The following is a 72,089-nucleotide window of genomic DNA, read 5'->3' on the forward strand; positions in this document are numbered from 1 at the left end:
ACACCCCTTTAACTCCCGCTCAAATTTCTAGTCCAAGCGAGAGAACTACACTCGATCTCTCAAGGCCCTCTTGGTGGCTACAATGCCACGATGCCCTTCATGAACGAGTTAAATGACTTGCTGTCTCAGACTTGCAGATATGAGAATCCAGGATCCTCTTAGCACAATGCCTTCTTTGGTGACATTTCCCAGTTTTGAGGTCTTACGGCTGGTGAGTATGTTTCCTTCTTGTACTTGGTTGTTGCTGCCTTCTAGCATTATATCTGGCTGTTGATGTATTTGATGTCGTACCCGTTATCACTGCCTTCTAGCGTTATCTCTGTTGCTGCCTTTTATGTTGTACCTGGATGTCACTGCCTTTAGCGGTTTCTTGTACGACTGACAGCTCGGTGTTGTGGCGCAGCATCTTATTTTTTCCTTGGCCTGGCCAGCAAGTCTCCGAAGGCTTTTCCAATGCTACTCTCTTGCCGGGCCTTCAACTTGTCCACGATGCCTCGCATGGGCTGGAGTGATACTTGCTCTCCACATCCACCAACAACAGTCTTTGTTTCTGATTGGGGGCACGCACGAACAGTTTGCTATTTCTTGCCTTGCAAACTCTCAGGGAGAGCACTTCTGCTTCTTCGGGGACGTATACCCTACTCGTCACCAGTTGTTGCGTCTTCCCCTGCCCAGAAGCATGCGCAAGAGCACACCACACTCCGAGCTCGTAGTTAACGTCTTCACTCATCAGCGTACCACATTCACCTGAACTCTCTATATCCCAATACCCATTGAAGACCACACCTTGAAACCTCACAGATTGATTACGTTATTTCCTTCATAAGTCTGCCCCTAGTAACAGGGTCCTAATACGTACAGCTCTAAGACACTACTGTCACGACTGCAGCACTTTTGTATCTCATTTGTCTAGAAAGGATGTCCTGGACTAAACAGAACTTACACTTTTAAGAGTTCAAGATGGCCACTACTATTGTAGTGTGGCTACTACAAATAAAAAGTTGTGGGGGTTAGGGAATAATAATTTAAAAGGGACTTTGCTGCTGCCGCTGCCGGCCGCCTCGGTGCTGCTCTGCTCTCGGCAGCCCATGGATCCCACAGCACAGGATCCCAGAGTCGCTACCCAATGCAGATGCTGCTCTCATGCTATTACCAAGCATGAGAGAAGCGTCGGGATTGGCCTGAGCGGGCTGGTTTGATACTCTCTCAGGGACAAGGAGCATGTGCCTTTTCTCCACACAGCTGTGCAACACAGCTGGGTTGAAGAAATATGTGTGCATGTCTGTTTGACAGCTGGACAAACTGACATGCGCACTTACAATCACCCACGACTGCTTCTCCCTGCAACTGTCCAAGCCCGGTCCAGCCCCACCCTAGACTCACGTCAGCTGTCAGTGAAAAATAAAATGATAATAAAATTGTTTTCTTATCATTTTTTTCATCTGCTGGCTTTGAGCAGGTGGGTGATACTCCTCCCCCATTATGTAACATGTCCTGTGGCTACATGGGACATGTGGTCTTTCCTGGCATAACACCAGTGGTTCGCATAGAGCTACAATCGGAAACACCAAATGATGCCCAGACTGTAAGCACACCACCATTCTGTTCTGCTTCTGAAGGCCTGGATATTCAGGAAGTTCAGTTTCCCACGCCTCCACGTAGCCCCTGGGTGAAGAGTTAAACGCTTGCCATGGAGCATGGCAACCAGCCCAGCCAAATTTCCCAGGTCTATGATTGATATGTTGCTCCAGTCCAAGGTTTTACTTTGAATTCTGGGACTTGTAGTCTTGTTTAATCCATTATAAAAGAAGACTACAAGTGCCAGAATTCAAAGGAAAAAAAGACTTGGACCGGAAAAGCACATCACGCATGAACTTGGGAAACTTGGCAGCAATGGGTAACCGTTTGTCACCTGAACGATATATCACCGGCCTGAGTGGTATTTTCATGGCAAGACATAAACAGAAAGAGGAAAACCAATTAAATTGGGTATTTTTTCCACTTTTAAATATAAAGTAGAATATATAAGAGGAAACGAGGTCAAAATAACTTTAAGGCTGCTTAGAATATTCCTAAATAATTTTCGAAGCACAAACAGGCAGAATTGTTTTATGAAACGACAGAGGCTTTTACACGAACTGATATTCGTGCACCTGGCCCTTCCAGCAGACCAGAGCACGCGCGAATATCAGATCTTTATTTTCTGAGGAAAGCGTCATCCCTGTTTGCTATTTCTCAGTGTCTGCATACTACATCAAAAAATCCAGACGATGCGCTCAATTCATGCAAAGAGAGGGACGCCTGAGAACAGAAACAATGCAGCTCTCTTATATTTGAATTTTGTAGGTACAATGAATGTCCCTACCAGTAAAATCATGCTGGTTTCAGGCAGCTCTAAGTAGCTTTGAATGTCCCTTTAACTCCTGGTTAATCACAGACAGCCCTGGTCCCTCCCACCTCCGTGCACTCGTGATGTGCAGTGCACCCGCCTTTCACAATCAGACCCTTGTGCAGGGAGGGGAGGGACGGACCCCGGGCAGCCAATCACAGGGAGCGGTCTGGCCGCCACCCTCCTTGCCCCCCTCCCCAGGGGGCAGGGAGGGGCGGGGCCCACAGCACAACCTGGGAAACTTTATAAGACTGCTGAGCTGGAAGTTCCGGTCTGTTTCGCCTGCAGGAGACAAGACAGCAAAATCGCACCCAGCCTGAGCCCAGGAATCTGCCCCAGCCCAACCGTGAGTTCTTGATTCATGCATTTATTTTGTATTTCACGCAGCGCTGTGCTACTGTGCATGCACTGTTTAGCCGTGCACGGTGTGCAACTTTTGTTATTGCATGTACACGTAGAGTAATTTCCAGTGGGTCGGGATGGAGTAACGGGGCTTTTTCTAGTCGGGAGCTGAGTTGGCTTATGCTACCTCTGCAGCTGGTAGTTAGTCAGCTGAGCTATCTCACGGCCACTGCACCCCGGACCTGCCTCGTGCTCGCAGATAACAGGAGCTGGAAACCTTCTGCCACCTCACTGGGTCTTGGTCCGGAGTGGCACACGTAGAGCCCACCAGCAGGCGCTGAACCCCCTGAGCTGTCGCACGAGGATCGGGGCCCATGCTTCCGGGGTCTCTGCAGCCTCCCCCAACCCCCCGTTTCCAGTGCTGTTAGTCCACCTTTTAATGAGGGGGTGGGGGGATGGGATGGGAGGAATGCCCAAATGCGCCTGGAAGTTGGCTCAGTTAGCTCTATGTGCTATGCAGAAATAAACTCTTTCTAAAGATTAATTATCTGCAGATTGTGACAACAAAAACAAGACTACATTTGTCGTATGCCTGGGAGGGGGTGAGGACTCCCACAGATAATTGGGTCCATTTTCCAAGGCCAGGTGGGCGATTATGGTCGCCACGTTTGGAACAGAGGGGGCTCTTCAGAGGCTAATTCGGGGGTCCAGTGCTCTGTTCCCTAAACATCACCTGGGCTAGTGTGTCTGACTGGGCGCAGGGCATGTGGGGTAACATGCTTGGGTACATGTGAAACATTTTGTTTACTTCTGGGGGGTACGTCCTGAATTATTGCGACCAGTTTAGGGGGGGCACATGATGAACACTGTTTCCAGAGTACGAGGCAACATCAGATATTTCATTTGGCCACGAATGAAGAGAACATCTGGCAGATGGTGTCCAGTTGGGAGGCCTCGTCGGGACCATTCGACCAGCTCCTGAGGGCCTGGTTGGTCAAATCAGGAGTTTGGTGTCACTTGTGAGGTCCCTCTGGGCTGTGTTGTACAGTTGAAGTATTGTGTCCAGTTCTGGTGACCCAAACTAGAGCAGCGTGTCCAGTTCTGCAGGCCGCATCTTACGTATTGTGTCCAGTTCTGCAGGCCGCATCTTACGTATTGTGTCCAGTTCTGCAGGCCGCATCTTACGTATTGTGTCCAGTTCTGCAGGCCGCATCTTACGTATTGTGTCTAGTTCTGGAGGTCTCTTGGGGTGCAGCGTGTCCAGCTGCGGGCAGCATCTTACGTATTGTGTCCAGTTCTGCGGGCTGTATCTTACATATTGTGTCTAGTTCTGGAGGTCTCTTGGGGTGCAGCGTATCCAGTTCTGCGGGCCGTAACTTACGTATTGTGTCCAGTTCTGGAGGTCTCTTGGGGTGCAGCGTATCCAGTTCTGCGAGCCGTATCTTACGTATTGTGTCCAGTTCTGCATGCCATATCTTACATATTGTGTCTAGTTCTGGAGGTCTCTTGGGGTGCAGCGTGTCCAGCTGCAGGCCGTATCTTACGTATTGTGTCCAGTTCTGCGGGTCGTATCTTACATATTGTGTCTAGTTCTGCGGGTCGTATCTTACATATTGTGTCTAGTTCTGCGGGTCGTATCTTACATATTGTGTCTAGTTCTGCAGGTCGTATCTTACATATTGTGTCCAGTTCTGCAGGCCGCATCTTACATATTGTGTCCAGTTCTCGGTCTCTTGGGGTGCAGTGTATCCAGTTCTGCGAGCCGTATCTTACGTATTGTGTCCAGTTCTGGAGGTCGCTTGGGGTGCAGCGTATCCAGTTCTGCGGGCTATATCTTACATATTGTGTCTAGTTCTGGGGGTCTCTTGGGGTGCAGTGTATCCAGTTGCAGGCCGTATCTTACGTATTGTGTCCAGTTCTGCAGGCCGTATCTTCCATATTGTGTCTGATTCTGGAGGCCTCTTGGGGTGCAGCGTATCCAGTTCTGCAGGCCATATCTTACATATGGTGTCCAGTTCTGGAGGTCTGTCTCTTCTATAGCAGCGTATCCAGTTTTGCAGGACTTATCTTATATATTGTGTCCAGTTCTGGTGACCTAAACTAGAGCAGCGTATCCAGCTGCAGGCCGCATCTTACGTATTGTGTCCAGTTCAGCAGGCTGTGTCTTACGTATTATGTCCAGTTCTGTGGGCCTCTTGGGGTGCAGCGTATCTAGTTCTGCAGGCCGCATCTTACGTATTGTGTCTAGTTCTGGAGGTCTCTTGGGGTGCAGCCTATCCAGTTCTGCGGGCTGTGTCTTCCATACTGTGTCCAGTTCTGGGGGTCTCTTCTGAACCAATGTACCCAGTTCTGCAGGCCTTAGCTTACATATTGTATCAATTCCTGGAGGCCTCTTCTGAAGAAGCATATCCAGTTCTGTAGGCTGTATCTTACGCATTGTGTCCAGTTCTGGAGGCCCCTTCTGGAGCTGCGTATCCAGTTCTGAAGACTGTATCTTCCTATTGTGTCTAGTCCTTGAGGCGTCTGTATCATACTATTGTGTCCAATTCTGGAGGCCTCTTGGGGAGCAGCGTATCCAGCTCTGTAACCCGTATCTTACGTATTGTGTCTAGTTCTGGAGGCCACTTCTTGAGCAGCGGACCCAGTTGCTCAGGCTGTAACATACATATTGTGTCCAATTCTGGAGGCATACTCCAAAGCAATGTATCCAGTTTTGCAGGTCGTATCAAAGGTATTGTGTCCAGTTTTGGGGCTTCATTTTGTGGCAATGTATTCAGTTCTGCAGGCCGTATATTACATATTGTGGCAATTTCTAGAGGTCCCTTTTGGAGCAATGTATCCAGTCCTGCAGGCCTTATCTTATGAATTGTGTCCAGTTGTGGTGACCTTGTGTATTGCTCTCACTTGAACTAAGAGGACACTATGCCAAAAGAATGCAGCACTCTTTGTCTAAATAATGAATTTATTAAGGCACTTCCCAAATATCAAATAAAAGTCACACCAATATATGAGAATAAGCATATAATTCAAATGCAGCAAAATATGTGTGTGTATACAAAAATAAACGAATATATCAAGTGGTCAAGATTTAAGAAGAAATATGCAATATATCAACAGAGCATGTATACATAAACTAAATAATCAAGATTTAAAATGCATCACCATGGGGGTTGACATCATCATTCTCGCCAGCCAGACTGAGGAACCCTCGATCAGCCAAGGGAGGAGACCCTCGATTGGGATTGAGAGATCCTGGGCAGTGCGTCCACTCCACAGACTAGTTCCTCTCTTAGTCCAAGTCTCCCCGTCTTTTATACCTTAAACCACTTCAAGGAGAAGGTTCTAGGACCCACCCCCTTTCTCTGTTATGAAATAAAAAAAAATGGCTGTATTTCGTCTGCGTTGAAAACACGCAAAAGAGCTGTCCAGGCTTCCATGCTTGTTTAGAGGCAGAGCTTTACATTCCTCTCATAAGACAGTCTCAACTTTGTGAGTCCACATCCCACATGATATGTTCTTACCCTATTCTCGTGGAGAGAAAAACAAGTTCTGTGTGGGAAAACGCTTGCGCTGTCCTGCAACGACAGCAGGGCACAAAATGGAATCACTTCCACAAAATGGAGTCAATGGTCCAGGGTGGAGTCAGTGGTTAAATCCATATAGAATTACACCTTCTCTGGAGCATTCTATCCAGTTCTGCAGGCCGTACCTCGCATATTGTGTTCCGTTTCGGAGGCCACATCTGAACTATTTGATCTGCTCTGCAGGGCCTTCTGGCCACATCTGGAATTTGGTGTAACGTTGGATTTTCCCTCTGGTGTGTTGTATAGTTGGAGTACACCGTCTGTTTCTGGAGGCTACATCTGGAGTAGCTTATCCAGTTCTGCAGGCCATATTTTAGGTATTGTGTCCAGTCCTGGAGGCCTCTTCTGGGCCATTTGACCTGCTCTGCAGGGCACGTCTGCCACATCTGGAGTTTGGTGTAACTTTTAGATGTCTCTTCTGGAGTGTGTTGTATAGTTGGAGTACACTGTCCAGTTCTGGAGGCCACATCAGGAGTAGTGTGCCTGGTCCTGGAGGTATTAAGATGGAGAGGGAATACATCATACGCGATGCTGGTTGGTTGTAAAACACACTTCTCAAACATTGTCAGTACCCCCTTTCCCCCCCCCCCCAGATATCTGAAGCGGCATCACCTGGCATTCCAGCAGGTTCAGGGGAAGCCTTCGTAGCGATGAGACACCATGAGAGCAGCATTAGGCTATATAATTGGCAATGTTGTACAGCGCCAACTCGGCCGGAAGGTATTGGAGCGCTTTACGTGAGCCCTGGTCACATTACATAGTATGTAAACAAGATGAAAGAGCCCCCTCACAGCAGCCACGTCAGGGTTACTGCAGAACAGCGTGCTCGGTTTTTTCAGACATCACCTGAAGAGGTTCGTCCTTCACGTAGGGCCGGAGTTCTTAACAGGCTTCCTAGAACAGGCCTGCTGTGACATGTTGGCGCATCTAAAGCGCCCAAAGCCTTCATTGGTCACTTCAAAGCGCTGTTGGGAAGAAGAGAGGGCCCTGGCTTGGGGTCCCTGCCTGCGGTTGTGCCCGTGGGCCACCGGGGGTGTATGTGGACACTGAGAAGGCATTTATTTACTGTTATTAATAGCTCCAGATCTAGAATATCTAAGGGGGGGGGGGAATCTGTTGAAGCTTCACATCCGTCAGTGCCCCCCCCCCCCCAGCATCTGCTGCGCAATGGAACGCCACATGCGCACTGATGGGCCTGTGTTTTTACTTTCACCCCTTGTCAAGAGTACAGCAAGGCCCCTGAAAATGGCAATTCACACGGCTTCCCCCACCCCCCCCCCCCCCGAATTTTCAGCGTACAGACTCCTAATTTTATGCGCCTACTTGCTCTGTTTTACTAAACACCTTTTAGGGTGGAGGTGGGGTGATTCTGTGGTACTGTGAAGGCTGGGCCTCTCTTAAGCCAATGTCCGGCTCTACTGGGAATGGTATGCACTGGTCTGCACTGGTCAGCTATTTGTACCTCGCCCTTGGTGTTCTACTGCTAACAGACAGAAATATCCAGAGCGCATAGAAGCCTCGCTGAGAAGCCAGCTCCGTACACGGGTCTCTTTTGGGCATTGGGGGGGGGGGGGGGTTCTAGTGAGCGGTAGCCTTGTGATGGGAGGGGCCGGTATTAAAGATCGGAGGCAAAGACAGGTGATTTGTTTACATAATGGAATCTTCCAATGTGTACCTCGCTGGCAGTTTGTTCTAAAAGCGTCCGATGCCAAACAGGGCAGCGGCGCCCACCTTCCAGATCTGAGGCAGACGCTCGTCCTGGCTCCCTCCTGCCTTTCTGTCTTGTATTGACTTGACGTTTAGCACCAGGTACAGTTTGTAAGAGCTCGATTGATGCCGGGGCCTATTTCATGCGTAGCCCCTTGAAGCGCCTCGAATTCGTTCGCCACAATCTCTAGTGCCACGACAGCAGCACCGTAGGTTACAGGCCTCGGACGCCTGGCTCGGTCATGTTGTAAAGAGGCCTGTTTTATGTAACTCTCGTGGGGGTGCTGGGTATTCGTGAGCTGCGAGCCTCTAGTGACGAACAGGACAGCAGCACCCCACTTTATGGAATAGGGGTGCACAAGTCCTTGATGGTGCGCAGAGAGGTGCCCATGAAGCCGGTTCGGAGGTGCAGGACCAGCAGCACCCTGGGTTATGGATCTATAAAGTATAGCCATGTGATGCTGTACTGAGATGCTCATGAAGCTGGTTGAGGGTTGCGCAGTTAGTTTAACCCAAACCTCTGGTGACCAGTGGGACAGCAGCATCCACCCCACCTATGAAGTATAACACTGTGATGCTGCACTGAGATGCTCATGGAAATGATATAAAGATGCTCGGAGTTAGTTTAGCCAAAGCCTCTGGTGACAAGCGGGACAGCAGAGCCCTAGCTGGGCCTGTGAAGCATAACTCTGATGGTGTGCTGAGAGATGATCATGAAACGGGCATGTGCTGGGAGTTAGTTTATCCAAAGCCTCTCGTGACAAGCGGGACAGCAGCGCCCTGGGTTATGGATCTATAAAGTATAGCCAGGTGATGCTGTACATGAGATGCTCATGAAGCTGGTTGAGGGTTGCGCAGAGTTAGTTTAACCCAAAGCCTCTGGTGACCAGTAGGAGAGCAGAGCCCTAGCTTGGACCCGTGAGAGATGATCATGAAACAGGCATGTGATGGGAGTTAGTTTATCCAAAGCCTCTGGTGACAAGTAGGAGAGCAGAGCCCTAGCTGGGACCTGTGAGAGATGCTCATGAAACAGACATGTGATGGGAGTTAGTTTATCCAAAGCCTCTGATGACCAGTAAGACAGCAGAGCCCCAGCTTGGCCTGTGAGAGATGCTCATGAAACAGGCCTGGGAGTTAGTTTATCCAAAGCCTCTGGTGACAGGTAGGGCAGCAGAGCCCTAGCTGGGACCTGAGAGATGCTCATGAAACAGGCATGTGATGGGTGTTAGTTTATCCAAAGCCTCTGGTGACCAGTAGGACAGCAGTGCCCTAGCTGGGACCTGTGAGAGATGCTCATGAAACAGGCCTGGGAGTTAGTTTATCCAAAGCCTCTGGTGACAAGCGGGACAGCAGAGCTCCAGCTAATGGACCTTGAAGTATCCCTGTAACGCTGTACTGAGAGATGCTCATGAAACAGGCATGTGATGGGAGTTAGTTTATCCAAAGCCTCTGGTGACGAGTAGGACAGCAGAGCCCTGGCTTGGACCCGTGAGAGATGCTCATGAAACAGACATGTGATGGGAGTTAGTTTATCCAAAGCCTCTGATGACAAGTAGGACAGCAGAGCCCCAGCTTATGGGCCTGTGAAGCATAACTCTGATGGTGTGCTGAGAGATGCTCATGAAACGGGCATGTGATGGGAGTTAGTTTATCCAAAGCCTCTGGTGGCCATTAGGACAGCAGTGCCATAGCTGGGACCCGTGAGAGATGCTCATGAAACAGGCATGTGATGGGAGTTAGTTTATCCAAAGCCTCTGGTGACCAGTAGGACAGCAGTGCCATAGCTGGGACCCGTGAGAGATGCTAATGAAACAGACATGGGAGTTAGTTTATCCAAAGCCTCTGGTGACCAGTAGGACAGCAGAGCCCTAGCTGGGACCTGTGAGAGATGCTCATGAAACATGCATGTGATGGGAGTTAGTTTATCCAAAGCCTTTGGTGACCAGTAGGACACCAGAGCCCCAGCTTGGACCCGTGAGAGATGCTCATGAAACGAGCATGTGATGGGAGTTAGTTTATCCAAAGCCTCTGGTGACCAGTAGGACAGCAGAGCCCCAGCTTGGACCTGTGAGAGATGATCATGAAACAAGCATGTGATGGGAGTTAGTTTATCCAAAGCCTCTGATGACCAGTAGGACAGCAGAGCCCTAGCTGGGACCTGTGAGAGATGCTCATGAAACATGCACGGGAGTGCAGGGAGTTAGTTTATCCAAAGCCTCTGGTGACCAGTAGGACAGCAGAGCCCTAGCTTGGACCCGTGAGAGATGCTCATGAAACATGCATGTGATGGGAGTTAGTTTATCCAAAGCCTCTGGTGACCAGTAGGAGAGCAGTGCCATAGCTGGGACCCGTGAGAGATGCTCATGAAACATGCATGTGATGGGAGTTAGTTTATCCAAAGCCTCTGATGACCAGTAGGACAGCAGAGCCCTAGCTGGGACCTGTGAGAGATGCTCATGAAACAGGCATGTGATGGGAGTTAGTTTATCCAAAGCCTCTGGTGACCAGTAGGACAGCAGAGCCCCAGCTTGGACCTGTGAGAGATGCTCATGAAACATGCACGGGAGTGCAGGGAGTTAGTTTATCCAAAGCCTCTGGTGACCAGTAGGACAGCAGAGCCCTAGCTTGGACCCGTGAGAGATGCTCATGAAACATGCATGTGATGGGAGTTAGTTTATCCAAAGCCTCTGGTGACCAGTAGGAGAGCAGAGCCCCAGCTTGGACCTGTGAGAGATGCTCATGAAACGGGCATGTGATGGGAGTTAGTTTATCCAAAGCCTCTGGTGACGAGTAGGACAGCAGAGCCCCAGCTTGGACCTGTGAGAGATGCTCATGAAACAGGCCTGGGAGTTAGTTTATCCAAAGCCTCTGGTGACCAGTAGGACAGCAGAGCCCCAGCTTGGACCTGTGAGAGATGCTCATGAAACATGCATGTGATGGGAGTTAGTTTATCCAAAGCCTCTGGTGACGAGTAGGACAGCAGAGCCCCAGCTTGGACCCGTGAGAGATGCTCATGAAACATGCATGTGATGGGAGTTAGTTTATCCAAAGCCTCTGGTGACCAGTAGGAGAGCAGAGCCCTAGCTGGGACCTGTGAGAGATGCTCATGAAACGGGCATGTGATGGGAGTTAGTTTATCCAAAGCCTTTGGTGACCAGTAGGACACCAGAGCCCCAGCTTGGACCTGTGAGAGATGCTCATGAAACAGGCATGTGATGGGAGTTAGTTTATCCAAAGCCTCTGGTGACCAGTAGGACAGCAGAGCCCCAGCTTGGACCTGTGAGAGATGCTCATGAAACATGCACGGGAGTGATGGGAGTTAGTTTATCCAAAGCCTCTGGTGACCAGTAGGACAGCAGTGCCCTGGCTTGGACCCGTGAGAGATGCTCATGAAACAGGCATGTGATGGGAGTTAGTTTATCCAAAGCCTCTGGTGACCAGTAGGACAGCAGTGCCATAGCTGGGACCCGTGAGAGATGCTCATGAAACAGGCATGTGATGGGAGTTAGTTTATCCAAAGCCTCTGGTGACCAGTAGGACAGCAGAGCCCCAGCTTGGACCTGTGAGAGATGCTCATGAAACGGGCATGTGATGGGAGTTAGTTTATCCAAAGCCTCTGGTGACGAGTAGGACAGCAGAGCCCCAGCTTGGACCCGTGAGAGATGCTCATGAAACATGCATGTGATGGGAGTTAGTTTATCCAAAGCCTCTGGTGACCAGTAGGAGAGCAGAGCCCCAGCTTGGACCTGTGAGAGATGCTCATGAAACGGGCATGTGATGGGAGTTCGTTTATCCAAAGCCTCTGGTGACCAGTAGGACAGCAGAGCCCCAGCTTGGACCCGTGAGAGATGCTCATGAAACAGGCATGTGATGGGAGTTAGTTTATCCAAAGCCTCTGGTGACCAGTAGGACAGCAGTGCCATAGCTTGGACCCGTGAGAGATGCTCATGAAACAGACATGTGATGGGAGTTAGTTTATCCAAAGCCTCTGATGACCAGTAGGACAGCAGAGCCCCAGCTTGGACCTGTGAGAGATGCTCATGAAACAGACATGTGATGGGAGTTAGTTTATCCAAAGCCTCTGGTGACCAGTAGGACAGCAGAGCCCTAGCTGGGACCTGTGAGAGATGCTCATGAAACATGCATGTGATGGGAGTTAGTTTATCCAAAGCCTCTGGTGACCAGTAGGACAGCGGCGTTCCAGATCAGAGGACTTTAAAGCCTGGCTGGTGGTGTTCGGGCTGCCTTATTCAAACAGTTACTTCTTGACGTAGACTTTGGAGGGAGGAGGAAGGGTCCTCGTGGCTGAGTTGCTGGTTTGGATTCTGATATCGGCTTTGGCACTTGATCAAAATAACACATGATCCGTGTTATTTGTTGTTCGTGTCTTAAACAGATGTAATGAAAATGTGTAAATATGTACAGTGGCACGTCAAAAAACACACACACGCTTGATGTGCTATATGGTGACTTTTAAGATCGGACGGGTTTGCAGAAACTTTGATCTCCAACTACATTCATCTATTTACTCAAACATTAGTATAAAACCAACTGAATAATTATACTTTATCATCCTATTGCCTTTCTCATTCTGTTCCTCCCCCTGAGATACAATAGTGATGCCCCAAGGAGCTTGGCAGAGTTATAACAAATACATTAAAAGTTGTGCTTGTATTTTCACAGCAAGGTAGTCTGACACACAGAAACTCAGGACCCCAAAGTTTCAGTCTTGTTGGACCGAAGCCTGTCGGGCAGCGCACCTGTCTGGTTGCAAAAGCCTTATTGGAGGCCTGTTGATAGCTGACCTGGAAATCAGCTCCGCCCATTGCTTTTCATTGGTCTTTTGTTTTGTCACTCTTATTTCTTGCTTCCTATTCGATTGTTTTTTTTTTTATCCCTTGCATTTAGTCTTTGTCTCTCCCATGGAGCATAGCCTGTTTACCGTTTCTCGGATTGGCTCATTTTATCCATCTACAAGTGTCTGCTTTTTAGGAACATGTTTTTCTTTTTCTGAAGAGAGAGTGCAGGGGTTTCCCCTTTTCTCTGTGTTATCCCATTTCTCCCAGCACATTTCTTATCATAATATTATAAAAGTTCTACTTTCAGCAGCTTTTTTTCTTCGAGCCACTCTAAGTGCTTTTAAAGTTTTATACAGATTCGCGCTTTTACGTGCTCTCCAGTCCACTATTGTTTTAAAACCCTTTCATCCCCTCAGGGCCTTTCCTATATTTCTGTGTGTGCATTTCATTTCTTACAGTTAACACTATCATAATTTTAACCATTTCATTCACACTTCTCTTAAGCATTCAGTGATAGTGCATGCGTTTTCAATTTTCCACAACTTAGTCCTTCCCACTCTTACGTGAGCTTTCACTTTTATACAGCTACGCCCTTCGAGCCGCCCTCCCATGAGTTTTAACTCCACATTGCGCTCTTGTTTCTTTGCTTTTACCCCGCCTTCCACATTGCACTGTCTCCATTTCCTTTCCTCTATTTTGTTTCCCCTCACCCGTGCCCTCCTTGTTGCTTCCCCCGCACACCCAATGTTTCTTCCACCCGCTCTGTGTTGCTTCCCCGCACACCCAATGTTTCTTCCACCCGCTCTGTGTTGCTTCCCCGCACACCCAATGTTTCTTCCACCCGCTCCATGTTGCTTCCCCCGCACATCCAGTGTTTCTTCCACCCGCTCTGTATTGCTTCCCCCGCACACCCAATGTTTCTTCCACCCGCTCTGTGTTGCTTCCCCGGACACCCAATGTTTCTTCCACCCGCTCCATGTTGCTTCCCCTGCACATCCAGTGTTTCTTCCACCCGCTCTGTATTGCTTCCCCCACACACCCCATGTTTCTTCCACCCGCGTCATGTTGCTTCCCCCGCACACCCCATGTTTCTTCCACCCGCTCCGTGTTGCTTCCCCGCACATCCAATGTTTCTTCCACCCGCGTCATGTTGCTTCTCCCACACACCCCATGTTTCTTCCACCCTTTCCGTGTTGCTTCCCCCACACACTCCGTTTCTTCCACCCACTCCGTGTTTCTTCCCCTGCAAACCTCATGTTTCTACCACCCGCTCCGTGTTGCTTCCCCTGTACATCCAGTGTTTCTACCACCCGCTCCGTGTTGCTTCCCCTACACATCCAGTGTTTCTTCCACCCGCTCCGTGTTGCTTCCCCTGCACATCCAGTGTTTCTTCCACCCGCTCCGTGTTGCTTCCCCCACACATCCAATGTTTCTTCCACCCGCTCCGTGTTGCTTCCCCTGCACATCCAATGTTTCTTCCACCCGCTTCGTGTTGCTTCCCCTGCACATCCAATGTTTCTTCCACCCGCTCGGTGTTGCTTTCCCTGCACACCCCATGTTTCTTCCACCCGCTCCGTGTTGCTTCCCCCGCACACCCCATGTTTCTTCCACCCGCTCTGTGTTGCTTCCCCGCTCTTCACGATTCCGACCTCTGTGTTGTTTCCCCCACCTGCCATTTTTTTTTTTTTTTTTGCTTACTGATTCAGCTCAGATGAGTAAACAAAAAGAAAAAAACACTTGTCTCATATTGTAGGTGCCCACATGCGTGGTTTGGGCACCTACAAAATAATGGAGGCAGCTGCGTAAGCTTTTTTTTCCCTGTTTATTAGCCCTGGTGCACAGCATCAGTGATGCTCAAAGGTGAGACCTATTGGATTTGCCAATGCTTGTTTTAAAGTTTGGGAGTACCCGGGAGTGTGGCTGTCACAAACATTTGGTGGCAAGCGGTTCCCTAGGACTTCAGTATACATCTGTGTTACGTCAGGAATTGTAAGGTCCCGAAAATGTTTAAACGTTTGTTCCTTGTTTTACTGGTGGTAATGTTTTTTTTTTTACGTTTGTTAACCAGAACTGCTCTCTTGTAAAGCGCTCCTACATCTTTGAGCCAGCTCTGCGCTATATAAAAAACACCAAAACTAAATAAATAAAAATGCAATTTAAAAAGTGTATGCAGGGGTTGTTTGCATGGTGGGGATGGTCACCCAAGCCCAGATTCCTTGTTTTTCCCCCAGAGCTGATACCTTACACTGCCCCGTGTGAGCTCCCGTGAAACTGGCTCTTAAAGGGGCAAAGGTCTCTCTGTCCCAGTGACAAACAGCACAGCAGCAGCGCGGTTCATGGGCCTGCTACGTGCCTGCTGAGTGACACGTCTGCCCAGGCTCACCAGGAACAAAGAGATTCCCAGACTGCTGACTCCGGGTTCACTGCGGTGCAGAATTATCCGGTCTGACCGGTTTCTGTTATCTGAGGCCGGGCTCTTAGGGGCGAGCCGGGGGGAGGGGAGGGTCTGGCCTGAGCACCGACTGACCCTTACCCTCTTGTTTTTAGCATTCCCCACCCTCCCCCACTTTCGGAAGGGCTATGTGGAGGGAGCCCATTGGGTAGCAGAGATGCAAACTCCAGTGTCCCCCACCCGCCCCCCTCAAGCATCTCTTAACCTGATTCCCTCTCCTTCACTGTCTTATTTATTTATTCATTTCCTCTCTTCCCCACCCTGTGTCTAAGTCATCTTTCATTTATTTGTGCATTTTTATATAGCGCACACATTACCCAGAGGTGTCGGAGCGCTGTACAATAGAGCAAAGAACGTTACATGAGAAATTCAGAGTAACATGGTAGTAGGTGACAAACCATATAACTAGTACTGTTACTCGTGGCTAGGTACTTACATAGTCCCTACACATTACATATTTTACAATGTTAAAGCGATTAGGGCTGCACAGAAACATATTACATCTTTACAGAGTTAAAGCAGGGAGGTCATTAACGCTCTTGAGACTGTCATGTGACAGTCGGGGTCACGCCTTAACTTGTGGGGGTGCATACCTGCTGGTGAGGTTCGCAGGAGAGTTACTGAGAAATGTCTTTGGAAGAGAAGAGTTTTAAAGAACCTTTAGGAAGAGCCGGAAAGGGGTGGCGCAGCGAAGGTTTGGGGGTAGCGAGTTTCAACTTCTAAGTCGCCTTACACGAGAAAGAAGCGCCTTGAGGCTTTCCCTCTTCAAGGTTTGAGGTTCCAGCATCAGAATTTTAGCATTTCGTGACAGTCTAGAGTAGAGGTCTTCAAACTGGGGGGCGCCTCCCCCCAAGGGGGTCTCAAGTGATCCCAGCTGGGCGCCAGACTCTAGCCCGAAGCTGCATTATACAGATAACAGGCCTTTGTTTTATATAGAAGCATGTCATTGCATTTTTAAAAAGGTGACAGTACTTACCTGCAGTGTTTAAATAGGTCTAGGAATACTTAAACATTGCTATCTTTATAAAATAATTGTGAAAAAATCTGAGGGGGGCCCAATTATTTTTATTTTTTAACTGGGGGAATGGGGGGGGGGGGGTGCGGCATTAAGAAGTTTGGAGACCGCTGGTCTAGAGCCACCTGATATCGTGGGTTTGTTGCTGGGTAGCGAGGGGTGGAACTGTGGATGGTTCATGGATGATTCAAGCAGTCTTGTCTATGGTCCTAGACTCAACCGGAAGCCAGGGAGAGGTATCGCATGGGCGTGATATGGTCACTCCTTTTAGACCTATGGATTAAACACGCAGCACAGTGGAGGATGGACTCCAGCCGGGCTGTTTATACAGTCGGTTGGAGAAACCTAAGTGTGCATGTGTGTTTGGCCGGCCTGAAGCAGCCGGCCAAACACACATGCGCACTTAGTGCACTCTCCCCTCCCCCCCCCCCCCCCTTATATAGTCCGCTGCACTCAAAAAATATCTCTGGCCTCTTTAATGAGTTTAGAGCCACTCCCTGCCCCTTCCGCTCACATTTGCAGCTCTCTGCTTTCTCCCTTTGTGACTGTTTTTCTCTTCCTCGGTCTTACCCATATAAGTCTTTTCCTCAGCAGTAAATGCTTGAGGCAGATAAACAAGTGCCAGAAACCACCGGCTCAAATTAAGCACCAGTCACCCTGCATATTTAAGTGCATTCCCCACCAGCGGAGGTTATTTCTAGATCAGACTCCAGCCGGCTCTAAGAGCAGAGAACTATCCCGAATGGACCGAGGGGAGCGACGGGTGATACAGGGTGTGATGTTGTGTGCCACCCCCACGTCAGTGTGAGGGCACCTCTCGCCGCGGGGGCCCCAAGTGGATCTAATAAGTCGTGTTAGAGCTGCACGTGCTGGCAATTGGCCAGGGGGTCTTGTTGCAGTTCTCTGAAGGCCATACAGGGGCCACATCCATACGTGTCCTATCGGATGTCTGCATTGGACCATGCCGAGGATGTGACCTCCCACAAAGTACCCATATTAGGCCTCCAGAGTATAGGGGTACCTGCAGGCCGGAGGCGGTGCTGGGCAGTCGAACACCCCTGGACCAGATGACCTCTGCCAGAGGCTGAATGTAGGGTTTGGAAAGGAGGGGCGAGCGCTGCGAGGCAAACATCATTTAAAACGGAACTGAATGGGCCAGGGGGGCAGGCTTTGCTGGCTGAGAGGGCCACATGACAAGGCAGCATGTGATAGACATGCAGTCCCAACAGCCCCTTCATGCGTGTTACATGCATGTGACAATTCCAGCAGCATCACCACGCGAGCCTGCGAGCTCTTCCCCCACATATCCCAACACAGCGGCGGTGGGTGCAGACGCCGGAGGACACATTCCATTCCATTGTTTTTCACCTACTATGTCACTTGACAGACACCAGCCCGTGTCAGTCATCCCTGGACCTGGTCTAACTGGAACAGTCCAGCCCGAGCTGGCAGGCCAGGGCCCCTCTGATGGGGGCACCAGCCGCGCAGACCCCAGCCGACGTGTGCCTGGCCAGTGAGGCCAGATTCAAGCGGGAGGCTCCCGATGTTTTGAAGCAAAAAATGGCTTCATTTTGGCTGTCTCCCGCCTGAAATTGCCTCTGCGTCGATAGAAGTCAATTGGGGAAAATACATTCTACACTTTTTTTTTTTTTTAAATTTATTATTTTTAATCTCCCACATTCCTCCCACAATGCTGGCATGTATGAGTGAGGCGTAGACTGCGTTGTGGCAAGAGATCTCCTGGTTCGCCAGTCCAGAGCTCGCGCCGGTGCCAGCCACGCATGCATGGATGGGCATGCCGGAGAGGCATGCCAGGCACTCCATTGTATGAGATTTGTATGCAATCCTTGGGTTCCTGAGGAAAAGAGGGCGATAAACTGCACATATGAGGCTCTTAAAAAGCCTACACACCAGCAGGTATGACCACTCCATTAACCCTCAGGTGGCATGGAATGCCAGCAGCATTATACCTTTCTGAATGCCAACTTCCGGGCGCCTCCCCTGGTGTATTGCAAAACGCTTCCTGGCAGAGGTGTGTGAGGAGATCCTGGTGCATGCTCATGAAAGGAACAATGTGAGGGAGCATGGGTGGTGATGACGGGGCAGGAAACCACAAGCAGGGCAGTCCTAGGACAACCACTCACTGAAGGTGCAGTTACTCACACTGATGCACTTCAAAGTGCAAGCACTCGCGCGAAAGCACTGAAAATGCAAGCACTCGCGAGGAAAGCTGTAAAGTGCCACCACTGGGAAGCACTGACGGTGCAACCACTCTCGCAGGAAGCACTGACGGTGCAACCACTCTCGCAGGAAGCACTGACGGTGCAACCACTGTCGCAGGAAGCACTGACGGTGCAACCACTGTCGCAGGAAGCACTGACGGTGCAACCACTGTCGCAGGAAGCACTGACGGTGCAACCACTGTCGCAGGAAACACTGACGGTGTTACCACTCTCACAGGAAGCACTGACGGTGTTACCACTCTCACAGGAAACACTGAAGGTGTTACCACTCACAGGAAACACTGAAGGTGTAACCACTCACAGGAAACACTGAAGGTGTAACCACTCACAGGAAACACTGAAGGTGTAACCACTGTCACAGAAAGCACTGACGGTGCAACCACTCTCACAGGAAGCACTGACGGTGCAACCACTCTCACAGGAAGCACTGACGGTGCAACCACAACTGTCACAGGAAGCACTGACGGTGCAACCACAACTGTCACAGGAAGCACTGACGGTGCAACCACAACTGTCACAGGAAGCACTGACGGTGTAACCACTCTCACAGGAAGCACTGACGGTGTAACCACTCTCACAGGAAGCACTGACGGTGCAACCACTCACAGGAAACACTGAAGGTGTAACCACTCACAGGAAACACTGAAGGTGCAGCCACTCTCATGGAAGCTTTAAAAGTGCAAGAACTCACTGAATAACTGAAGGCAAGACCACTCTCAAAGGAAGCACTGAAAGTGCAACCACTCTCACAGGAAGCGCCGCAGGTGCAACCACTCTCCCAGAAGACTTCAAAGTTCAACAACACAACTCATGTAAGCAGTGCATTACAGCCACTTGCATGGAAAGCACTGAAGGTGCAATCACTGGCACGGGAAGCACTGATGGTACAGCTGATCACAAGGTACAACAACTCTTGTGGGAAGCACTGATGGTACCGGTGCTCACACAGATGTAATGGAAGGAAGCACTGAAGGTACAACCACTTGAATGCAATTACTGATGGTATAGCGCACAACCACTCTCGCAGGAAGCAGTGAAGGTGCAGCCACTCTCGCAGGAAGCACTGACGGTGCAGCCACTCTCGCAGGAAGCACTGACGGTGCAGCCACTCTCGCAGGAAGCACTGACGGTGCAGCCACTCTCGCAGGAAGCACTGACGGTGCAGCCACTCTCGCAGGAAGCACTGACGGTGCAGCCACTCTCGCAGGAAGCAGCAATGGAACAGCCACTCTCGCAGGAAGCAGCAATGGTACAGCCACTCTCGCAGGAAGCAGCAATGGTACAGCCACTCTCGCAGGAATCACCGACGGTAACTGAACATAACTGGAGATAGGATGGATCAGTGACAGAGCCTCATAATGATACTGGTGTAACTGCGCTCTGGTGGGGAATGCTGCTTGGAAAGGAATGGCTTGATGTAGAGTTTAGCAGATAGTTTACTCCATCGTAGACATGACAACATGTCCTCCTTATTACAGGTGCCTTAGGATATAATGCTCTTCTGATAAAATGGATGAGATCTGTCACATTTACTGACTTACCAGTGGCAGTGAGTGGTGTACATTGTGAGAAGGGGGCCTGTCTCTGGTTTCTGTGGTGAGGCACCTCGTCTCTGGTCTCCAAGCTCAGTGCATGAGAAGTCATCTCTCCCTTCCCTGCTCAGGCTACTTCAGTGTTTCTGCGGTCACCTGGAAGGGTGTACCTTGGCATGTGTGGCGCACCGCCTTGAAGGGGTGGCGGTTCAGGCATGGAAGCTCACAGTGGGAGACGGATGTCAAACTTGGGGTTCTTCTCATGCCTGAAAGAAGCTGTATCTCCAAAGTTATAGGTGTGGGTAGCCTTATACGTGACCCTTCCCAACATGGTGGCTTTTCTAGTGATCGTTGCCTGAAGTTCCCAATCCAAAATGGAGCCATCCTTTTTCCTGTAACGTCATTTCCTTTTTAAACAATTGAGTACGATGCACTTATTAGAAATGGCCGAGTCACAATACATTAGTTGCTTTGTTTCTCATGGAGTTAATCGTCCACTTGCTATGATTTTTGTCCCTTATTTTTGCTCTACTTGGAGCTTGACTGCTGCTCCGACTTCTAGCTCTGGAAGATCTACTCTGGGCTTACTTTTCAACCCTGGCTCAGTGGCGTTTTGGTGCCTTACTTATGAATACCTGTGTTTATTTATAATCTTAATCAAGAACTACCCACATTACCAAGCAGTTTTTTTCCTGCACTTTGTGCCTTTTTCCTGCTACCTGGGACCCTCTCCTGGAGGCCCATCAAACCTTCAGGTGCACTAAGTGCAAGGTGGCACCATGGCTACTGGGAGGAATCACCCATCCTCAGCAAGTCAACTTGAGCGGCCTTCATAGCATCCAGCCCTTATCAGTCTTGTTGCTTGGTGATGTAGTGCCTAAATGGCACAGTGTCATTTCACTTGGGGTTGCAAACAACCTTGCAGTAGTTATTCCTGAATTGTAAACATGAAAAGAGAGAGAAGTTGCAGAGGTGAGTACCTATGAGCATCGCATTGCCATTTCAGACTTCCTAAGCAGTATGTTGTTTTCCTCTTCACGCGTTGACAGTGACTTTGCTGCAGTTTCCTAAGGATGAGGCAGAGGCAACTGGTCCCTTAGGGTTTACTTGTTGTTCACTCCTCACCACCTTTATCTCTCCCTCAAGCATTCATCTTTCTCCTGTCTTTTCTGTCCTCTTTCTTTTTCCCCACTCTTCTCTTTCCACCTCAGCACATTCTTCCTTTGGTCACTGTCTTTGGCTGGTCTTTGTTCTGTTGCAGTAGTTACAGGGTCCAAGGGCAGAAAGAGCTAAAGGTCTGGAGATAACATCCGCGAGGGAAAGCCATATATATCACTCCATTGAATTTATAAAAGTAAGTCTCAACCCTATATTGCTCCACTGCTTAAGTATAGCTGGAAAGTACTGGTAAAGCTGGGACAGTCTATCTCCCACCTTCTACGTATCATCACAGGTACTGGGGTCCTTACCAGCGTTCCCCTGTCCAGGTGCATGCAGTCCTGGAAATCCAGGGCCAGTCTGGGCCTCCCCTATGACGTGCTATCAGAGGTATGTGGAATCAATGGCCAGCCATGACATATCCTAAATGTAACAATTTGTCAGTGCCATGTTTTAGACATGGGCTATGTGGGGATGCGGGTAACTGTGATGTGAGTTAATAAAGACTGGTCTTTACCCACCTTCTTAGGCACCATCATGACTCACCAGTTTCCACCCCTCACTGTGGAGAGGAAGAAGGAGCTCTCGGACAATGCCCGGCGCATCGTGGCCAATGGGAAGGGGATTCTGGCAGCCGATGAGTCTGTAGGTGAGTAGACCACCTCTGGGAGAGAGCGTATGTGGCTTAGTGTCATAGACTGCTTGAACAGAGCCTGTGTGGGACGAGATGGAGCCTGTGTGGGACGAGATGGAGCCTGGAGCCTGTGTGGGACGAGATGGAGCCTGGAGCCTGTGTGGGGAGAGATGGAGCCTGTGTGGGAAGAGATGGAGCCTGTGTGGGAAGAGATGGAGCCTGTGTGGGAAGAGATGGAGCCTGTGTGGGGAGAGATGGAGCCTGTGTGGGAGGAAGAGATGGAGCCTGTGTGGGAGGAAGAGATGGAGCCTGTGTGGGAGGAAGAGATGGAGCCTGTGTGGGAGGAAGAGATGGAGCCTGTGTGGGAGGAAGAGATGGAGCCTGTAGCCTGTGTGGGAGGAAGAGATGGAGCCTGTAGCCTGTGTGGGAGGAAGAGATGGAGCCTGTAGCCTGTGTGGGAGGAAGAGATGGAGCCTGGAGCCTGTGTGGGAGGAAGAGATGGAGCCTGGAGCCTGTGTGGGAGGAAGAGATGGAGCCTGGAGCCTGTGTGGGAGGAAGAGATGGAGCCTAGAGCCTGTGTGGGAAGAGATGGAGCCTAGAGCCTGTGTGGGGAGAGATGGAGCCTGTGTGGGGAGAGATGGAGCCTCGTGGGTGGAAGTTGTGGAGCCTGTGGGGCAAGGGATGGAGTCTGTGGGGCAAGGGATGGAGTCTGTGGGGCAAGGGATGGAGTCTGTGGGGCAAGAGGTGGAGTCTGTGGGGAAGTTATGGAATCTGTGGGACAAGAAATGGAGCCTTTGCTAGAAGTTATGGAGTCTGGGGGGGAAGTTATGGAGTCTGTATGGAAAGAAATGTGTCTGCGCAGGAAGAAATGGAGTATGTGCAGAAGACATGGCGGAAGCCGATGGAGTCTATGCGGGAAGAGTTGAAGTTTGTGCGAGTCTGTGCGGGAAGACATGGGGTCTGTGAGGGAATGAAGAAATAGATATTGGTCTGTGAGGGAATGCAGAAATAGAAATTAGTCTGTGAGGGAATGCAGAAATAGATAGGAGCCTGTGAGAGAATGCAGAAATAGATAGGAGTCTGTACGAGAAAAGGTTGAGTGTGACAGAACAGATGGAATGTGTGGAAGATGAGTTGCAGTCAATAGGAAAGTAGACTGTGGGAGAATAGACTGGATCTGTGGGAGACTAGATGGAGTCTGTGGGAGAACAGACGGAGTCTGGGAGAATAAGCGGAGTGTGAAGGAGAACAGAGGGAGACTGGGAGTTCAGGCCTAAGTCTACGCGAAGGTAGATGGGGTCTGCGGGAGAATGGGTGGGGTCTGCGGGAGAATGGGTGGGGTCTGCGGGAGAATGGGTGGGGTCTGCGGGAGAATGGGTGGGGTCTGCGGGAGAATGGGTGGGGTCTGCGGGAGAATGGGTGGGGTCTGTTGGAGAATGGGTGGGGTCTGTTGGAGAATGGGTGGGATCTGCGGGAGAGTAGCTGGAGTCTGTGGGAAAGTAGCTGGAGTCTGTGGGAAAGTAGCTGGAGTCTGTGGGAGAGTAGCTGGAGTCTGCGGGAGAATAGCAGAAGTCTGAAGAAGACCAGAGGAAGACTGTGAGTTCGGTCTTAAGTATACGAGAAGGTAGATGGAGTCTGTGAGGTAAGAAATTGAATCTATGTAGGAACAGATTGAGATTGCGGGAGAGCAGATGGCACCTGTAGGTGAGGGTCGGTCAGTATCTGTGAGTAGGAGTCTGCAAGAGTATAGATAGCCAGCGCATGAGAGTACCAGTCTGTGCAGGAATACATTTGGCCAGTCTGTAGGTGAATAGGCAGAGTTCAGGGGTAACGAGGCAGGGTGCTGGTGAGTAAACTCTGGATGAGAAGAAAGTGTCGGTGAGTTAATAGATCATCTGTGCATGCATGTACCTAGCCTGTAGGTGTATAGTCAAAGCCTGTAGGTGAGCATGCTGTGTATGTGGAAATTTAGATGCCCCCCTGTCACCTAGAGTTCTGTGAGCTGAAGGAGTCTGTCACTAGTGCAGGGTGTGGGGGAGGGACAATGTTGGTGCATAGAGTCTGAGGTGCCGAACGTCAGTGGGTGGATAGGGCCTTTGAGTGTGTAGAGTTTGAGTGACCAGAGTCAGTCGATGGGTAGATAGGGGGTGATTATTAACCCTGATGATCGATCTCACCCTAAAGCGTGGGGTGCTCCTTCAAGGAACGGTTGTGTGCCACTGGTTGGCCCTGGCTTGGTGGGTTGCGTTCATCTGTGAAGGGACTTGGAGGCATTATTTCAGCTTCAGGGAGCAAGTTTCCTGTGGGGCTGATCTCCACTGGCCGTGTAAACACGAAGCTTAGTACATTGCATGCAGTAACATCTAGCGTGTCCTACTAGGCACCATGGGGAACAGACTGAAGAAGATCAACGTAGAGAACACAGAGGAGAACCGGCGCTTCTTCCGCGACCTTCTCTTCTCAGTTGACCCGTCCATCAGTGAGAGCATTGGAGGAGTCATCCTCTTCCACGAGACCTTGTACCAGAAATCCAGCAACGGCAAGCTCTTTCCGCAAGTGATCAAAGAGAAGGGAATCGTTGTGGGGATTAAGGTAGGCTTCAGTGACCCCGCTCCCTATCAACCAGAAGGAAAGTGGTGTCCACCCACAAGGGTAGCTCCTGCACATAGCTCCTCGTGGACACTTCTCTAACATTATCCACAGCAATTAGGACTCTTAGCGCATGTCGCCCTCCTTCAAATCACAGTCACCACCTAACAAGCCAAATACGTATCTTGACTTGAATATGGTCATCCTCTTTTCATGGCTGTAACACACCCCTAAAATAGCTTATCACCACTGACTTAAATGAGATCTTCCCTTGTGAAACATCTGACTTTACCTCCAGTCAGTTCATCCCAAGAGTCCTGCCTCTGTCAGCAAGTGTTTGATCTCTTCATAGCTAAATTCCTTTTGGGAGAAGGATGGGCGTTCCGGAGTATCTAGACATCTACCATGTCCAGATTGGGCGTCTTGAGCAGCTGGAGGTGTGAATGGACGGCTTTCCATTCTTGATAGATCTGTCACTTCCCTTCGCTAAATCATCCTCTAAGCTTTTACAAAATAATGTGATTACTGAAGTCAGGTAGATGTTTAACCCTTGGTAATTCTTGACAGGTGGATAAAGGCACAGCAGCGTTGGCCGGGACGGATGGTGAGACCACTGTACAAGGTAAGAAATCTTTTTTTATCCGTTTTCCTCACTGACCCTGTAGTACATTTAAAAATAGGAGGTTTTAGGAAGTGAAATGATTATATAAATCACAATTTTAGAACAGACCTGTTCCAGTAACTCTCAATCTTAAAAGATTAATCTTCCCAAATTAGGAGCTTTAGGAATGAGGGCTATTAATCAGGGACTTTATCTCTATAGCAGGAATTCTTAAACATTGAATATTATTTAACTAAGACCTGAGAGCTTTAATATTCCTGTGATAAAAACCTATAGTGTGGGATGCCCCAAGAATGTACCTGAAAGACTGATTCCCAAATCTTCTGTAATGCGAGTTCTTTGGAGCAGAGTTTCCTGCAATAAGAGGTCTTAAAAAATAAAATGTTTAAAACATGATCTATTACAAATAGAATTGTCCCATGATGGAGAACGCTTACAAGTGAAATTTTTCTGGTTCAAGCGTTCTGACAGGTAGAATGTTTCTATAAAAAGACTTCTCGTAACTAAACTATTCTTTCAAGGGAAGTCTGTGAAAGTTGAAGATTATTATAAAATGGGTCGCTCAGAAGTGAGGAATCCCTTAGAAGACATATTCCTTATAGAAACTCCAAGTAATAGATTTTTCCTATAAGGAGAACTCATGGAAGCAGAGTTTTCCCATAATAAGACCCCTTAGAAGTAGACTATTTCCACAAACAAATTTTGCCAAATGAAAAGATTCTTATAAAACTGATCTCTCAGAAGCGAAATATTCATGAAACATCTCTGAGTAGTGAAATATACATAGGACTAATGTTTCTAGAAGTGCTATAGAGCTTGGTAATTGACTGGTAATGAAACAAGCTCTTACAAATAGAATTTTCCCATAATAAGAACCTCTTATGACACATCTCCCAGACGTGGAATCTATACATAGAGTGCAAATGCTCATATAAGTGCAATAATTGTTCAACATAAGTAGAGTAGAATTGCCCGGTAATAAGACATTTTAGAAATAGATGGTCCATGAAACAGGAACTCTTACAAATAAAATGTCTATAATGAGGATCTCTGTGAGAGCTCTTGGAGGTGGAATATTCCTATGACTGAACATCTTAGAAGTGGAATATTAACAGAAGCTCCTATTTCAGGAACAACGAAGGGTTCAAGAGTGCAAAAGTTTCTTCTCCATTTTTAACAAAGAAATATCCCATTTGCGCAGTTTTTAAAATATTTAGACTTTTTATATGCTGTTAGAAGTCCCCATTTGGTTACTTCGGAGCACTTTGTAGCTAAAATCTGTGCCAAGTTAAAGAAAGGGGGTGTAATGGTTCAGTTGGTTAAAGGAGGCTCCCACCCCGGCTTTCATCACTCATTACGTCATAGGATAGGGAGCTGAGTGAACATGAGCTGGGACTGCTCTGTTTTCAGGCCTTTCATGAAACTGATGTCGTTTGGATTCCACCCTGATGCTTGGTTGTTATTATGAGAGAGTCTGCACTGCTCCTTTGACAGATTTCTCTGTTTATTGGTTTTCATACAACTGGGTGGGAAGCGGCCACTCTGCCGAAACGAATACAGCGTAAACCTGAGGCTTTATTTCATAGCGTAATGCAGCAGTAGCGGCTGCTGCCGGGAAGGGGTGTGGAGGCGGGGGCAGAGCGTGGAGCAGGGGCAATCATTTAAATTTAAAAAAAAGTTACCTGCTGCCTTGGTGGTCCACTGCTCCCGCCGCCTCGGTTCTTCTCATCTTCTTTCTCTTACCCACCTAATCCTGACGCTTCTTTCTTGCTGTTACCCAGCATGAGAGAAGTGCTGGGATTGGCCTGACTGGGCTGAAATGCTGCTCAGGGAGGGAGTGAGAGACTGCAGTTGGTCTCGGCCTGGCTGTGCTACGCAGCCGGTCGGAGAGTTCTAAGTGCGCATGCCACTCCTCCTCCAGCTGCTGACACGGAGGATGCTGGCCCCGCCACCCCCTAACTAAGCAGAAAAATAAGGTGGTGATAATAAAATACTTTTATTATCACCGTATTTTTCTGCTTTCAGCAGCGGGGCTAGGGGCCGCTCCTGTAATGAACTATCACTTACTCAGGGCACCAAACTCTTTATTAAGAGCCCCGGGTAAAGAAAACAGCTGCTCTGGAAAGTCACAATACACTTTATTATCTATGCAACTTATGTGCCACCCGGGCACTCCCTGTGTCCCTGACCACCCGCTCCCTCAGGACATGTCATCCATGGCTTATCTTCATGGTCCCCACACCCATATTCCTGAAACTCCTCCTAGAACAGAGGCGTCCAAGTCCGGATGAGAACACTTGGAATGGCAGAGGAGGTGGTCTCTTGCTATTGTTTGAGCCATCGCCCCGTATCTAACTTGCTTTCCAGGACAAAGCACCAGATCGCCCTTATTTGGAGAATGGTTAAATCCTTGAGTCGATTACCCACCTATCTGAGAAGGGTTGGTAGCGTAAGGTGCAGCTGGCCGGGGGCGTGTTGCTACAGACCAGCACTGGTATCTTCGGCTCTCCGCTTGTGCTAGTTTGTTGTGTAAATGTGCTGGATCGAGACAACTCTTGCCTTCATGAGGAATCAAGTGTTTTATTTTCTCATCTTTGACCCCCATCTTTTGGCTGGAGGGCTGGCAGTGGCGGCCGGCAGTTTTAGGAGGGAGGGGGCGGGCGGGAAGCACACTCACACTTTGACATACATGCACGCACGCATGCACATCCATTAACAACACTCAACATTCAAACATACACACACACGCACCAAACATTCATTGAAAAAGATCACACACACACACTTACCTTCAGCTCGGAGGTCCCAGGAGGGTTGGGACTGCTGCCTTTCCTCTCTGGCTGACCTTGGGTCAGCCAATGAGGGAAGGCAGCAGTCCCAGCCTCGTCACAGAGTGGGATGGGGTCAGTGAGACTGCTGACCCCACCCCACTCTGTGACGAGGTGTCACTGATTGACTCTTGCCCTGGGTGCTTCAGGGCTTAAACCTGAAGCGCCCAGGTCGAAGTCAATGGGTGACGCTTCCCCTCGAGGCACCTTTGCTGAGCCGAGGAGGTCACGCCCATAGCAGCTCAGGCAGCCACGAGTCTGCGCAAATCACGCATGTCTGCTCCTGGCTGCGTGACCTGAACATGAAGAGTGTCTGTTAGGCTGACCTTTGCTCAGCCTGACAGATACTCTTCATGAGGGGCAAAAGGTGGGGGGGCGTGGCCCCTCCGCCCTAAAGGATGGGCTGCACCAGGCTGGCACATGTAGGACTTGGGTCTTTGTACACTGACATGAGGCAAGCAGGAGTGGGCGGGTCTGGTGACTATAGTTAGTGCCTGGTCCGTGTCATGCTTGTGCTACAACGAGCAGAAACCTGCGTAGGATCCGATCTCTGCGATGGGTGGATATATGTGGTAACACAGCATACTGAGTTTCAGAGTCCACATTCAAACCCAACGTGCTGAGAGAGCACAGGTGTCAAAGTAACACAGAATGATTAACTCAGGAGGAGGCGCGGAAAGTCATTTAGCTGCCAAGGTCGCTGGCAAGAAGTGAACCAGAGATCGATGCAGGTTTAATGAAAACCACCATGTAACTCTGGGCAGGGTGGGAGGAGAAATAGGTGATTCAATGCAACCCACCGGAATAACAAGGAGGAATGACGGCGAGGGCCCGACAGACCAGCGCCTCAACTCCCAACTGCGCGACTTAGAATATACGTCAAATATAATGCTACAGAAATTCCATGTCCACACAAAGTACAACAAACAAAATCCCATTAGGGAACATGAGGACACACGAGAGCACATAATTGAGATGAGGGCCCAACATCTACGATCGCCTGAGGTGTCTTAAATGAGCTATAGGAGGGATCTGTGCTACGCTGAACCGAGATGACTGAACATGGCTCGCGAGATTGAACCTACAACGAAGCATATACTCTCTTCCTATTGGTTTGTAGTGAGGGCTCCAATCCAATGCCTCTGTAATTGAGAGGAAACCACTCTTCTGTGAGGCCCAAAGGGCTTCAAAGAGTTCATTTGATGAATTTATTGATTTATCCTTTCACGTCGCTGTGGGTCATCTCGAGGAGTAAACAGCAGGACCAATAAAAACACCGGCTGTGATTTAGCCACAGCTGTAAGCACTTCTCCTTGTTTATGGGCATAGAAATATATATATTTTTAGTTAACTGTGCATCTTTTATAACATTGAAATCTCAGGAGTCCTTTCATAACTCTAACCCACCTGGGAACTTCCGGATTACTGCACATAGTAGAGTGGAAGAATAAACTTCATAGTTCAGTCTGCCAACGCAATCATGACTGAGTATCAGGAGACCACGGAGGAGCCATCTCAGCCCCTTCCCAGAGCCAGAAGGAGGTGGAAGGACGAGTCCGCAGTACCTGGAGAGCGGGAACTCAGACACAAGACTCTGATTCTTCTTGGTTTCCATCAGGACCTGGTACTCCATCACTGCAATGTCTCTAACAAACCTTTATGCCAGATGGAGGGTGACCATGTTCCTTCAGATACTAGTGCCAAGGAGTCATTTAGATGCTGTCATCCCATTAACCTGGGCTGAGAAAACTGCATTTTAGTCCTGTCTGTGTAGTGATTCAGTTACATTGAAGATTACTAGAACTCCAAAGGGGTGAGGTGCCTGCCAAGATATGCAGGTCCAGTGGAGAACCAGGACAAGCATTACCTACATATTAAGTATCAGACTTGCCTCTGTGGCTCACTTCCAGCATAGCTCAGCATTTCGTGCTCAGTTTTTTTAACACATTCCATCTAAGTCTTCGAGCCCCACAGAGCACATCTACACACCTCATCCTTTCTGAATAAGGCCCTCTTTACTCAGTGGTTTAACCGAAGCATGCAATTTTGTGTTGGACGTCTGCTTCTGTTGTCGTTATTAAATCCAGCTATTACTATGCAGGGCATGTGGGGCTAAGTAAAAAGGGTGATGGGCTCAGTTTTTTAGTCTTAGAGGTCCTTAGTGGCTAGTGACTGGAGTCCAACACTCGTAACCATGTTGTATTTTTTTATTTATTTTTAAACATCTGCCTTGTTCGTGCTAACGTTGGCGCCATGTTCTCCCCCCTCTTCCAGGACTGGATGGGTTGTCGGAACGCTGCGCCCAGTACAAGAAGGATGGGGCTGACTTCGCTAAGTGGCGTTGTGTGTTGAAGATCTCAGATTCCTGCCCCTCACAGCTGTCCATCCAGGAGAACGCCAATGTGCTGGCACGCTATGCCAGTATCTGCCAACAGGTAACAGAAATCAGTTAGAAGGATTGGATTGGGGCATCCCCAGGGAGATTCCATAGGGCACTTGGCCAATCAGGGTCACTTCACAGACCCACCCAATTTTTCATGAAGTGCATTGATGTATTGATCCCTTTCTCATGTTCACTTGAAGACTCACATCACCCTAAATCTCAACAAGGGGGGACCCAGAGAAAGCATGTCAATAACTGCCTTGTTGGCAGAGAAGCAAACGCATAGTTTTAAAGAATGGCGTAGATGTGTACAGGTGTCTAATACCGCTCTTCGCGCAGTCGTATCCGCTTCGGTGTAGAGACCGATCCATGAGCTCCAGCCGCCACCACCAGACTCTGGTTAACGATCTGATGCTTCTGGCCTGGGTTTGCCCCGTGCATCAGTATCCTGGCATGGTTATTGACTCATGCGATGGAGATCAGACCGAGCACTTTAAATGGTGGTTTAATGTACAGGGGTCGCTTTGTCACTTCAGTTTCAATTTCGCGAAACCTACGAGTCAGTTTCAGTGTGTGCTCCTTTGGCATCCTCAAGGCTGGAGAAGAAGGTCAGCTCTTATAGGAAAAAACTATTGTGTGGTTTCGAGATATGGATTTATGCTACTAAACATATTGTAACAAAAAACAGCTGATGCCTGGTGGATGTCTCCAAGCCAGGCCACTTTCTCTCAAGTGCATTTGAGGAGGCACTTTATGGAATCTGATCTAGAAGGACCCCTGCCATAGTCAGACCACAAGCTGAGCACACCGTGGTTAATGTAAACTGGCAACGTAAGCGGAGTTCTTGCCTGCTACCAGAGTAGCTGTATGAATGTGTAGAAAAAAAAAATGAGCACTGGCAAGGGGAGAGATGCAGAAGTAGCAACATTTAATCTGTGGAGTCTAAAGGAAACAAAAAAATTAAAACTCCAGTTTAATCTGAATTAATAGGCTAGGTTATTGCCTCAGCTGTCACTTCCATTATCAAGTTTCTGCTTTCACCATTCTAGTCTTTGCGCAAGTTCTTTTTTTTTTTTTTTTTGCTTAACCATGTTGCCACACTATGCACATCCAGAATAAATTAACAGTAAACCGTGAACACTGTGCAGAATCGTAGAAAGAGCCTGCAATCGGCAGCCCGAGCTGTATGCGTTGCATCGATCAAAGGCCAAAGATAGGGATATGCCGGGGAAAAGATTGATAAAAAGCGTAAAGCCAGCAATATTTCAGCAGGTGGGTCAAAGTGCAAAGGAACGAGAAAACAGGCAGCAAGAGCAAACAGAGCACTGGAAAAACAGGTCCTGGGAGTAAACAAGTGGAGGGAAAGGGTCAGGCAGGCAGCATGCCGACTTCGCAGGAACAAGCGACGACTTGGAGAAGGGCGCGGTTGTGGTGCAACACACCATTCGCGTACAGCATAAACCAAGAGGAAACCAGGGGTTGGGGGATAAAGATGGAGCCTGTCTGGTTTCAACATTCCACCTTTTGCCACCCCAGCAGCAAGATAGTATGTTTTTAATGCACTTGAATAAGAACTGTCAAATTCAGTTCAATTTAAAACGAGCATTGGCAGAGCCAAAAAGTCGGGCCTTGGCTTGTCAGATGTTCATTTTTTTTTTTCTTTTTAATTTACAAACAAATGCAATATGCATTATAAGATTAAAAGTTGTGAAAATGCTGCCATGTAAAAGTGATGCACATATATTGTCAAAAAAGTAAAATCTGAGCGGTCGCAAAAATAGATTGAAACAAAATATGAAATGAAGGCAAAGACTAGCCCTGACTCTGAAGTGGACTACTTTATAGATGTATGTGCGCTAGCAAAATGCCGGCACTCAGCCGATGGCTGAAGTTGGCTGACTCATAGACCCTTGCTGTGTGCCGTGGTGGGTGGAATCAAAATGTGAATGACACTTGAACAAACCAATGGACGAACAGGACATTCCAAAAACTGTTGTTTGTACGTGTATTTTATGTACTGAAACTATGATAGTTTTTTGAAGATGGGAGACTAAAGCTGTCAGTAGGCCAGACCTAAAAACAAGAGCTCACTGTTGAGTCCTGTGATGGGGTCTACCTCAGGCCCCCTGTCTAGGTCCTCAAGGTTCCAAGCCCCTGCCTTTGAATGTGTGGTGCGGTGAGTATGGTCGGCAACGTTCTATGCGGGTCAGTGAGGATGGTCAGTTAAACCAGAGGGCTGAGCCGGGAAGACCCCAGGGCTCCAGATGGGGTATTAGACTTGCCAGTGTAACACCAATCCAAGAATGAAGTGTTAGATGGAACAGTGGTGAGAAAGGACATTCCTGAACTCCCATTCCAATATCCAGCCTCTTCGGGAATGTCTTACTATCAACTCTTGAGGTTGGCATGGAGTGGTTGGTACCTGCTGCCACATTATTATCACTGCCACCTCCGGGCGATGAGTCACGTTTCCACGATACCCCTGCATTGGTCCGATGGGTCATTGGAGAGGTGGCTATATCTCCTGCACAGACCAAAATCACCTGTGAGATCTTGGGGTAGTCGCAGGTGACACATCGCTGGAGAAAACCTCTTATGCGGCAGCAGTAGCCAGCTTTAAAGAAAGGCATCCCCCCACCCAAGAAATTTTGAAAATGTGGTCTTGTGGTGGGGGATATTTTATCTAATGTTTTTTTTTGTCGCAGTTGGTGGTCAGATTACTTTCTAAGTTCTTCCTGCTTTGACCAATGCAGGACCTGAGGCAGCAAGGGATGAATCAGTTTGCTGACATTATGGTTAATTTTAAACTAGTTTTTCTGCTTCTACAAACAATGGCGTAACCTCTACACCAGAAATGCAAGTACAGTCTCTCAGTCTGCAGGTCCTATCTTGTTTCCTCTCTTCTTCTGCCTTCCTCACTGACCTTCTGTCATTGTAACTGCTTTCTGTTAGTATGCTTTTCGTTTACATGTGCTGCATACTGACTCACCTTTCTGCCCTTGTGTATCCATCTGTCCCATTCTTCATAGCAAGGGATCTTTCCCTTGCATTTCTTTTCTTGGTTTTCACCAGTTTTCCTACCTTTCACTCACTTCTCTCACTCTGTTTCTATCCTTCCCTTTCTCTGTCTCCATTTACCTTTGTAGTGTCTCCTTCTGATTGGGAACCACAGCTGTCCCTCCCCTTCATCCAGTGACAATGTTAACTGCTCTCTGATTTCTGCTGGTAGAACGGACTGGTACCCATCGTGGAGCCTGAGATTCTGCCCGACGGCGACCATGACCTCCAGCGATGCCAGTATGCCACCGAAAAGGTAAATTGCTCTTAATGAAACCACTATCCTTATTGACAATGCGTTGATTACCACATCAGGCCTCCACAACGTAATTCTATATCTCTGCAACATTCTCTCCTTCCTCAGCCTAGCCTAGGCCTAGGCCTACTCCTGCTCTCCAAAAGTGTAAACACATACACAAAGATGCTGCAGTTTCTGCTTGGTACCCATGATTTCTAGCTGCAGCCATTATTTTCATTGATGGTTCAGTCCACATGGATCTTACCCTTGTCTTTGATGTTTGAGTTTCTTCTGTCCCACCCTGCCCCTGCTTTTTAGTAGCATTAGAGCCCATGAACCTCCCTATGGTTTTTATGCTTTAGTAATGCTCGAGTTTCTGAAGATTTCCTCGGTTTTTAGGTCAAGCGCACAAGTGATCTGACCTGTTGTAATCTATCTGTGGGCTTTTAACCACGCCCATCACTATCACTCGCTCAAGGGCTTGCCTTTCAAAAATCCTTTATCCTCATTGTTAAATGCTTTAGGTTGTATCCTCCTTGAGTCAGTTTTGTTACTGCCTTGGCCATCAACCCTGTTAAATGGATAATTGCACGTTTGCTGATACGTTTGACTGCAATCAAACTTTTTTCCTTTTGTGTGTCTCCTTCGCACTCATGCATGGCGGCTGTGTCGCTTTGAATTGTCTTGCTTATGTCAACTGTTGTACTTCTCATTTTCAATTTATGTGGCAAGAAAAGTCCAGTTAGGAATTTACAACACTAATAGCAGTAACTCGAGCAAACACGAGACCCATTGCATTTCAAATGCTTGTTATTAGTGATCGAGCCTTTGATGCTACCCCTACATTAGTTTTCAGTGATTTTTGAGTTTTTGATCAGCTTTTCATTTCACGATTCAGGGCCTGATTTAGATATTGGCGGACAGGTTACTCCCTCACAACGGTGACGGATATCCCGTCTGCCGAAATCTAAATACCATTATGTCCAATGAGATTTAGATTTGTCCGCCAGTATCTAAATCAGGTCCGTAGCCTGCAGCGTCCTCCCTCTTCACCAGTGATGTTTGCACTTTGAGCCACTGACGCCCCTGATGTGTTCCCGTGTCTTAGGTGCTGGCTGCAGTTTACAAAGCTCTGAGCGACCACCACGTCTATCTGGAGGGGACCCTGCTGAAACCCAACATGGTAACCGCCGGCCAGGCCTGCCCCAAGAGGTACACTCCCGAAGAGGTTGCCATGGCAACAGTCACCGCCCTCAGTCGAACTGTCCCAGCGGCGGTGCCAGGTAACTACTGTTCACACTGTGCAGTCTCTTGACGTCAACCTCAGCCTGCCTCCCTTCCTCCTGTTGCTTTCCTCTCACCTGCTACTTTTATAGCTCCCATTCTTGTGTCAATTCCTTTCAACCTTTTCCTCTCAACCACTGAAGGCTACATTTAGTCACTCCCCACTCCCTCCTCTTGGATCTTATTGCTCTGTATTTGCTGAACTCCCAGGCAGTGTTCTCTGGGAGAGGGTCTAGTCTGAGCATGGGGGCAACTGGCTCCATACAGACATGTTATTGAACACTATCGAACTGTGTTTTACTTGTATTATTTTTGTACACTTCATTGTTGTCTTCTGTATTTATCTTGTTCTTTCTTTCTCCTTTTTCACTATATCCTTCACCTTTATGCTTCCTTAAATCTTTCTTTCTCTGCTACCTGTTTTCTTCGGTTTCTCCCACTTTTGTTCTCGGCCCCTTTTACCTACTCCAGCAGCCATCCTTCTTTTGCTGCTTCTCTTTTCCATTCTCCCCACTTAGTACCGGAAGCAGTCACTGCTGACCTCTGTCCTTTCAACTTTCAGGGATCTGCTTCCTGTCTGGAGGCCAGAGTGAAGAGGAAGCCTCCCTCAACCTGAACGCCATCAATCGCTCCCCACTCCCCAAGCCCTGGAAGCTCTCGTTCTCCTTCGGGCGGGCCCTACAGGCGTCTGCGCTTGCAGCCTGGGCGGGGAAGCCCGAGAACCTCAAGGCTTCTCAGGAGGCCTTCGTCAAGAGGGCCAAGGTACATGCAACCCCGGCAGTTACTCCTTATCCTCTTACCACCAGCTACTGTGGCACCAGACCATAAATTTATAAATGTTCAGCACTCTTTACACAGACAAATATCATTGTCGTGGAATTCAGAACAGGTTTGTACCATGTAGGTGCAGCAGGGCTGAATCCAAGCCTTAATTTTCGGATATCCATATAAGATATAATTATATACAATGAATCTAAGTAGCACTCATCGGCTGTGTTAACCTTGAAACCCAGGCACAAATATGTGAGGCCAAGATCTTCTTTTGACACCCTTGATAAACATCTACAGCTGAAAAATCCTTCAGAGATATTTACCTTCCATAGAGAGCCCGGGGATGTTTTAAGTCCGCTTTAGGAAGAGCTGTGGACAAAAGTTGAGCATATGCCCGTTTCTTTTTTTTAAATTATCTGTAACAAAAATATGACCATGAACATGGCTTCACAGCACAACAGATATCTAGAAAAAAGCCCTATTTTCCACATCTTTTACTTTTTTTTTATATATGTATTGAATTTTCTATCGCATAGCATATCGTATAGTCATAACATCACTGGTCGCAGGATACAAAGAGCATTGCGTCCCGCAAGAAAGCATCCATCATTTTGCGTCGTTCCAGAGAGTGTGTAAGTTCATCACAATCATGCTCGGAGAAAGACGGGTCACTAGAGTGAGTCGGGGATGACTTCTGCATACACCCCACAGAATATATGATGGAGTTTTATCATCATGGAGCGTTTTCCATGTCCACTCTCGGGACCAGGGCATTAGGATCAAGACTCTGTGCAGTCTGTGGCTATAGACATGATACTGAAAAAATCCAAAACCTAACATATTTCATCCTTCTCCTCCAGAGAGGTTATGTTCTGTCAGACTGGAACACACAGGGCAGTGTTCACAGAAGAAATCACAACAAGGTTAAACATTTATGCATTTCATTTATTAACACACATTACTGATATCAACACAGTTATTGAATTCAAAACACTGAACTGAAGGGCAATACATATAGCATCATGGAGACAAACCTAATTGGTCAAGTGCCCCTACCCACAGGTCAACTTAGAAAGAGTTTGTCATATCAAACTCAATAAAATCATGTGTATGCAGTATTGAGGGTTTTTAAATATTTGTCAACACTTTAAAAAAAAAAAAAAAGATTCCCCCTGCTACCCCAGTAGATCTGTAGCATCAAGGCATGGGCATCCGCAGAGGGGGGCGCTTGCCCCCCCACCCCCGGATTTAGGTACATCCTGTTCTGCAAACTCACAGTGCAGCTTAACACTGAAGGAGCACCTTAGTCTTCCTTGCACAACGTCTAAGTCATGAGTTAAAAACAGGGTAAAGTCATGCTTGTGTATTAAAATTACACGAACGCGTGTCTCTTTGTTATATAATATGTATGTATGTAAATATATATATATATATATATGGCCACTAGGTAGTTATAATTAGGGCCACGTTTCCATAGGAAAAGCCTTTTTGGTTTGCAAGTAACTTTGGCTATGTTTGAAGAATTTTTTGCAAAACTTTCCAAAGAAAAAGTTCATCTACCTCAGCTTAGGAAAGGTTTCAGGTGATACGTCAAGTCGGGGTTAAGAAAAAGTGGGGATCCCATAGGAAAATTAGATACAGCCACAGCCAAAACGGATGGTCCAAAAAGCGTATTTTGTGGTTTGGTGTAAATCCGTTCTGTAGTTTTTGAAAAATTAAAGTGCAACATTTATGTATGTATCTCGCCGCAGACCAGACAGAGCTAAAGATAAGATCTGACTGGCTGCCACCACATCAACAAAGATGCAGTGGCATCAATTTTAGGAATCTGACTCAGTCCCCTCTCCGGAAAAAAGTGAAAAACAAACATATAGGGGTTACCCTATCCTCTTAGGCCTGATTTGGGGGTGGGGGGAGTCCCAGAGGTACCCCCCCCCCTGCCCAAAAATGTGTAATTTATTTTTTGTAGTGGTTCCATAAAAAAAACTATTTAAAAAAAATTATGGGATCCTACCTCTTTCTTTTTTTATTCCCCCTGGGGTGGGCCACGGCCCGGCAGGTTGGTGCATGTTGGAAATGGCCATTTTAGCAGGGTTAGCCCCATACTTTTTGTTGCCTTCCTATTTTTTTCTGACCTGCTTTTGGTGGCTTTAGAACTCTGGGCACTTTACCACTGCTTATCAGTGGTAAAGTGCAAGTGCGCCCCGGGTAAACTGGTATTGGTGATTTGGTTTCTCCATGATTGGCATATTTGATGTACTAGTAAGTCCCTAGTAAAGTGCACCAGCGGTGCCCAGGGCCTGTAAATCAAATGCTGCTAGTGGTCCTGCAGCACTGGTTGTGCCACCCGCCACCCACATGAGTAGCCCTGTAAACGTGGCTCAGACCTGCCACTGCAGTGTCTGTGCAGTTTTGAACTGCCAATTCGACTTGGCAAGTGCAGCCACTTGCTAGGCCGAAACCTTTCCTTTTACTGCATGTAAGTCACACCTAAAGTAGGCCCAAGGCAGCCCTTTGGGCAGGGTGCAGTGTATTTAAAAGATGGGACATGTACTGGGGTGTTTTACATGTCCTGATAGTGAAATACTGCTAAATTCGTTTTTCACTATTACAAGGCCTATCTCTCCCATAGGTAACATGGGAATTTGCCTTGAAATATCTTTAAGTGTAAGTTCCCATTGGGAGCAGATAGAGTTTGAGTCTCTGAACTCACAATTTAAAAATACATCTTTTGGTGAAGCTGGTTTTTAAATTGTATGTTTGAAAATGCCACTTTTAGAATGTGAGCATTTTTTTGCTTAACCATTCTGTGCCCCTCTCTGTGGAATACACATCTGGGTGAGGATGACAGTTGGGCTGTTTGTGAACTCCCTCTAGACCGTCATACAAAGGGATGTGAGTTATGCCCTACATATGCTGATGGGTCTACCTGGGCCACAGTGGTGGGAGGAGCTGATACTTGGCACCTGAATACGGCTGTCCTCACACAAAGCCGTCTCCAACCCCCTAGAGTGTGTCTGGGGCCAGGGTAAGGAAAGGCAAGGTCTTGTGCACTATAAAGACTTTCCATTGAAGTTTGCATACTTCAAAGGCAGAAATGAGTATAAGTATTGAACCTGTGAGATCCCAATTTTAGAACACTTCTGGACTGATTTAGCCAGAAGAACTGAATGCTGTAGGAGGGTCTGCAACTCTTCCTGTTGCTTTGCTGTGCTGACCTGCAGTTTGCTGCTTCTGTCCTGGGAGTGAAAGGACTGGATTTTGCTTTCTACATCCTTCTTTCCATGGTTCTCCAAGTGTAGGAGGATAGCCTGGCTTATAGTGGGTACCTTGTGGTACTTACACCCTGTGCCAGGTCCAGTTATCCCTTATTAGTAGATTAATAGTGTTCTAGCAGCTTAGGCTTATAGAGGTAACTATAGCAGAGCAGCTTAGGCTGAACTAGGAGACATGCAAAGCTCCTACTATACCACTTATATCATATAGCACTATATCATAAGAAAACACAATACTCAGAGTTACTAAAAAATAAAGGTACTTTATTTTAGTGATAATATGCCAAAAGTATCTCAGAGGATATACTCCCTTAGGAGGTAAGTAATATACACAAAATATATGTACACAAACCCAAACCAGGTAAGTAACAGCTACAAAAGTAGTGCAAACAATGTAGAATCACAATAGAATGCAATAGGGAGAAATAGGCCTAGGGGCAACACAAACCATATACTCCAAAAGTGGAATGCGAATCACGAATGGACCCCAGGCCTAGTGTGGTGTGTAGAGGGTCGCTGGTAGTGTAAGAAAACACTAAGGGTGTCCAAAATACCCCACCCCAAGACCCTGAAAAGTAGGAGTAAAGTTACCCTACTACCCCAGAAGGACAGTAAAGTTGAGATAGGGGATTCTGCAAAGACAACAACTGACTGCAAAGCACTGAAGATGGATTCCAGGACCTGAGGACCTGTAAAGGAAGGGGACCAAGTCCAGGAGTCACGCAAGTGTCCAGGGGGGGCAGGAGCCCACTAAACCCTGGATGAAGGTGCAAAAGGGCTGCCTCTGGATGGAAGAAGCCGAAGATTCTGCAACAACGGAAGGTGCCAGGAACTTCTCCTTTGGTCAGATGTCCCACAGCGTGCTGGAGGATGCAGAGTTGTTTCCATGCAGAAAGACTGCAAACAAGACCTGCTTAGCTGCAAGAGTCGCGGTTGATGATTTTGGGTGCTGCTATGGCCCAGGAAGGACCAGGAGGTTGTCCCTTGGAGGAGGAGACAGAAGGGACACTCGGCAACACAGAGAGCCCTCGCAGAAGCAGGCAGCACCCGCAGAAGCACCTGAACAGGCACTTAGAAGATCTGAGAACAGCGGTTGACTCAGAGTCAGAAAAAAGGGTCCCACGACATCGGAGTCCAGCTCAGCGAGTTGGGCAATGCAGGACGGAGTGCTGGGGACCTGGGCTAGGCTGTGCACAAAGGAAGTCTTGCAAAATGCACAGAAGCCCGAGCAGCTGCAGTTCACGTAGTGCACAGGATTACTGTCTGGCGTGGGAAGGCAAGGACTTACCTCTACCAAATTTGGACAGAAGGGCCACTGGACTGTCGAAGACACTTGGACCCAGCTCCTGTGTTCCAGGGACCACGCTCGTCAGGATAAGAGGGGACCCAGAGGACCGGTGATGCAGACGTTTGGTGCCTGCGTTGGCAGGGGGAAGATTCCGTCGACCCACAGGAGATTTCTTCTTGGATTCCAGTGCAGGGTGAAGGCAGACAGCTCTCAGAGCATGCACCACCAGGAAGCAGTTGAGAAAGCTGGCAGGATGATGCGCTACAATGTTGCTGGTAGTCTTCTTGCTACTTTGTTGCGGTTATGCAGGCGTCCTGGAGCAGTCAGCGGTCGATCCTTGGCAGAAGTCGAAGAGGGAAGTGCAGAGGAACTCTGGTGAGCTCTTGCATTCATTATCTGGTGAGACACCCACAGGAGAGACCCTAAATAGTCCACAGAGGAGGATTGGCTACAGAGAAAGGTAAGCACCTATCAGGAGGGGTCTCTGACGTCACCTGCTGGCACTGGACACTCAGAGCTGTCCATTGTGCCCTCACACCTCTGCATCCAAGATGGCAGAGGTCTGGGACACACTGGAGGAGCTCTGGGCACCTCCTCTGGGAGGTGCTGGTCAGGGGAGTGGTCACTCTCCTTTCCTTTGTCCAGTTTCGCGCCAGAGCAGGGCTGGGGGGGGGATCCCTGAACCAATGTAGACTGGCTTATGCAAAGAGGGCACCATCTGTGCCCTTCAAAGCATTTCCAGAGGCCAGGAGAGGCTAGTCCTCCCAGGCCTTTCACACCTATTTCCATAAGGGAGAGGGTGTAGCACCCTCTCTCAGAGGAAATCCTTTGTTCTGCCTTCCTGGGACCAGGCTGCCCAGGGGGGCAGAAACCTGTCTGAGGGGTTGGCAGCAGCAGTAGCTGCGGTGGAGACCCCGGAAAGTTAGTTTGTCAGTCCTGAACAATGTGGGGGCACCTTGGCTAGTGCCAGGGTGCCCACACACTAAGTAACTTTGCACCAAACCTTCAAGTGAGGGTTAGACATATAGGTGACTTATAAGTTACTTAAGTGCAGTATAAAATGGCTGTGAAATAACGTGGACGTCTGGGCTCCCTAAGGGTGGCAAAAGAAATGCTGCAGCCCATAGGGATCTCCTGGAACCCCAATACCCTGGGTACCTAGTTACCATATACAAGGGAATTATAAGGGTGTTCCAGTGTGCCAATGAGAATTGGTAAAATTAGTCACTAGCCTGCAGTGACAATTTTAAAAGCAGAGAGAACATAAACACTGAGGTTCTGGTTAGCAGAGCCTCAGTGATACAGTTAGGCACCACACAGGGAACACATACACGGTATACATTATGAGCACTGGGAACCTGACTAGCAGGATCCCAGTGACACCTAGGCAAAAACAAACATACATACAGTAAAAATGGGGGTAACCTGCCAGGCAAGATGGTACTTTCCTACACCAAGGGCTTGAACTGAGCTTGCCTCCTGTTAAGAAGTCTCAGGGACATCAAAGACTTCATCTACCAGTGCCTGGGCTCTTCTGCTAAGAGTCCTGACTTGCCAAGAGGTTCCCTGGGCGCTGGAAGTGGAAACTGGTGTCCTGATGAAGAATATCCAGCGCAAGGGCTGAAAATTGATGCAACAGCTGTCTTGCGGCTGAAGATATTGACGCAGGAGCTGTCTTGGGGTGGATGAATCAATGCTGTCCTTTGAGATCGACACACTGCCTATTCCGCTGCAGCTCCATCATTGCAGCTTGCAGCGTGTCTGGATTTTCCACGCATTGTCCCTGGGTGTTACTTTCTCATCAACCCCGCACCATAGTAAGGAACCGATGCTGCATGACCAGAAACCGACGCATCGTCTCTCCTGTGAGAAAAGAACCGGCGCATCACCTCCCCTGCCGGTAAGGAACCAACGCATCGCCTCCCTTGCACAGTAAGGAACTGGCTCATTGCTTTGCTTTTCCAGCACTTCATCTCCCCTGAAGCCCGCTTCGTCTTTGTTTTTGATGCATCCCAGGTATTGAGTGTTAAAAGGATACAACCATTGATTCCTGTGGATTAAGACTCACTTAAACCTTTAAAAAGTGATATATTTACTCGTGCATATTGGATTTTTTTTCGTTTTGGTCTTGTCTTTTTCAGATAAATATTGTCTATTTTTCTAAATTGATGTGAAGTACTTTTGTGGTGTTTTCATAGTGTGTGTGTGTCTGTCTGTACAAATGCTTTACATATTGCCTCTGAGATAAGCCTGACTGCTTCGAGGCGGAGAGCAAGGGTTATCTCAGCTGTGAGGGTCCCTGCCTGGACAGGGAGCAAACCACTGCCAACTGGAGACCCCATTTCTAATTGTGCAATTTTTTTTTTCATTGGGTAGGGGCCCTGCGGCCCCCCCTCTGAGCTTTCTTTAGGCCCCAGGGACCTCACCAGTTAGTTATCTCAAGAAACTGTAACTCGAGCCCATGCAATGCACTGCTTACAACACCACATATTACTTCACTTACGTGCTATGATATTATTGATTACAGTACAACATCTGCAGGGACATCACTGATGGCCACACTGTGCATGGCGAGACTTGAGTTATAGTTACTTTAGGGCACAAGTTATAGTTACTTGACATAACTATAACTGGTACATTTCAGTTGTTTTTTAGTTGAAACAGTATGTTTTAACTGACTTTTTCACATAACTATAACGTCCTTTAACCTATAGTTTTTTCAGTATGTATATATTTTTTCTCCTTTTGAGGTCGCCTTATCTGTAAACTCTGTTTGTGTAGGTTCTCTTAAATATATAAATGTCGTCCATGCCCAATGTGTGGAATCACTGGGAATGTTAAACTTCCTTGGTAATATATCCTCGCGGGCATCTCACAGTTGGCACCAACAGGAATTCCAATATTAGTAAATAATAATATTTTGCTTTAATTGTTGTTGATTTACAAACAACTTGAAATGTTTTGGCTCTTTGTAAATTAGGACCCCATACCCTTGGATTAGGGGAGTTGCTCTCATAGTGTTGGGTAGATGGGACAGACTTTAACAGCGTAAACCCTGGAGGCAAGGCCACCTCCATATACTGTTCCTCCTCTCTTGATCAATCACTTGTCCCTTCTACCACCCTTCCCATGGCATGCTGAAACCCATAAACAAGAGTCCCGCAGTAGGGGGAAGTCAAAGTTATTGTGTGGCCAGTTTCACAGGCTAGCATAGGAGTAGGGGGGTCATGTGAAATTTTCGCTCTAAAAATCAACCCACTTATCATTTGTACTTTACTCTCACAGATTAACAGCCTGGCCGCCAAGGGTGAATATGTCGCCTCTGGAACAACAAAGGCTGCTGAAGCCCAGTCTCTCTTCACTGCCAGCTACACCTACTAAAGGACTCGTCTTGGATCTCCTCTCAGGCAACTTCTGACTCATTCCAATGACCCAATACCCCATTTTTCCACCCACCATCTTTTCTAACATCTGTCTTCTTCCTTAGGGCAACCACCACTTTTGTGCAAAAGAACACACTTCGGAAATCCATTCCGTGCATTCTGCTTGCTCCCCATTTGACGAGTTTTGTCACCTTCAGTTCTTTACCTGGTTCTCCCCCGCCCTCGTAAGTGAAAATCAAGGACCCGTCGGGCGCTGAAAGTCTACATCTGATTTTATGCAAATGTAAATGTGAAACTGTAACTGGAAATACAAAAGACTTGAAAACCAACAATTGAGTCCACAGTCTGTTCTTTGAATTTACACTCTAAAAACCATTTCTCGCCAGGGTGTTGTAGAACTTCTATCTGATGTTGGTAGACTGTGCCAAAATGTTAAGATGTGTGGTGGTGCAGCTCCTTCTTCTGCCCATAATCCTCGTGGGCACCTTGGGTGGTACTGCGACGAAGATTCTTGGGGTGCAGTCTCTAGTGTTAAAGGGTGATCAAAGGGGTCAACGCAGATCACTGAAATTAAATAGCCACAGAGCTGCTTTGATAACCAATAAAGAACAGAAAGGCTCTCAGTGCTTGTTTATAAGCCCGATGGTGGTCTTTCTGATTAATGTCACCTGAACCATCACTCAATGGTCTATCGGCAGGCCAACATCGCTCCTAAAGCATGGAACAACCTGCTGCTATACATAAGAGCCTCCTCCTTGCTTTTGAATTCCACAAGAGGCTGAAGACCTGTGTATAGTCCCACTGAGCCCTAGGTTTGGCTAGACTCACACCTGCTCAGTGCCAGGATACCCACTCAGGTGATAGTGTGCTTTACAAATCTGCATAACATAATATCATATTAGGCACACCGCCAGCTCGACATCCTTGAATCTTGGCACATGCCCTAGGCGGTTACATGTACATAAAACTTGAGACGTGCATGTTCTATGTATACACAGGCACCTTTATAAATAAAGGCTTGTGATCTAGGGCCAACCTTGCGAAACTCCTTAATGGATACCTGTGGAGGTCATACGCCACCTGGCTACTGGTCTCTCTTAAAGGCATTCTAGAACAAAAGCCAGGAGAAAATGTGTGCGCTTAAAAAGTCGACAAGGCAGGTTTCTTTGCAAGTTCCATTAGACTATCCTACAAAACTCAAGAAAGGTTCAGCTCGACCCAACATATAACATGACCACGGAAGCCATTTTGTGTTGTGTGGAATGTGCTTATGGACTTTAGATAAAATAATTATTGATATTATTGTTAATTTGATATCTTTGTACAGAGCAGTATCTAGGATCATCCACAAGAGTTTAAGCTACACTAGGGACCCATAAATATGTTACAGATGTTAATTTATAGATTAAAATGCTTATATCCTGTTGTTTTTTAAACTAGTTGGGGATGCCATGGTAAATCGCGCATGACTTTAAGAAATCATCTGTTCACAAGTTCAAAACTGCATGTGCTATTTAGCACTTGCTAAATACTGCATGTCTATGGTTCATATGTGTAATTTAACATGTGCTATTTACCATGTGATAAATAATACATAATGAAGAACACCCAATTACAAGTATGAGAGGTCCAGATATTCTTTATTCAGGTTCAAAATTTAACCATAAAACAAGCAAAATATTAAACATCCCATAAAACTACAATACATAAAAGCAACTCATCATTAAAAAGACATTTTACTAGATCATTACTCATTAAAAGGCGTACTGCAAAAGTTAGAAATTCTCAACATACAGTATGACGACTGCTCTGCAGAAACATGCAAACAGCTCAATTATAAAGTACAAGATAAAGGGGGTTATTAAAACCTCGGCGGTCTTTTTACAAGACCGCAGAGGGACCGCCGTGCTGAAGACCGCCAGTGCAGGCGGTTTTCCGCTCAGCGCATTATGACTGCTGGCAGCCCTCCGTCCTTTTCCGGGCGGAGAGCCGCCAGCAGCCATACTGGCGGTCGGCGGGGAAGTGGAGGTTGCTCCACCGCCACGCCAACAGAACACCGCCCACCGAATCACGTTCTGTGATTCGGCGTGGCGGTGTTCTGTTGACGGGGTGCTGGTGGCGGAGCAGCCCCCATGGATCCCGTCCCCTCTCGGAGGATCAACGGACCAGGTAAGTTGATCATCCGTTAGGGGAGGGGGGTGAGGGGTGTTGTGTGTGTGCATGGGGGTGTGCATGTGGGTATGTAGAGGGGGTGTGAGTGTGTATATGTATGCAGGGGGTGTTGAGTGTTTGGAAATGTGTGCGTGGCTGTATGTCTGTATGGATGTGTGTGTGTATGTCTGAATGTGGGTGTGTGTGTCTGAATGTGGGTGTGTGTGTATGACTGTGTGTGTGGCTGTTGGCATGTTTGTTGGTGTGTGTGCGGGTATGTGTGTTGGTGGTGCCTGCGTGCGTATCAGGTGTGAATCAGTAATGTGATGTTGGGGGCGGGGTGGGGAGGGGGTCCTGCCACCTTTGGGGGCTGGCAGGAGGGTGGGGAGTGTCGGGGAAGGACTCAGGGGTGGGGGGTGGGGGAGACCCCTATCAGTGCCAGGGAAGGAATTCCCTGGCACTGATAGTGCTCACTGCCATGGATTTCATGGCGGTGAGCCGGGTCATGATACCGCTGGCGGTATTGTGATTGCCGCCAGGCTGGAGACCCAAGTCTCCAGCCCAGCGGTTGTCTCCCCCCTGGCGGATGACCATGGCGGTAACCAGCATGGTCATAATTCAATTTTTTTTACCGCCAGCCTGTTGGCGGTAAAACCGCCACTTCTCCACCAACCGCCAGGGTCGTAATGAGGGCCAAAGTGTAAAACCATGCAGTTCCTGGCAGGACATAACATATCCGTTTAGATCCAATCAAAAAGTTTCTTTCACATTATTAGCTGAATGTATTTAACCACATCCAAACAGATTAGGATGGTAGAGAATGAGTGAATAAAAATAAATGCAGGTCCACATAGCCTTAATCCAACACGTCTTAAAATGGGAAGTAAAAATCGCTTCCTCAAAGACATGTAACATTTACAGAATAAGATAAAATATAATATTTATAATAAAGTATGAAAGGTCACTAAAAACAGTGGGAAATGCCACCTTAAATACCTCCAGTCAAAGGCAGGTGGTAAACATTCCCGAAAGTGTGGGAAATAAAAGAAAAGCTTTAACCCCTTTGCTGCCAGGCCTTTTCCCCCTCAGGTGCCAGGCCTTTTTTTGGCTATTCGGGGCAGTTCGCGCTTAGGCCCTCATAACTTTTTGCCCACATAAGATACCCACGCCAAATTTGTGTTCTTTTTTCCAACATCCTAGGGATTCTAGAGGTACCCAGAGTTTGTGGGTTCCCCTAAAGGAGACCAAGAAATTAGCCAAAAATACAGCTAAAATTAATTTTTTTCAAAAAAATGGGAAAAAAGGGCTGCAGAAAAAAGGCTTATGTTTTTTTCCCTGAAAATGGCATCAACAAAGGGTTTGCGGTGCTAAAATCACCAGCTTCCCAGCCTTCAGGAACAGGCAGACTTGAATCAGAAAACCCAATTTTTCAACACAATTTTGGCATTTTACTGGGACATACCCCATTTTTACTATTTGTTTGTGCTTTCAGCCTTCTTACAGTTAGTGACAGAAATGGGTGTGAAACCAATGCTGGATCCCAGAAAGCTAACCATTTCTGAAAAGTAGACAAAATTCTAAATTCAGCAAGGGGTAATCTGTGTGGATCCTACAAGGTTTTCCTGCAGAAAATAACAGCTGAAATAAAAAAATATTGAAATTGAGGTGAAAAAAGCAGCCATTTTTCTCCACGTTTTACTCTGTAATTTTTTCCTGCGATGTCAGATTTTTGAAAGCAATATACCGTTACGTCTGCTGGACTCTTCTGGTTGCGCGAATATATAGGGCTTGAAGATTCATTAAGAACCCTAGGTACCCAGAGCCAATAAATGAGCTGAACCTTGCAATGGGTTTTCATTCTATACCAGGTATACAGCAGTTCATTTGCTGAAATATAAAAAGTGAAAAATAGGTATCAAGAAAACCTTTGTATTTCCAAAATGGGCACAAGATGAGGTGTTGAGAAGCAGTGGTTATTTGCAAATCTCTGAATTCCGGGGTGCCCATACTAGCATGTGAATTACAGGGCATTTCTCAAATAGACGTCTTTTTTACACACTGTCTTACATTTGGAAGGAAAAAATGTAGAGAAAGACAAGGGGCAATGACACTTTTTTTGCTTTTCTGTATTCCCCTAAGTCTCCCGATAAAAATGGTACATCGCTTGCGTGGGTAGGCCTAATGCTCACGACAGGAAACGCATCATTTAAGATGAGGGCTTTGAGCACCGGCACGTTTTTATTTACAAATTAAGCACTGGACAGAAAGTTCTGGAATCTGAGAGGAGCCACAAATTTCCTTCCACGCAGCGTTCCCCCAAGTCTCCCTATAAAAATAGTACCTCACTTGTGTGGGTAGGCCTAGCGCCCGCGACAGGAAATGCCCCAAAACACAACGTGGACACATCACATTTTCCCAAAGAAAACAGAGCTGTTTTTGGAAAGTGCCTAGCAGTGGATTTTGGCCTCTAGTTCAGCCGGCACCTAAGGAAACCTACCAAAGTTGTGCATTTTTTAAAACTAGACACCTAGGGAAGTCGAAGATGGGGTGACTTGTGGGGCTCACACCAGGTTCTGCTACCCAGAATCCTTAGCAAACCTCAAAATGTGGCCAAAAAAAACACTTTCCTCACATTTTGGTGACCGAAAGTTCTGGAATCTGAGAGGAGCCACAAATTTCCTTCCAACCAGCGTTCCCCCAAGTCTCCCGATAAAAATGGAACCTCACTCATGTGGGTAGGCCTAGCGCCCGCGACAGGAAATGCCCCAAAACACTATGTGGACACTTCTAAGTTATCAAATACAAAACTAACTGTTTTTGTGGGGGGCGTTGGGTAGGGGGAACCTGTGTTTTTGGTCCTGGGCTCAGCAGTCATATAGGGGAACCTACCAAACCCAGACATTTCTGAAAACTAGACACCCGGAGGTGTGACTTGCGTGGATCCCCCTGTTTTTTCTTGCCCAGAATCCTAAGCAAACCTCAAATTTAGCTTCACATTTCTGTGTGGGATCACCGCACTGTGACACATTTCCTACCACCCAACGTTCCCCTCAGTCTCCCGGTAAAAACGATACCTCACTTGTGTAGGTGGGCCAAGTGCCTGTGACAGGGAAGAGCCAAAAACATGTCGATATTGAGGGGGAACCAAAGCGGGTCCAAAAGGGCAGTCTGGAAAATAACATTTTTAGGCCGACAAGTGGGGCAGAATTTTTATCGGTATAGATGAGACAATGCTGGGTGGTTGGAATTTTGTGGATTCCTGCAGATTCCGGATGGTTCCATCACAACAATGTGGAAAAAATTGTGATTTCCAGTAAAGTTGGAGGTTTGCAGGGCATTGTGGGTAAGAAAATGGTGCGGGTGCATGTGAAGCACACCAGCCTGGACTCGCCCAGATGTTTAGTTTTCAGATGTGTCTGTCTTGTGGATTTTTCTACATGGCAGCGTCCCAAAGTCCAAAAAGTGCAGCCCTCACCATTCCAAGTGGGACGATTTTGGGAGTTAGCCAAGCTCTCATGGCCTATTCTGTCCCCCACAGAGGGTGGGGGACAGAATAGGCTTAATAAAATTATTGCCCCCAGGGGAGCGACCCTTGCCTAAGGGGTCGCTCCCCTTATGACACCAAAACAAAAAAAAGTTTTTTCAAAAAACAATCCCTGGTGTCTCGTGGATTCTGCCACCCGGGGGCAGATCGTCCTAATCAATATATGCCGATCTGCCCCCAGAGGGGGCAGAAAAGGCCTATCTATTTTTGGCCACCTGGGGAGCGGCCCTTGCCTGAGGGGCCGCTCCCCTTATCACACATATAAATAAAAATCCCTGGTGTCTAGTGGGCATTTCTGCAGCCCGATCGCATTGTGATCGGGCTGCAGAAATGACATCAAAAGAAAGGAAAAAGCTTTCCTTTCTTTTGATGTCTCTGCCTGCCCCCTCATCCCGAGCGGAAGAGAAATGCCTAGCATTTCTCTTCCGGATCGCGCTGGAAGCATGCTTCCAGCGCAATGGGAGGTGACCTCTGATGAGGTCAGCACGCAATCGCGTACTGACGTCATCAGATGTCACTATGGGGGGGGGGCGGGGGCTACGGGGGTGGAAAGGGAAGCGATTCCCCTTCCAGCCCTGCCCATGGGAGGGGGGTGGGAGGCCCACAGGGGGAGCGGGTCAAGGACGAGGTGGTTATGTCCGTGGCGCCTGAGTGCCGCGCCACCGGACGTAACCACCTCATCCTCGGCACCCAAGCGGTTAAAACGGTACACCTAAACTAAACCAACACAAAAAAGCAAAAACATACAGTACATGGAGTGCTTGAGATTAAATAAATAACATTGCACCATACATGGCCAGATCCATCGACAGGTGACGCTCACACGTTGATTGCAGCAACGCTCACCCTTATATTCTGCAGTAACCACCATGGATGCAGCATTGCTAGGCCCCTATGTCATGCTATGCAAGATTTATTTTTAGCTACAAAAACATGCAGCGCGAGGATGGAAACCAGGCTACCAATCAATGACCTCAAATGGTGCAGCAATGCAGGATAAGAGACAGGATTGACCTAGTAAAGCACAAGAGTCGGCTTAAGAGTCAGAGGATGCACAGGCTTGACATGGGCACCGTACCAAACATATTTTCCCCATTACCAATACCCTGGAGCCCAACAAAGGGACCCACTGCCATACCACCGTCCTGAAAATGCCAGCAGCGCTAAAATTCTTTGCAACAGACACCACAAGGCAGACAGTAGGATTGTTGAGTGCCATTTCTCAGTCAACCTTAAGCAAAACACTCTTAAGTGCTGGATGCTTTACAGGGCGTGACCGAGCAGCATATACAGTTCCCCTCGGGTACTCACACAGTTAATTCCAGCAAAGCAAACATCTGCGATACAGCAAAATTTCCTGAAATTCGAGGGTCAATATGCTGCCCTCATGTACACCTGGTGGCCTCTTGTAGACGGAACAAGTGTGCTGAAACCGTAAAGTGAAGCGTACTATTTATGCACAAATGCTCCGTGATGCGGATTTGTGGACACTGCACAGCTGTGTTAGGAGGGCTAGAAGAAACTACGTCACGATTCTGAATAGAAGCCACACTAGTCATCCTGTGGTAACACATCACCCTTAAGATCCATGCTTCATTTGATCGGGTGGTTTCCGGTGCTCGGCATAGGCACTTCATTATCAGCATCAGCACTTATGGAAGTCTGCCACAAGGTGGCACTGTCTGTCTAATTTAGAAATGAGCACAACAACTGTTGTTTGTTAATTCTAGCTACATTAAAAAGGACTAATACCTGCCACCCAAGCTGTTCTTGCAGCTCATGAAACCTGGAATATTCTGAATTGTCGCACTACTGTCATTGGTAGCACTGGTAGGGTCAATGGGTGGTGCAAGCTTCAGTCATGCCCTGACGAAGGCCCTGGTACTTATTTCTTTTACAAACGAAGAAGTTCTTGTGCAAACAAATCAACCCTTCATCAAAACTACAATTCAGTGTGATTATTTTAGTCCATTCTCCATACGTCAAAAGCACCATTAGAGAGTTGTTAGCACCTATGACATCACACATATGGATCAATGTGAATATGTGTAGCAATTTACATGGGTCACTCATCACAATGATGATTCTCAGCCAAGTCAACTTAACAACCACATGAACTCTCATGTATCCTGCCTTGGATTCCTCTGAACGTAAGACCTCCTTTCACGTGTTCTACTCCAGACAAGCTAAGGATGGTCATAAGGTTTACTTTCCCAAAGCTTGAGCTGGAGCTAAATTGGGACAAAACCACCAGTTGACATGCTTTAGTGGTTGTAATTGGCTACTTGCTTAAGTACCTAGAATTTCAAGGTTTGGAACCTGTTTTTAATGTTCTCAGCATCATGTGGTATTGATTTTGTCCATTATTTCCTACAGGCATGTTTTTCTTTCTTTTGGTGGCTGTGCTGAAGATGGCACATTAGATGGTCATGGTATCTTACGACCTGCATGACCCGGACTGCAAGCTCAGAATCCATAATCTTGTACTTTCTGTTTCTGCCTGGGTCCATGATGGCAGAGTCTGACACGTTTCTGCTTGTGATGACTGTGATATCAGAGGATAGCGGTGGATGTCCTTTGCTTGTTCCAAGATGCTTTGCACACACAAAATGAATGCCTGCACACCGCCACACAGGAAGGAGTTTTTGGTGTACTTTCAGGGTCTTCTAATGTCCTTTTGTGTGTTACTCTAGCTCTTTCTGTTCTCTAGGGATCACTTTCCTCCCCCTACAGCAGGACCTTTCAGTGCCTGAAAATGGGCACTTCCTGATATTTTGTTTATGTGCTATTTATCGGGTGCAATATTTACCACATGCACTATATAACACATGTTATTTATCAATCGTGCTAAATAACCTTTCTGCTGTACACAGTAAAAACTCATAATCGGTGTAATTTAACATGTGTGGTGTTTACAGAGCCCATCAAATCAATATTTACCCTTTGTGAGTTTACCACCAAACTCAAAATTGAGGCCTAAGTCTTTGCTGCAAAATCAAGGGTGTACATCTCTGAATATGTGTTAATGTATCTTATGTGTATTTCCTTCTTTTCTCCCCTTTACCTATAAAGTAAAAGGAATTTAAAGATATTTTAAACATGTATTGTATTGTAATTGTAATCGTATGTTCGATGGCATCTGTCGCTGTAGATACACATGGTATGCATGAGCTCGCCATCTGGTGTTGGGTCGGAGTGTTACAAGTTGTTTTTCTTCGAAGAAGTGTTTTCGAGTCACGGGACCGAGTGACTCCACCTTCTGTGCTCATTGCGCATGGGCGTCGACTCCATCTTCGATTGTTTTCTTTCCGCCATCGGGTTCGGACGTGTTCCTGTCGCTCCGAGTTTCGGAACGGAAAGATAGCTGAAGACGGAAGATTTTCGACGGTATCGTTGCGATCCGGTTAGAGATAGACACATACAACGACGCGTTGAACATCGAAGCGCTTCGGTGCCCTTCGGGGTAGATTTCGGCACCCCGTCGGGGCCTAGTCGGCCCGACCGCGTGGAGGACAACGCCGATGGAACGGACCCCGTTTCGATTCTGCCCCGAATGCCACAACAAATATCCTTATACGGACCTACACTCGGTCTGTAATCTGTGCCTGTCACCCGAGCACAGCGAAGAATCCTGTGAGGCCTGTCGGGCGTTCCGGTCCCGAAAAACTCTGCGCGACCGTCGAGCGAGAAGACTCCAGATGGCGTCCACGCCAAAAGAGCGTCGACAGTTCGAGACAGAAGAGGAACAGGAGGAATCCTTTTCCATCCAGGATTCAGACTCCGACGAGCTACACTCTACAAGAACTGTGAGTAAGACGTCGAGATCAAACCTTAAAAAAGGAAAGAAGGCCCAGGGGACGCCACTGCCAACCGGCCATGGCTCCACCCAAATTCTCGGTGACCAACAATCGGCACCGAAAAAGGCCCATTTAGTGTCGAGATCGTCCGACTCCGGTCGAGACACCGGCACGCAGCCTCTTCGAGACCGAGAGAGTGCTAAACAGAAGCATCGACACCGAGAGTTCGGTGTCGACACGGATCGACGCCGAGACAGTGGCGCCGAAGACCATAGAGGCCAAGAATTTTCGGCACAGAAAAAAAGGAAGGTTACCTCGGAGCCGAAAAAACAATCGACAGGGGTTTCGGAGCCGAAAAAAGCGACATCAGACCCTGTTTCTGGCTCCTACACTGAAGAGCATTCTATGTCTTCTCAAATGAAGAAACATAGATTTGAACAAGAACTGCAATCCACTGACGTGGATCACACGCAAAAGCGTATCTTTATTCAGCAGGGGACTGGGAAGATCAGTACCCTTCCACCTGTCAAACGAAAGAGAACGCTTCAGTTTACTCCTCAGCAACAAACAGCACAAAAGGTAACACCTCCTCCCTCGCCTCCACCTGTAACTCCGGCTTCGCCAACTTACACCCCGTCACATTCGCCAGCTCACACCGCCATGAGCCACGATGACCAAGATCAGGATGCGTGGGACTTGTACGACGCACCAGTGTCTGATAACAGCCCAGACACATACCCAACTAGGCCATCACCACCGGAAGACAGCACAGCCTACTCACAAGTGGTGGCTAGAGCAGCACTATTCCATAATGTGGAACTACACTCGGAACAAGTAGAGGATGATTTTTTATTTAACACCCTCTCTTCAACCCACAGCTCCTACCAAAGCCTGCCGATGCTCCCAGGCATGCTACGCCATGCAAAGGACATTTTCAAGGAGCCAGTAAAAAGTAGGGCAGTGACGCCTAGGGTGGACAAGAAGTATAAGGCGCCTCCTACGGACCCTGTATTCATCACCTCTCAGCTGCCACCAGACTCTGTGGTGGTAGGGGCTGCCAGAAAAAGGGCAAACTCACACACTTCTGGGGATGCACCTCCCCCAGATAAAGAAAGTAGGAAGTTCGATGCAGCCGGGAAGAGGGTTGCTGTCCAAGCAGCAAACCAGTGGCGCATCGCAAATTCACAAGCGCTGTTAGCGCGATACGACAGAGCCCACTGGGATGAGATGCAGCATCTCATTGAACATCTCCCAAAAGATCTGCAAAAGAGAGCAAAACAGGTTGTTGAGGAGGGTCAAAACATTTCCAACAATCAAATACGCTCCTCCATGGATGCAGCAGACACGGCCGCAAGAACCATTAATACGTCGGTTACCATCCGTAGGCACGCATGGCTCAGAACGTCTGGATTCAAGCCAGAAATTCAGCAGGCAGTGCTTAACATGCCAGTAAACGAAAAACTTCTGTTCGGACCGGAGGTCGACACAGCCATAGAAAAGCTCAAGAAGGACACTGACACTGCCAAGGCCATGGGCGCACTCTATTCCCCGCAGGGCAGAGGATCTTATAACACCTTCCGCAAAACACCTTTTAGAGGAGGGTTTCGGGGTCAGGCCACACAAGCTAGCACCTCACAGTCCGCACCGCCCACCTACCAGGGACAGTACAGGGGAGGTTTTCGGGGCCAGTATAGAGGGGGGCAATTCCCTAGGAATAGGGGAAGATTTCAAAGCCCCAAAACCACTACCAACAAGCAGTGACTCACATGTCACACACCCCTCCCACACAACACCAGTGGGCGGGAGGATACGTCAATATTACGAAGCATGGGACAAAATAACTACAGACACATGGGTCTTAGCAATTATCCAGCATGGTTATTGCATAGAATTCCTGCAATTCCCTCCAGACATACCACCAAAATCACAAAATTTAACAAAATACCATTCACAGCTTCTAGAGATAGAAGTTCAAGCACTACTGCAAAAAAATGCAATAGAATTAGTACCAAGCACACAAATAAACACAGGAGTTTATTCACTGTACTTCTTGATACCAAAAAAGGACGAAACACTGAGACCAATTCTAGACCTCAGAGTAGTAAACACATTCATCAAATCAGACCACTTTCACATGGTCACACTACAAGAAGTGTTACCATTGCTCAAAAAACACAACTACATGACAACCCTAGACCTCAAGGATGCATATTTCCATATACCAATACATCAATCACACAGGAAATATCTAAGGTTTGTATTCAAAGGAATACATTACCAATTCAAAGTATTGCCTTTTGGTTTAACAACCGCTCCAAGAGTATTCACAAAATGCCTAGCAGTAGTCGCTGCACACATCAGAAGGCAGCAAATACATGTGTTCCCGTATCTAGACGACTGGCTAATCAAAACCAGTTCGCTCACACAATGCTCAAACCACACAAATCAAGTCATACAAACCCTCTACAAACTAGGGTTCACCGTCAACTTTGCAAAATCAAACATTCTACCAAGCAAAGTACAGCAATATCTAGGAGCCATAATAGACACGACAAAAGGAGTAGCAACGCCAACTCCACAAAGGATCCACAATTTCAACAGGGTCATTCAACACATGTCTCCAAACCAAACAATACAAGCAAGAACAATACTACAGCTCCTAGGCATGATGTCCTCATGCATAGCCATTGTCCCAAACGCAAGACTGCACATGAGGCCCTTACAACAGTGCCTAGCCTCACAGTGGTCTCAAGCACAGGGTCACCTTCTAGATCTGGTGTTGCTAGACCGCCAAACTTACCTCTCGCTTCTATGGTGGAACAGTATAAATTTAAACATAGGGCGGCCTTTCCAAGACCCAGTGCCAGAGTACGTAATAACAACAGATGCTTCCATGACAGGGTGGGGAGCACATCTCAATCAACACAACATAAGAGGACAATGGAACATACATCAAACAAAACTGCATATAAATCATCTAGAATTATTAGCAGTTTTTCAAGCACTAAAAGCTTTCCAACCAATCATAACCCACAAATACATCCTTGTCAAAACAGACAACATGACAACGATGTATTATCTAAACAAACAAGGAGGAACACATTCAACGCAGTTAAGCTTGTTAGCTCAAAAAATATGGAAGTGGGCAATCCACCATCAGATTGGTCTAATAGCACAGTTTATTCCGGGGATCCAGAATCAGCTGGCAGACAATCTCTCTCGAGATCACCAGCAAGTCCACGAATGGGAAATCCACCCACAGATTCTGTACACCTACTTCACACTCTGGGGAACACCACAAATAGACTTATTTGCAACAAAAGAGAACGCAAAATGCCAAAACTTCGCGTCCAGATACCCACACAAGCAATCCCAAGGCAATGCCCTATGGATGAACTGGTCAGGAATATTTGCTTACGCTTTTCCTCCTCTCCCTCTCCTTCCTTACCTAGTAAACAAATTGAGTCAAAACAAACTCAAACTCATTTTAATAGCACCAACTTGGGCAAGACAACCCTGGTACACAACACTGCTAGATCTGTCTGTAGTACCACACATCAAACTGCCCAACAAACCAGATCTGTTAACGCAACACAACCAACAGATCAGACACCCGGACCCAGCATCGCTGAATCTAGCAATCTGGCTCCTGAAATCCTAGAATTCGGACACTTGCAACTTAGCCAAGAGTGTATGGAAGTCATAAAGCAGGCCAGAAGGCCATCCACTAGACACTGCTACGCAAGTAAGTGGAAAAGATTTGTTTGGTACTGCCATCATAATCAGATACAACCGCTAGATGCAACTCCAAAACATATAGTAAATTACTTGCTCCATTTACAAAAAGCAAAGCTAGCCTTCTCTTCTATTAAAATACACCTTGCAGCAATATCTGCATACCTGCAAACTACCTATTCAACTTCCTTGTATAGGATACCAGTTATCAAAGCATTTATAGAAGGGCTTAAAAGAATTATACCACCAAGAACACCACCTGTTCCTTCATGGAACCTAAACGTGGTTCTAACAAGACTCATGGGCCCACCTTTCGAACCCATGCACTCTTGCGGAATACAATTCCTAACCTGGAAAGTTGCCTTTCTCATCGCCATTACATCTCTAAGAAGAGTAAGTGAAATTCAAGCGTTCACAACACAAGAGCCTTTTATACAAATACATAAAAATAAGGTCGTCCTACGACCTAATCCAAAATTTTTACCAAAAGTTATTTCACCATTCCATCTAAATCAAACGGTAGAACTACCAGTATTTTTCCCACAGCCAGATTCTGTGGCTGAAAGAGCACTACATACATTAGATGTCAAAAGAGCATTAATGTACTACATTGACAGAACAAAGAACATCAGAAAAACTAAACAGCTATTTATTGCATTCCAAAAACCTCATGCAGGTAACCCAATATCAAAACAAGGTATAGCCAGATGGATAGTTAAATGCATCCAAATCTGCTACCTTAAAGCAAAAAGACAACTGCCCATTACTCCCAGGGCACATTCAACAAGGAAAAAAGGTGCTTCAGTGGCCTTTTTAGGAAACATCCCAATGCAGGAAATATGTAAGGCAGCCACTTGGTCTACGCCTCACACATTCACCAAACACTACTGTATAGATGTGCTATCCGCACAACAAGCTACAGTAGGTCAAGCTGTATTAAGAACTCTATTTCAGACAACTTCTACTCCTACAGGCTAAACCACCGCTTATGGGGAACTAACTGCTTACTAGTCTATGCATACCATGTGTATCTACAGCGACAGATGCCATCGAACTGAAAATGTCACTTACCCAGTGTACATCTGTTCGTGGCATCAGTCGCTGAGATTCACATGGACCCACCCACCTCCCCGGAAGCCTGTAGCAGTTCAGAAGTTACCTTCAATTTTGTACATTTGTATATATTACTTAATCCTTTAATAGGTACATACTTACATTTTTCATTGCGCGGGCACTATTACTATAGTACAACTCCTACCTCACCCTCTGCGGGGAAAACAATCGAAGATGGAGTCGACGCCCATGCGCAATGAGCACAGAAGGTGGAGTCACTCGGTCCCGTGACTCGAAAACACTTCTTCGAAGAAAAACAACTTGTAACACTCCGACCCAACACCAGATGGCGAGCTCATGCATACCATGTGAATCTCAGCGACTGATGCCACGAACAGATGTACACTGGGTAAGTGACATTTTCATTATATAGCGCTTACTACCCCTGACGAGGTGTCGAAGCGCTTTTCGATGGGTAGCACGCTACTCTGGAACCCAACAAGAATTAGTGATGGATTAGTATCGGGAAATAATGAGTACAGTTTTAGTATTATTATGAGTTAATTTGAGCCGCGGATATGAGAGTTTGTTAGTTAGATTGACTGGAGTAATGGAGGTGTGGAGGAGGAAAGAAATCCAGAAGTGTTAATTGGGAGTATATCCTTCATTTACTCAACCCAAAGGCTTGGGATGAGTAAAGGGGGGTGGAGGAGGGGAGAGTATGTGGAAGGGTTAGGGAGAGCATAGTAGCAGGGCGAGATAAATGCGGGAGAAATTTAGTAGGGTTGTGTGGGAGGTCACAGTAGTAGAGTGAAGTTTGGTGAGTTAGATGTGGAAGCGGAGGGAAGAGCTTAGGCAGAGTTATTTAGGAGATTAAAGTAGTAGAAGGGATTTGGGATGAGTCAGAGTGAGAATGGAGGATAGTTTGATAGAGACATGACATATGATGATGGGTAGATAAGTGTGATAAGATGAGAGCAGGAATTCATAGATATCTAGTATAACAACCCACCCAGGAGCCATGCAATGATCCACGAAACATGCCAAGCACAGAAACAACATATACACATACATATATATACACACACACACACACATGAATACACACACATATGCACATACAACACATAATTAGAACCATGGGTAAACAATACTTAGTCAAACAGGTTTAAAGAGTGTGTGTGTATTTTATTTTTATGACATAGTAGCGATACATATTTTCTAAAGAAACTATAAATAAATAGAAATATACACATAATCTGAAAAAATATTTATCAACATAGGTATCTACAGTTCATAGTTGTTTGAATATGGTGGTTATGAAGGAAAGAGCAAACTCTTGAGTAGTTTTCTGAAGACAAGAAAGTTGTCTGTGGCTCTTATAGTTGGGGGTAATGAATTCCATAGTTTGGCTGCTTGGACAGAGAAGGATGTCCCACCTATAGTCTTTTTCTTGTATGGTTGTGTTTTAAGGCGTGGTGCCAATCTTGAGCGGAGGTTTCTTTGTTGGATGTATTTGGTAATTTTCTTTCTGATAAAAAGCGGTCCTGTTCCATGTATAGCTTTGTGGGTGATACAAAGCAGCTTGAAAGTGCATCTTCTGGCAACGGGTAACCAGTGTAGTGCTCTCAAGGCAAGGGAGATGTGGGCTTGCGGCTTTACATGTAATAGTAGCCTGGCTGCAGAATTCTGGATACGTTGTAGTTTTTTCATAACAGATAGAGTTGATCCATGGTAGAGGCCATTGGCATAATCCAGTTTGGATAGTACAAGTGAGATAGTAGCTTGCACCTTGTGTGGAAATCCGAGGTGGGGGAAGATGCGTTGTAAAGTCTTTAAGGTGATGAAGCTTGTTCGTGCTAATTTGTCTACTTGGGCATTCATAGTTAACTTGGAATCCATGGTGATTCCTAGGTTTTTAACTTCCTTGGATAATTGAGGAGGTGGTCCGAGATCGTCAGGCCAGACGCACAGAGGGTCATAATTTTTCCAGTCACCACATATGAGTATTTCTGTTTTGGAGGTATTTAGTTTGAGATGGCTCCAGGTCATCCACTGATCAACGGCTCTGAGGCAACTGAAGATTTGTGAGTTTTCAATGTTTTTGGGGCATTCTAATTTAAGTAGTATTTGTGTGTCATCTGCATAGTTGTAGCATGTGAGATGGAAATCATTGATCAGTTCTGGTAAAGATATCATGTAGATGTTGAAAAGCAAAGGTGAGATGATTGACCCTTTGGGGACCCCTGCTTTTGTGAGGTAGGGTTCAGACGAGAAGGGGGGCGAGTGGATGATATTCGATCTTTTTTGAAGATAGGAAGTAATCCAGTCGAGAGCAGTCCCTTGTATGCCGGCTTCGTGGAGTCTTTGAGTTAGGGTGTCATGGTCAACCGTATCAAAGGCAGCTGACAGGTCCAAGAGAAGTAGTGCAGCAACTCCATTTCGGTCGACTGTGTTTTTAAGATCATCCCAGATTGCCATGAGTGCCAATTCAGTGCTTCTTCCTGGGCGGAATCCAGTTTGGAAGTCTGAAAGTATAGAATTGTCTTCAATGAATTGTGACATCTGGGCGAATGCTGCTCTTTCTATCAATTTGCCCAGGAAAGGTCCATTTGTGATTGGTCTGTAGTTGTTGGGGTCTTGCGGGTCTAGGTTTGTTTTCTTTAATAAAGGTCGTATGTATGCCTTTTTCAGGTCTACAGGAAACGTTCCTGAAGTTAAAGAGTTGTTGATGATTCTTCTGACAGGTGTGGCAGCAGAAGTAGATAGAAGAATGTTCTTGAAGATTTGTGGTGGGCAAGGGTCAGAAGGGCAACCAGAAGGTCTGCTTGCTTTGACCAAATCCATACATTCATCCTGGGATATTTGTTTGAAGGACTGTAGAGGCTGGGTTGGTTTATTCTTAAAGGGTATTTTAGGAAAGGGGTTGGTGCTGATGGTTTTCTTCTGTTTTAAATAGGAGTCCAATGTGTCTGCCTTGGTTGTGTAGTGAGTTGCCAATTTGTTTGTGAAATCTTGAGTAGTGGGATGACGTACTTCCATGCATGTAGGTTTTCGAAATTCATTGAGAATTTTATAAAATTCCTTGGTTGTAGATTGAGCATTTTGAATTCTGTCTGAGTAGTTCTTTTTTTAGCTTTTTTGATTGATTTGAATATCCTGTTAAGTTTGTGTAGCTGCAGTTTGTTTTGACTGTTTTGAGCCAGGTCCGCTGCAACTTTCTGATTTGTTGCTTTATCTTTTTAAGTTCTGTGTTTCTCCAAGGTGTTGGTTTTCTTTTGTTGTGTTTAGTTTTTCTGAGTGGTATTAGGATATCAAAAGCTTCCTGTAGCCACTCATAAAGTTTTGGCACAGAATTAATTGTATCAAGATCTGTGTTTGCTGTTAGTTGTGTTTCTAAGTGATCCAAATTGAGTTTGCTCCATGGTAGATAGGTGTATGTATGTAAGTAGTTGTGGGGTGTGTTGATTTGTGGAGTTGTATGTCGGAAAGTTATCATATGGTGGTCCGACCAAGTAATTGGCGTGATGCTATGAATAGTAACTAGTTCAGGCTTAGCAAAAATGACATCTAGGATGTGACCAGCGATGTGTGTGGGATTGTGTATAATCTGATGTAGGTGCAATGCGACTAGGCCAGTGGTGATAGCTTTTGGATGGGGCATATTAGGTTTGTCAAACCAAATGTTTAGATCCCCAAGAATGCATAGATTGGAGTATAGTGTAATAAGGTTTGAGACTGTGTCTAGAAAAGCATCTGGGAAAGTGGAGTTGTTAGGTGGAGGTCTGTAAAAGAGGAGAAAGTTACAGGAGGAAGTTGGAGTAGGGTGGCATCTGGTAAGGAGGGCTTCACAACCTTGTATGGAGAGGTTGTCTGTTTTACTGAGGTTCATTGCCTGTTTGTATATAGTAGCTAGTCCACCTCCTCTCTTGCCTATACAGTTTTGAGTGATGGTTTGATAGCCCGGAGGAATGGCTTCGTGCAACACTGGTGCCATGTCATCTCCCAACCAGGATTCAGTTATGAATAGTAAGTCAGGTTGTGTGTCTGTGAGCAGGTCGTAGATGTGGTGCTTGTTTTTTTAGAGTGATCGAGCATTTATGAGCTGGCAGTTTAGAAAAGGTGTTTTTGTGGTAGTGTTGTTTTGTTTAGGAGAAGGGTAAGTAGTATAATGTGAGCTTGAAGCAGGAGTGTTGCTAGTTGTGATAACTGTTTGAGGCTCACAATAGTTTTGCCTTTCAATATAGTGTTCCTCTTCCAGCAGGTTAAGGAGGCATTTTGTTGGGTCTGTGTGTGTGGGTGGTGGGCTTGGTGGCTGAGAGAGCCATGAGGAGTGTAGTGTTTTTTGTAGGGTAGTTTTATTATGTAACAGACCAGGGGATGCGAGGTTGCTATGAGTGGCATGTTTTTTATTTTGTTTGCGTTTGTTTAGTGTGGATGGAGTATGGGTTAGGGGTGGTGGAGGAGCGTGTGGATCATGATGTAAGGCTCTAAATTGTGCAATGGAGGAGAGGCGAGTGAATGAAAGTTGCTGGGTTGGGGTGCTTGTGGTAGGTGTTTGTGAAGAGTGAGAAAGTAGAGGTGGAGATAGGATGGAATTTGTATTCTTTGTGTAGTCCTGAGGGTGGGAGTGGGTATGACGATAGGTGTAATGTAAGTTTGTGTTGCTTTGATGTGCTGATGTTTGTGGTGGGTATTGTTTTTGTGGAATAGTGAGGGGGGATATTGGTGTAGTTGTTTTCGGTGAGGGATTTGTATGTGAGTTAGTGCTGGTAAGTGGAATTTGAGTGTTAGATGGGGTGTTGATGTTTTGGAGATGAATGTGCGAGGTGTATAAGAGGTGATGGGTGTGTGTCAGGGGAGTTAGTATTAGTTGTGATGACTGGAGGAGGTAATATGTGTGGTGGAGTGAAATGTGGGGATTGTATGGTTGTGTGTAATTGGTGAAGAGAGGGGAAGAGTGTTTGTAGATGGTGTGTTTGAAGGCAGGGTTTGGGCATTGTTATGATGACAGATGGTCTGTGTGGAGCAAACAGCGGATAGTGTTGTTGGTTAGTATGAGCAGAGAGTGTGTATCTGGAGGGCTGAGAGAAATGTATGCTGTAGTTTTGTATTGTGTGGGTGATGGCAGGTTGTGTTAGTGGGAGTGGACAGAGTAGTGTTGGCTGTGAAAATGCAGGTGCTTGACTGTAGTAGTTGTGGGGGATATGTGTATATGTGTTGTATATAGGGTATTGTGTTGGATGAAGGGGCAATGCAATCTGTCTGTGGTCAGTTTGTGATGCATGAGTTGGATGCCTTTGTAGAATGTGTGATTGCATGTTGAGGGATGTGTAGGGGCTGGAACCATTCCTGGTCAATTGAGAATTGGGCAGCATTTCTGGCCCTAGGCCCTAGTCCCTACCTGTCCCGAAAAGGCCCAAACAGGCAGCTGCCCAAACAGGCAGCTGCCCTTTGCCTCGACGCCCGGGCTGAGACACCCTGAGTCCTAGCCTTTTATAGCCCTACTGGCCAATAAGAAGCTGGTCCTAACCCTAGCCAATCCAATTTCAAGCCCTGATTCAACCAACTAATGGGAGACCCAGCCCTAATCACCAATCATAGCCCTATTCCTGACCACCAATTACAGCCCCAGCCCTAAAACCAGCAACCAATCAGAATCCCAGCCCTATCCACCAATCACAACCCTAGAACCAACAGCCAATCAGAAATCTTAGCCCTACCCACCAATCACAGCCCTAGAACCAACAGCCAATCAGAAATCTTAGCCCTATCCACCAATCACAGCCCTAGAACCAACAGCCAATCAGAATCTCAGCCCTATCCACCAATCACAACCCTAGAACCAACAACCAATCAGAATCTCAGCCCTATCCACCAATCACAACCCTAGAACCAACAGCCAATCAGAAATCTCAGCCCTATCCACCAATCACAGCCCTAGAACCAACAGCCAATCAGAATCTCAGCCCTATCCACCAATCAAAACTGTAGCCCTGGAGCCAGCAACCAATGAAAGACCATCTCCCAACAACCTATCACAACAACATATGCAACAACCAATAGGAACTTATATAAGGAGCAAGTTAACTGAAGTCCAGTCCCTGTGGTTAGGGGGAAAGGCAACTGCTGCTCTATTCAGAATCTCCTTGGATACAGACAGGCTGAATCCACACTTCCAAGCTTGCAGAGTCTACTTTCCAGGTAAGGGAGAGATTGTTTAAGAAACAAACACTGCAATAGTGCTGGGCGCACACTCTAAAATCGGGCTTTTTTAAAGGCAAAATTACAGGGGGGCAGACAGTTTTTAAGCACAATTTAAATCACATAAACAGATTAAAACAGTCTCCTAAAACCACACTCTGCAAGATGTATGTAGCCTTTTTACTTAGAAGAGAAAAAAAGGGGGGGGGGGGGGGGTGCCACAAACTAGCAAGGCAATTCACACAGTCAGCAAAAACGAATTTAAAAAAAACAACACTATCAAGTGAATGTAAGTCTAGAGGTGGTTCAGTGACACTCTGAATGTCATCAGATTTCGTGATATTAAAAGTCATACTGAGGTCAATTTTGCTTATTTTTATTCCATTTTATTTTTTATTTTCGATGGTGGGGGTATGCAGGGACGCTGACTCTGCTGCAAATCCGTGAGTTTGCTGTGACAGACTCTGGACTTCATGATGCCCTTCTGTGGGATTTTGTTTTTGGGATACTGGAGCAGTTTCTGGTTACTTTCCATGTCCTCTGTGGATATAGAAGTTTACACTGGTGTCCCAGCACAACAATAGTAATGCACTCCAATTGAATAACAAAGTTACTCCGTTGACATTTTCTATATAGTAAAGGCAAGAACTCATGGCTTATACTAAAATGTGTCTGGGGCTAGAAACGGAGGTACACTGTGACACCGTATATAACTCACGATGGGCCAGTTTCACACAGCTAAGGCTTTGCACCGGCACAAGCACTACGTAAAGTGACGCAAAGAGGCACATACTATCTACTATCCAGCACAAAAGGTGTTTTGCTCAGGAAAGGTTATCTTTTAATAGTGCTAAAATCACTTTGCATCAAGAGGGCATTACAGTGTGCGGATCTGCGCAACCATCCATAGGTTTTATTTTCTACTAAAATAGCTATAATGGGTTTTACAGCAAACACTAACACTTATGTGAAGCAGGAGCAAAAAAGGGGGAGAATTGTTCATTTATCAAAAACAAGCATTTGCAATGCAATAGGTCCAGCATTTTCTGGAGTTCGCTCCAATGGCACTGTACATTCAGAACTGGACTTTTCATGCCACATAAATTGGTCAACCCTGTCTCATAATTTCGTCTTTTCCTGCCATGTTTTGATGGTCACTGGGGGCTACTGACATCAGAAATCACAAGCCCTTGAGGAGAGACGAGATGACTGCACTACCTTGCGTTGTGTAAACATCTGAACAGAAATTGGAAAATAAGGCTGGAAAAGTATTTTATTTTTATTTTAACAGAATTGAAAGTCTTGCAAGCATTCTTGCCTCGCATTTTAACGAGCAGAGCAGCCTGAGAAGATTTATGGCCCAAAAAAAGGAGATGAGCGATACCCTGTGTGCGATGTGGTGAGTGCTGGCAGGGAGGGGCCCTGGAGAGAGACTCGAGATGCAATGCAAGGCTAAGCAGTTTTCACATCATTACTTCTAGGTTTAGCTACATTCTACCAGAAAGGGCATATGTTAAAAAAAAAAAAAAAAAAACATACCATCAAGGATGAAGCATGTCGCCGAGCTGTGAGGAGAAAGGATTGCGGCTCCGATTAAAGGGAAAACCAGATGGGAGGAGTGAGGTGGGGCCATTATATGCTTGAGGAAGTGTGACGGCCAACAAAAATTTTCTCTTAGTGAATGCTCCCTGGGCAGGAACTTAACGTGCAAAGGAGGGCCATTTAGCACAATGTACCAATAAAAGTGAAGCATTTAAGACCAGCACAACAAAGAACGAATGGCAAAAGTGGGGGTGGTTAATGCCCATATAATGAACACAGAGGCTTGACCTAAAAACTAAAGCATTGCATGCCAGTTGCCGCAGCGGGTACCACACTTCCATTGCGTATGACCCGTTGCTGCTGTCTAACATATGGTTTTCTACAGATGGTCAAGTACAGATCCTATGCTGGACAGTGCACAATTGCCACTGCAATGGTGTGAGTCTGTACATGTCACAATAAAGTCTATCTGTGCATCAGTTCAGATGACAGCAGCAGGTGAATCTTTGCTTTTTGTTTCCCTCCTTCACTCAACACAGCACAGCTAATTTGGATGCTGCTTGAAAAATGAGTACATTTGGTCTATTAACTTCAATGATCGGTTAGCGATTTAACTTCAAAGAAGAAAGGCAACATTAAAACAGTTAAAGGTAGGATACAGAATGCAAACCCAAAAGTACTAGCAACTCCAGAGGCCGAGATAAGACCTCTTTTTGTTGCTCATTTATACTAGGCACTAAGGGGGTCATTCTGACTCTGGCGGTAAAAACCGCCAAGGCCAACGCCCGCGGGAGCACCGCCAACAGGCTGGCGGTGCTCCCATGGGCATTCTGACCGCGGCGGTACAGCCGCGATCAGAAACGGAAAACCGGCGGTGCATCGCCGGTTTCCCGCTGCCCTGGGGAATCCTCCATGGCGGCGCAGCTTGCTGCGCCGGCATGGGGATTCCGAGGCCCATACCGCCATCCTGTTCCTGGTGGTTTTGGCCGCCAGGAAGAGGATGGCTGTATGGGGTGTCGTGGGGCCCCTGCAGTGCCCATGCAGAGCCCATGCCAATGGCATGGGCACTGCAGGGGCCCCAGTAACAGGGCCCCACAAAGATTTTCAGTGTCTGCCATGCAGACACTGAAAATCGCGACGGGTGCAACTGCACCCATCGCACCCCTTCCACTCCGCCGGCTCCATTCGGAGCCGGCATCCTCATGGAAGGGTGTTTCCCGCTGGGCTGGCGGGCGGCCTTCTGGCGGTCGCCCGCCAGCCCAGCGGGAAACTCAGAATAACTGCAGCGGTCTTTTGACCGCGCAGCGGTATTCTGCCGGCGGGACTTTGGCGGGCGGCCTCTGCCGCCCGCCAAGGTCAGAATGAGGGCCTAAATTTCCTATTAGCTTATGGGGTTGCACTTAGGTTGACAAATGGATCTTGAGAACTTGTGGGTTTCTTGTTTTTGGATAAGGATCTTTTCATGTGATAGGTTTAGGTTTGCACAAGTCTGAACTTGAATTACTAAATTTGACAACGCAGCAGGCTGAAGTCTCAGCTGTTGAGTTTCAAGTACCCCCCAAAAAAGTTTCCCACAACAATTTCTAATTCCATACATCCACCACTCAAATAACAAAGGCTCCACCCCTATGAAGTCGCTGGTGCAGTTTAAGATCTGGTGTTGCTGTCACTGGTGGTTTGTGGTGTGATCACCAGTGTTTGGTTAAGACACAGTTCATGTCACTGGAGTCCACAAACCAGCGTAGTACTCAACTTTAACAGTTTCTATTCAGCAGAACAGAAGTCAATGTCTACCGGCACCCACTATGGAGCCTTGACGAGTATGTAAAACACTTATCTAAATATCATGAAATCTACCAGCAGCAGTCAAAACTGTCTGTAATTAAGATACCCACAGGACTTGGGACACCCACCTATTTTTTTTATTTTTTTTTATTTTATTTTAGTGTTTTTGTGAAGTGTTACAAACCACCTTGCAGTATCCCCAAAACCAATGGTTTCACTAGTTCCCACTGGATGTAAGGTCTCAAAAAGCATTGGCAAAGCCAATAGGTCTAGACTATGCAAGAGCTATTGGCTTTCCAATGTGTTTTAGTCATATTGCGTGGCTGCTGTTCACCTTGGCTAAAAATTTGTGGTATAGAGGAGAGTGGCGTGGCATGGAGTGTTGTGGAGTGGAATGGCAAAGAGTGCTCTAGAGTGTTGTAGAGTGAAATGTCAGAGAGTGCTGTGTATTGGAGTGGCATAGTGTGGAGTTGCATAGCATGCCATAGAGTACAGTGAACTTGTGCAGAGTGCATTGGCGTAGACTGTTGCAGAGTATAGTTTGCATAGAGTACAGTGTGATTGAATTTAGCGACATACAATGCAGCGTCCTAGAATGCAGTGGCATAGATTAGAGTGGTGCAGAGTGGAGTGGCATAGAGTGAAGTGGCGTAGAATGGTGTAGAGTAGCATAGAGTGGTGCAGAGTAGAATATAGTGCCATAGAGTGCAGTGGCGTAAAATGGATTAGTGCAGAGTGGAGTAGCATAGAGTTCAGTGGCGGAGACTGCAGTGTTGCAGAGTAGAATGTCAGAGTGCAGTGGTGTAGAGTGGAGTAGAGTGACTTAGAGAGCAGTGGCGTAGCATACACTGATGAAGAGTAGAGTGCAGTGACAGAGTGCAGTTGTGTAGAGTGCATTGGCAAAGAGTGCAGTGGTTAAGAGTAGAGTGGCTTAGAGTGCAGTGGCATAGAGTAGATTTTTTCAGAGTAGACTGAAGTGTTGCAGAGTGTAGTGGTGTAGGGTAGAGTGCAGTTATGTAGAGTGGCATAGAGTGAAATGGTGTAGAGTAAAGTGGTGTAGAGTGCAGTGGCTTAGAGCGCAGTGTTGCAGAGTAGATTAGAGTGGTGTGCAGTGGATTGGCATAGAGGGAAGGGGCATAGACTTGAGTATTAAACAGTAAAGTGCATTGGCGTAGAGCAGGGGTTCCTGCGGGTCTGCAAAGCTTCTTCAGCGGTCCCTGACTACTTAGAAAATAAAATGTTAACAGATTAATATAGCTATATAAAGTGGCTAAATGTACACTTTAAAATTTTAAATATACTGTAAATGTCAAACAATGTGAAATTTGAGGCTAAAAATTAACTTAGTATTCTCAGGTTGATTTGTGGGAGCAGTTCAGGTGCATCAAACAGCATAAAGTCTGATAGTATGGATGATGTGTGGCTTCTATTGAATTTAGAAAAGCTCCAGTCTACCTACTGTAATTTTTATTTATGTTTGTTTTCAAATTAAGTAATGTGTTATCATTTGTGCATGTGTTTGATGAATGTTTGTTCCTGTATTTGTGGTTCAAATCATCGACAATGTTTAGGCTGGAGTCACCGGCTTTCACTAGGGAGGGGTCCCCGGATTCCAGTAATGATTCAGTGGAGGCCCCAGGGTTCCAGAAATGATAAAGTGGTGGGCCACAGAAGTCAAAAGGTTAAGAACCACTGGCATAGAGTGTATTGACAAAGAGTGCAGTTTTGCAGAATGGTGCAGAGTGCAGTAGTATAGAGTGCAGTTGTGCCGAGTAGATTGGTGTGTCCTAGAGTGGAGTGGTGTAGAGTCCTCTGGTGAAGAGTGCAGTGGTGTTGATTAGAATGGTGAAGAGTGCATTGGCATAGAGTAGAGTGGTGTAGGGTAGAGTAGAGAGGAGTAGCATGAAGTGGCATAGAGTGCAGTGGCGTGGAATGGTCAGAATAGAGTGCAGTGGTGTGGAATGGTGCAAAGTAGAGTGACATAGAATGGAGTACGCATGGTGTGGTAGCACACTGCCATTACAGACAATGCATTTTCAATTGAAATTACCATTACATTTGCAGAGACATACAGTTTTACTAATAAAACTATTCAGTACACAGAAGAAAATATGTGGAAATTGCAACACCTAGTTTAATTATTCGTTTTGATGATATTAAAGTACTTATTTCCAACACACTTCTGAAATAACAAAAAATGTGCTTAATTTGTGCGTTCATAATTCTGATCTATTCTAAAATACTTACACAGTTCATTTAAACGTTGTTGTGTACTCAAAAAAACAGTTTCCACCCCCAGTATCCAGCAAGATTGTCACATAAATTCGCTCACTTTGAAGTCAGAGAAAGAAAAGTAAACAAGCGCCATTGGATGACGAGATACGAAGATGATTTAAAGGCCTATTAACAGAAAGCGTGTTTGTAGAAAGATACAGAAAACATGATTTAGGCAATGGGAGGGGCAAACTGAACCTGTAGAGCCTAAAGCAAATAAAGCCAGCAAATGGAAAGCCACAAAGTGTGAGTTACAAAGCCTATGGTAATCAACGAGCGGAATGCATTCCTAGGTCAACTTTCTGAAAGTCCCCAAGATGTCTTTAACTCCGACCTAAACCTAAAGACAAGTTCAAAAGTTGATATCGCTAAACCCTGCACAGGGTCTGCAGTCCGGTCTAGATCCAATGCCAGGGATGTGAAAGCAGATTGTCTCCCAATGCTTCTGGGATTGGGGAGAGTGTCATACAGGCACCCTCTAAATACTGAATAGGTTAGAGATGGAGCAGGCTTACCAGTTTATTAAAGACAGTTGACCTTGCAACTCCATGACCTAGATTTTGTAGTTCTTTTTTCTCTTGGCCAGCTGGCTTTTGGAAGCTTGTGGCTTTTGGAAGATTTCAGGTGATTGAGGTGTCCTCTCCAAAGATTATCCAGTCAGCTGGACCTTGTGCAGGTCTTCCTATCAGATACCTATTGATCTTTATTTAAAACCACTACACTCCTTGAGAAAAGTGTCTTCCTGTCATTGTTCTCTTTTTCCAGACTCAGGCTGACAGTGATGACAAGCTTGGACAGACACAAGGTTTTTTTTTTATTGCAAGTCGGGCACAACTCTGTGTCTGCTTGCATTTCCTGGGAAAACAACACCATTAAAAGACGAAGGGGGATAGCTGGGTTTTACTAAAGCAGGGAGAATGATGTTCTGAACCAAGGAATGGACTAATGGCCTCCACCTCACAACAGGTAGAAGGTGTATCGAGGAGGGGGTCTGGGAAAGAGGACATGCAGACTGTCATGTCCATGCTGGATAAAGCAATTCTTCCAAAATAAGGACAAACCTCTTGTTGCACACAGAGTCCAACATAGACCTCACCAGGTACTCTGTCTTCTGTAATACATACACATCAAACACACACAGACCCACACGGCCTCCACAAATGTCTCACACATGATGAAGGCAGAGAAAGTCGAGTTATGAGGGCTGAACAAACTTTTAACCAGGAAGAGCCAGTGGGCAGCCTACCCTCAGTGGCACAAATGAAAATGCATGTGCCTCTGGATTACAAGTTAGATTTTGCCTTTGGCAGTCACTGCATAGTCTACCTTGGATCGAAGGGTCGGTAACCTCCTTCACTCAGAAGGTTGGGTACTGTTTGAGTGCGACAAAAAGCGTAAACAATGTTACAGATGAAAACATTGTCAAAAATGGTTGTTTATTCCTACTCGTTTTCAATATTTCTTTATTTCTACAGTAGGTTTCTTTGGTACAAATCTTGAGGGATCTACACCTATGTCCCCTTGCTGAATTCAGAATGATGTCTACTTTTCAGAAATATATAGATATATAGTTTTCCTGGGTCACCCATGGGTTTCACACTGATTTGCACCACAAACTGGAAGAAGGTTGAAAACACAAAAAATAGGAAAAACGGGCTAACTCTTTGAAAAATGCCAAAACTGTGGTTAAAAATGTGGCTTTTTGATTCAGCTCTGCTTGTTCCATTGTGGGACTTGAGGTCGTTGTATTGTTTGATTAAAGCAATTTGACAGACATCTGGTGATAATGATTTTTAAAAGAAAGGCCCAGGAAAGAAAAAGCAGGAGGAAGGTGACGAGGGAACAAGACGACGGCCAATGGAAGGGGCATCAAGAAAACTGCAAACACACGCGCTCTTATGGAGTGCTACAAGTAAACAGAAATGACCCCCAAAAGCACTCGCCTAGTGGAGGGATTTTGGGCACTGAAAAGAAACAGTACTTGGTCCATGCTCCACAGAACGGGCAAACACACAAAAAGAAAGTGAAACCGGCAGGCGCCGACCAATGACAAGGAAATGAGAGTGACGATGAAGCAAACCAATGATAAGTAATGGGCGAGCTCCAAGCCCTTTAAAAATTTTTGTTGTTGTTAAGATCTTGCAAGCGACACACATGCAATGTGTCAGGCAGGACCTAAAGTCTACCACTATAATTGATAATCACACTTGGTAAGCTGCTACAAACACTCAACAGGTATAGCCCTCACCCAAAGCCAGTGGTTAATTTGAGCCGTGACATATGTCCTAACATATGGAAATAGGTTTTTTTTTTTTATTTAAATCATGGGATTTTAGTTTTGCCATTGAATTGCACTAAGGTGCAGGCAACTTTAGGTGGAAAAATACAATAAAGCAATTTCAGGGAAAATATCAGTGGTCATCCCCTTCAG

The 72,089-nt window shown here is 46.7% G+C and overlaps 1 protein-coding gene across 1 annotated transcript; it reads left to right on the plus strand.

Moving 5' to 3' along the window:
• The first annotated feature begins 2,598 nt into the window (after positions 1-2,598).
• ALDOB (aldolase, fructose-bisphosphate B) lies at positions 2,599-43,905 on the plus strand. Its single transcript, XM_069232898.1, has 9 exons — positions 2,599-2,735; positions 21,751-21,870; positions 24,236-24,447; positions 25,012-25,066; positions 30,169-30,329; positions 33,507-33,590; positions 34,681-34,855; positions 35,419-35,618; positions 43,476-43,905. The coding sequence occupies exons 2-9, from the start codon at positions 21,759-21,761 to the stop codon at positions 43,569-43,571; spliced, it is 1,095 nt and encodes a 364-aa protein (XP_069088999.1). The 5' UTR covers positions 2,599-2,735; positions 21,751-21,758; the 3' UTR covers positions 43,572-43,905.
• The last annotated feature ends 28,184 nt before the right edge of the window (positions 43,906-72,089 follow it).

Source organism: Pleurodeles waltl, chromosome 4_2 (genome assembly GCF_031143425.1).
Source record: "Pleurodeles waltl isolate 20211129_DDA chromosome 4_2, aPleWal1.hap1.20221129, whole genome shotgun sequence".
Classification (NCBI taxonomy): domain Eukaryota; kingdom Metazoa; phylum Chordata; class Amphibia; order Caudata; family Salamandridae; genus Pleurodeles; species Pleurodeles waltl.

Excerpts from the sequence above, each read along its gene's own strand:
- ALDOB (XM_069232898.1), top strand. The coding sequence starts at position 21,759 with ATGACTCACCAGTTTCCACCCCTCACTGTGGAGAGGAAGAAGGAGCTC. Across the intron at positions 21,871-24,235 it reads GGCAGCCGATGAGTCTGTAG|GCACCATGGGGAACAGACTG; the intron begins GTGAGTAGACCA and ends GTGTCCTACTAG. Across the intron at positions 25,067-30,168 it reads TGGTGAGACCACTGTACAAG|GACTGGATGGGTTGTCGGAA; the intron begins GTAAGAAATCTT and ends CCCCTCTTCCAG.